Genomic DNA, 68,379 nt, shown 5'->3' with positions numbered 1-68,379 from the left:
TGGACTAGTTCGGAAACCCTGCCTTTCAGCTGCCCTCCCCCTAGCAGCTGCTCTCCCAGGCAAGGAAGGGAGGATGCATCCAGCCCTGGACCCCGGTCGGGGTGGGGGGAAGGGAAGGGAGAGGTGGAAACCAGCACTATGCTAGGAGAGGAGGCCAGCTTAGGGGCAGGAAGGGGTTGGGGGGCAAAGGGTGGTCTGAGAGACCTGATACCTGGGGATGGAGAAGGAAACGGGGGAACATAGAAAACGGGAACGGCGGGGCAAGGATCAAGAAAACGGGGTATTGGGTAACCGAACCAACCTCTTGCTGATTCCCCGGGCTTTCTGTCGCCCCATTTCCCAAAAATGCAGGGGGCAGAACAGGCAGCGGGTGGAGGGGAGAAGAGAGTTAGAGATGGGCAAAAGAGGGAGAGGAGGGGCTGGGGCAGACTAGGCTCTGGCGAGTTGGGGCAGGGGGCGGTGATGGGTAGAGGCAGTGGGCCCTGGAGGGCCTGGCTGGGGGCAGTGGCAAGGAGAGGGGCTCCCCTCATCCAGCCCTGGTTGGGGAAAGACCCGGGTTCTCATCTCTGCCCTCCGTGAGAATCTGCCCATACCCTACCTGCTTGAACTGTTCTTCGTATGTCCACTCGTGGGGTTGGAGGCCAGAAGACTGGGTTGGGGAGGACTGGGGGGGCCCTGGACTCAGCAGCTTTGGGCCTATCCCAGGCCCCTCTTCTTCCTGCTCCTCCTCCTCCTCTTCCAGCATCTCTTCTTCTTCTTCTTCCACCTCCTCTTCCTCCTCCTCATCTTCCTCCTCCTGGGGTTGCAGCGGGGAGACAGCTAGGGCCCTGCTGGGCAGGGGCAGCAGGAGGCCAGGAACGCTGCCCGTGGGTGGTTCCACAGGGCCCCCCAGCCCATGTGCCCGCCTGGCTGCCCGGTGGTTCTGCGGAGTGGCCAGGCCTGGGGAGGCTGGGTGGAGAGGGGGCCCCCCAGCCCTCTGAGCCAGGCGGGCTGCCTGCTGCCTCTGCAGTGTCTCCATCACAGCCTCCAGCCGCAACCCCCCGGGGGGAGGCCCGGGCAGCGGGGGGCGGGCCAGTGGGCCAGTTGGAGGAGAGAAGGCTGCCTGCTGGAAAGAGCAGACCTGGTCAGGGCTTTGCTCACACACACACACACACACACACACACACACACACACACACACACACACACACACACACTTCCAACCTTCACACATACACCCACATCCAACCTTCACACATGCCCATCCACACAGGAACAGACACACAAATCCTTCCACACTCACAGGGTACGCCCATCCACCAACACACCTACACATTCCCCCCAACACAGACAACACTATGCACATAGACACTTATTACTGGCCCCCCACCGTACAATACTACATACACATAGACAACACACCTCCATAGACGATAATACAGGTAGATACTTACACCCCTCCACAGAGAAGACTACACACACATAGACAACAAAACCCCCCACAGACCAATACACACACACACACACACACACACACACACACACACACACACGCACAACACCCTCTTCATACACACTTTCCCAATCAGCTCTCCAACTTCCATACTGTGGGATGCAGAGGTAAGAGGGCAATGGAGAACCAGAAGAGGAGAAAGGAGGGGGGAAGAGGCAGAGACAGAGAAGGCAGAGACGGACAGAAAAGAGAGAAACCCAGAAGGAGTTCCGCAGGACAGAGACGATGAGAAATAGAGAGACTGAGAGAGAGAAAGTGATGGTCTGAAAGGCACAGAACGGAAAGATAAAGAGATAGAGAAACAGAAAAAGAAACCCAGAAGAACAGAGACAAAGACACGGAGGGACGAGGAAAGAGAAAGCTCAAGACTGATGGAGGGAAAGGAGAAATGGTGCTGTGGTGGGGGGGGGGGGGGCAGGAGGCTGGAGGCTGGGGGTTGGAGGTTGGGGGTGGGGGCTGGAGGCTGGGGGTGAGGGCTGGGGCCAGGGGGTCAGGGACCGGCCAGAAAGAGTTCCAGAGCAGACATGGACGGATGCAGAGTTAGAGACGGACAGACACGGAGCGAGTGATGGGAGGGAGGAGGAGATGGGCAGGTGGAGGGACGGTCAGAGAAGAGAGGCTGGACAAGGTTGTGGGGGGAGAGGGTAGTGACCAGGAGGGTCAGTGGAGAAGGAGAGAGGGGAGCGGGGGAAAGGACCCTCCCTCCCTCCTCCGCCGGCCTCCCCCTAGGACCCACAGACTCACCGGTTCGCTGCGGGCGCCTGCCCCCGGGCTCTCCCCCATCCTCTGGACCTGTTCCCCTGGCCAGTCCTGTCCGGTCCTGTCCTTCCCGGCCCTGTCCTGTCCGGTCTTGCCCTGTCCCTCTGCCTCGCGGGGAATTCCCAGGGAGTGGGAGCGAGGGGCAGGAGGCTGCGCCGTCCGAGGAGCCCAGGCGTCCGGGGCCCGGGGGGACGGTCCTGCAGCGGCGGGGGGAGCAGGGCGACCTCGTTCCCTCCCCTCCTTCCCTTCCTCCCTTTCTCCCCTTCCTTCCTCCGCCCTCCTCAGCCCTCCTGTCCCTCTCGCCCTCCGCTCCCGCTTTTCCCTCCTTCTCGCTTCGCAACAAGTGTCCGCAGCCCCGGCCCGGCCCCTTCGCTGTCATTCGCCAAGCGGGGACGGGAGCCGGGTGTGTGTGTGTGCGTGTGTGTGTGTGTGTGTGTGTTTTGACACCACGGGTGACACTGTGCGTGACACTGCGCGTGCAACAGAGAGGCCCAGACGCCGAGGGAGCGCGACACCTTGTACGAGACTCTGGGTAGGCGACCATATAATGATAATAATAATAACGTTGGCATTTGTTAAGCCCTTACTATGTGCCAATCACTGTTCTAAGCGCTGGGGGAGATACAAGACCATCAGGTTGTCCCACGTGGGGCTCACAGTCTTCATCTCCATTTTACAGATGAGGGAACTGAGGCCTAGAGAATAAAAATTATTAATAATAAAGTTGGTATTTGTTAAGCGCTTACTATGTGCCAAACACTGTTCTAAGCGCTGGGGGAGACACAAGATCATCAGGTTGTCCCACGTGGGCTCACAGTCTTCAGCTCTATTTTACAGAGGAGGGAACTGAGGCACAGAGAAGTGAAGTGACTTGACCAAAGTCACCCAGTTGACAAGTGGTGGAGCCAGGATTAGAACCCACGACCTCTGACTCTTAAGCCCGGGATCTGTCCTCTAAGACACGTCACTTCTCTATGTGCGTGAGCGGTCGGCGGGTGACAGTCTGTGTGACACTGCGCTTGTAATTGACCGGAACTGACCGTCTGTACCGACAATGCTGGGAGATGTCGGGGAATGTGGCGAAGCTGCATGGGATACACTATGTGCCCCGCTACTGGTTTGGTTTGGTTTTGTGGTCTCTCTCCCCGCTTCTAGACTGTGAGCCCGTTGTTGGGCAGGGATTGCCTCTGTTGCCAAATTGTACTTTCCAAGCGCTTAGCACAGTGCTGTGTGCACAGTAAGCGCTCAATAAATGATTGAATGAATGATGTTATTAATGATATGTATATAGCTATGATTCTGTTTATTGATATTAATGCTATCGATACCTGTCTACTTGCTTTGTTGTCTGTCTCCCCCCTTCTAGACTAAGAGCCCGTTGTTGGGTAGGGATTGCCTCTGTTGCCCAGTTGTACTTTCTAAGCACTTAGTGCAGTGCTCTGCGCACAATAAGTGCTCAATAAATAACGCTGGAATGAATGAAGGAGCCGTGGGGGTGTGAGATTCGGTGGAGTGTGACAATATGAAAATGAGACACTGTGAGGGTGAAACTTTGCATGACCTGAAACTGTGTGTGTGCGTGCATGTGTGTGTGTGTGTGACTCTTTGTATGCTTGAGACCAAGTAAGACTCTACGAATGTGCGAAGCCCTATCAGTAGAGCTGTGTACACGCACGTGAATGAGCATGGGTATGTTCGACAAGAATGCCTCATGGCGGCCCCCTCCCCTGGGAGACAGGGGCCTGTAATCACTGCGGCTGCTGCAAAACAGAGAATCATTCCTCCTGACACCTCTGGGAGAGTCCAAGGCGCAAAGCCCCGGAGGACAAACAGACATGGACACAGGGACAATTTCAGGGACTGGAGGGAGGGAGGGAGAGAAAGAGACAGAGCCAGAGACAGATACACTTTACAATCCACCGAATCGACGGACTCAAAAAATGTTATGACAGAGGTGAAGAGAGCCTCGAGGGGGAATTCATCTCCCTGTGTATACATGTGTACATACACACACCCCCTCGACATATATACGGACGCACGAATGTGTCCATGTAAAACCACGTATACCCAGTACACTCTCTCTCTCTGGATAGTTGACTGTTGATCAGGAGAAAACCTTACCCAAGTTCCTCTCTTCCCGAATGCACATGATGGTGATGCTGATGATAATAATTTTTGAATTGCATTTGTTAAGGCTTTGTACCAAACTCCGTACTAAGCGCTGTGATAGAAACAAAATAATCAGGCCCCATCCTACATGGGGCTCACTGCTTAAAATAAGCAGAAGGGGTTTCATGGAGAAGGATGGCCAAGCCTTGCATTTCTTGGCCTCACGGGTAAACTGCACAGTGCTTTGCACATAGTAAGTGCTTAATAAATGACATCATTATCATTATTATTATTATTGGGCTTCCGGTTCCCTGCCCATGGAATTCCTTGCCCTTGGCCACCCCTTCTCTTCCTCGAACTTCTTCGCCCCACAGCACTTGCGCAGATATGGACATAGCTATAATTCTCTTTATTGATATCTATGCCTGTTAACTTGTTTTGAGGTCTGTCTTCCCCCTTCTAGACTGTAAGCCCAGTGTGGACAGGGATTGTCTCTCTTTATTGCTGAACTGTACTTTTCAAGTGCCCTGCACACAGTAAGGGCTCAATAAATACAACTGAATAAAATTAGTCTGCCCACCTCCTTGCCAGCACAGAGACCCCTTGCACTTGTCCCTCTCCCCACCCTTCTCCCAAGGCCTCTGGGTCACCAGCTGCGGAGGAAGCTGGGCTCTGCCTCTCACAGGGGGAGGGAGGAGGTTAGGGCTATATGCACTTAGCACAGTGTTCTGCACATTGTAAACCCTCAACCAAAACCATCGATGGCTTCCTGAGCTCCCGGGGATCCATCGGACCCTGGCCGAGCGGTGGGCTTCTCTCCCTAGGGACACCGGGCCTCCTTGCCTATCATTCCCTTTCCCCAATGAGCAGGGGCCAGTGCCAGGGCCCTGGTTGATGATGACCCCCCCTCCTTCAGCCCTCCTCCTCCACCACATCCCCCCTCCACCCACATCTGTCTATCAGCTATCGACCCATCGATCCCGTAGCCTGCCTCAGCTCTCCTTCTCTGTCTCTGCCTGAGCACACACTCTCCCCTACCTTAGCCCTCCATATCTTCCCCGCCCCCAGACCCAGCCCTGACATCCCTCACCCTTGCCCACCCCGAACCGCTGATGCCTTGGATGTTGACCCTTGCCCCCTCCCTCCCTCTCCCTCCTCCCCATTCATTCATTCATTTGTATTTATAATAATAATAATAATGATGGTATTTGTTAAGCGCTTCCTTTGTGACAAGCACCGTTCTGGGCGGGGGGCGGGGGGGGGTGTGATATAAGGCAATCAGGTTGTCCCACGCGGGGCTCAGTCAATTCCCACTTTACAGATGAGGTAACTGAGACAACAGAGAAGTGAAGTGACTTGCCCAAAGTCACACAGCTGACAAGCGGCTGGGTCAGGATTAGAACCCATGACCTCTGACTCCCAAGCCCGTGCTCTTTCCACTGAACCACGCTGCTTCTCTAAGCAGGGCTTACTGAGCCTTTATTGAGCACTCACTGTGCGCAGAGCACTGTACTGGGCGCTTTTGCCGCTTCTCTCCTGCTGGCCAGTGTCCCGCTCACTCCGGGGCTCCCAAAAGCCCGGGACCCAGTCCCGGGCCCCCACCAGCAGGAGGGACGTGCCAGCTTCTAAGCAGGGAGGGAGGGACCCAGGAGCTCCCGGCTCCTGTGCTCCGGTGTGGGGACGGGGGCTTGGTTGGAGACGCACAGAGGTGGTTTAGCTGCTTGGGCTTGAGGACAGAGAATAAAAATAATAATGATAATTGTGGTATTTGTTAAGCTTGGAACAGTGATTTGCACATAGTAAGGGCTTAATAAATGCTATTATTATTATTATTATTATTAAGCGCTTACTCCGTGCCAGGCACTGTACTAAGCGCTGGGGTGGCTACAGGCAAATCGGGTTGGACACACCGACACCTGGGGGTCGGACGTGGTTACTGCAGCCCCAGGCCTGCAGACCCACCCGGACCTACAATCCGATCGAGGCTATTTATTGAGCGCTTCTCTCTTACAGCACTGTACTAAACCCTTGGAAGAGGACAACACAACCAGCCAAGAGACCTGGTGGCCCCCACCGGGCCACACTCCCTCTCCTCTCTGCTAGCTCCCAATATATAATAATAATAATGATGGGATTTGTTAAATGCTTACTATGTGCCAGGGAGCGGGGAGAAATCCCAGCACCAGGAGAGACCCGAAGAAGTTGCGGGGCAGGGGCTTTTGGAGAGCTAACAGGTAGGGGTTCCTTCCCCTCCACCCCAGGATGCTCCATATCCCCACTCCATCCATTCCATCACCTTTTCCTTCCCCGACCAGGCACTCATGCATCTCCTGCCTCCCCCAGGCCACCAGCCCCTCAAGTGCAGGATTACGATCTTCCCCCTCTCTAGTGCCCAGTCCGGCCAATAGGAGTGTAAGCAGCACCCTCAGGGGCATTAGAGGACACGCCACCGTGGCCCCCTTTTCCCCCCCCACCCTGTGGTCCCACAGTCACACCACCATGAAGAGGTTGATTCCTCCTGCCTGTTGGCCACAACTGGATGGCTGCCTCCACTATGCCATGGCTGTTGGAGGCCGGTAGTTTGGACCGACTCTGGAGGGCAGGGGGCTTTGGTGACCCCTGACATGCAAGACGGGCATGGTCATGCTACTTTACTGCATGCCTACAGAGGCCAAGGTGCTTGGAGGCCAGGACCACCCAGCCCCATATAATCTTGCCCTGCCAAGGGAGGCCAGGATGCCCTTCTATTTACACACTTTATTCACCCGGCCCTCAGTCCCACCACGGCACGTAGGGTCATACCTATCATTTTTTAGTTTATGTTAATGTGTCTCCCCCTCTAGACCGCAAGCTCCAGGTGGGCAGGGAACATTCATCTACCAACTCCTGTTCTATGGTACTCTCCCAAGTGCTTAGTACACTGCCCTGCACACAGCAAGTGCTTAATAAATACAACTGATGGGTTGACTGTGAGCCCACTGTTGGGTAGGGACTGTCTCTATATGTTGCCAACTTGTACTTCCCAAGTGCTTAGCACAGTGCTCTGCACACAGTAAGCGCTCAATAAATACGATTGATTGATTGATTGATTGATTGACTGACCCAGAAGTGAAGAGGACCGTCCATAGGACTGAGGAATGGGATCCCAGGACTCTCCTTGGGCTGACAGATCTGTAAACCAGAGTTGTAAAGATGGGGATCCTGCGAGGGGAGAATGTGGAGGGGTTTGGATTTGCTTCCAGCCTTCTGCTTTGGTGCATGTTTTGACCACGGCTCCTTAGGCCACTGCCAGCCCCAGAGGACGATATTTCCCACAGAACTCTGATCTGTCCTTGCCAGGCAATGGGCATCGAAGATTTTTTCCTGCCATTGTGCTCACAGACCAGACTGACCCCTGGGCAGAGCAACTGGGCCATCTTGTTCCTCCACTGGTACTCAGACCAAAAGGGAACAAGAGTGCCGAGAGGGCAGTTGACCTTTGCCCCTGCCTTTGGAGCAGCCCCCTATTGACTGGGGAGAGGAGTGGAGGCCAAGAAGATACTGAAGAGGGGGTGAGCAGGGGCCTGGCCACATCAGGTTGGAGACGGACAGAGGAGGTTTTGTTGGGCTTGAGGGCAGGGGGAGAATAACAACTGGCATTTGTTAAGCGCTTACTGTGTGTCAGGCAACGTACTAGGCACTGGGTGGATACAAGCCAATCGGGTTAGACACTGTCCCACCTGGGGCTCACAGTCTCCATCCCCATTTTCCAGATGAGGTAACCGAGGCCCAGAGAAGTGAAGTGATCTGACCAAGGTCACCCAGAAGACAAGTGGCGGAGCCGGGTTTAGAACCCATGACCCTCTCTCAGGCCCGGGCTCTTAGCTGCTATGCCATGCTGTTTCCTCACCCGTGTCCCCCTTAGCGAAATGGCACTGCCCTACTGCCTCGGTTTCCCCTCCCCTACAGCCTCTGGGCCCTCCAGGGTCGGAGCCGGCACCCGCGCCACAGAGATGCTTACACGCCCTCCAGATACCACCTTCTTATTGATCAGCTGAGCAGGAGGGGCCCCAGCCCCCTCCGGCTCCCAGGACCAAGGTAGCGGGAGAAAGGGGAAAAAGGAGGAGGGGTCTGGGAAGCTGAGTAAAGGGGAGTAGGGGAGGACCATGATGACTCTGAAGGGGGAGGGGCACCGGGCCCCCTGTTGCATAGCCAGGGAGGGGCAATGGGGATAAGGCTCAGGAGTGAGGAGAGGGGGGTGGGGGATGACAGTACCGGCCAGGGGGTGGATCCCACCATCTCAGCTGGCAGCATTGGGCGTGTGGAGGCCTGGGATGCCCCCCTCCGCCAGGAAGCCCCCGGCCGGCTGCCCCCCACCGACCCCGGCCCCCGGGCCGCTCAGTGGCCCTGGCCGGAGAAATAGGCAGCGACTTCCAGGCGCAGGGCCCGGGCGTAGGCTCGCAGCGTGTAGAAGAGTGTCAGGAAGTCCTGAGTACTGAACAACGTGTCAGCCAGGGCGAAGGCCAGCGTCGAGGGGATGCAGCCTCGCCCGTATTCCACCATCCACGTGCCTGCACTCCACTGCACTGCTGCCGCCTCCCCCGGATGGTGCACGACGGTCTCGCCTGGGGGCAGAAGGCCCGGGTATGTGGGTGATCGGGGGGGGGGGGGGGGGGGGGTGTCTAGGCCCGAGCCAGCCCCTGGCCTCGCCCGGTCTCACCCGCCCTGCCCCACCCCTCTCACCAGGGTAGTAGATTTCACTCTTGGTCATTCCCTCCTTCCACTGGCGAAAGGTCCCGGAGATGATGGTGTCGGAGATCTCAGCCCAGTAACGGCCTGGAACAGAGCCCTGAGGGTCAGGGTCCCTCACCCCGTCCGGTTGGGACCAAAGTTCAGGGGCTGGGCGGGAGGATGGGGAATGGGAGGGGGCGGAGGGCCACTGGGTAAATACCAGCCTGCCTGGCCGGAGAACAAAGGGCACTTCTTCCCCACCCCGGCCCCCGCCCCACCTGCTTCTGGAGTACCAACCCTGCAATCGGCCCCCTCCCCGGGAAATGAACCTGACCCCTTCCCCCCACCATGCCCCACTCCGTGTTCCCACCTCCAGGCCTCAGAGCACTGCCCAGGCCTCGTTCAAGTCCTCAGCTGGGGCCGCCGAGAGTTCTCTCCCCCTCCCGCCTAGCCTCGCTTCCCTCGTCCTACAGGGCCCGCACACGCCATTTTATTAATTATGTGTAACTACCTATAATTCTGTTTATCTATTTCGATGCTAATGATGCCTGTCTGCTTGTTTTGTTGTCTGTCTCCCCCTTCTAGACTGCGAGCCCATTGTTGGGTAGGGACAGTCTCTCTCTGTTGCCGAATTGTACTTTCCAAGCGCTCTGCACACAGTAAACGCTCAATAAATACGACTGAATGAACGAATGAAATTCCTCTCACACCAACCTACTCGGTGTCCCTCACTTTCTCCTCTTGCTCATGTTCTCCCTCCTTCTTGGCACTGCCTTTCCACATCCCACGGACCACAACTCTCCTCCATCTTCGAAGCCCTCCTAAAATCGCCTCTCCTCCAGGAAGCCTGCCCAGACTAACTCTCATCTCCCCATCCTATTCTCCCTCTCTTCTCTGTCACCTCCGCCCTCGTTTCCATTCTAAGCACCCTCCACCCCCCACAACCTTTATGTACATCTCCTGACACTTGACACTTGGTTCCTTCCCCTACCTATAATTTATTTTAATGCCTCTCTCCCCCAGCTAGATGGTGTGCTCCTTGAAGGCAGGAATCATGTCTACTTCCTCTGTTGTGCTTAGTACAGCGTTCTGCGCCCTGCGTCAGCCGATCCCACTGCTGACTGAGTAATGGATGAGGGCCCAGCTGGGGCTGTGGGATGGGGGTCCGGGTCCGGGTCTGCCATTTCGGCTAGAAATCACAGCCAGGGTGGGGAAAGCACAGTGGATTTTGCAGCACACATCCTCAGAATCAGCTTCAAGACCCCCCAACTTACCTATCCGCTCTCTTCATCCATAACCCAGGGCACCTAAGAGAAGCATCTTAGCCTAGGGGAAAGAGCACTGGCCTGGGAGTCCAAAGGCCTGGATTCTAATCCTTGCTCCGCCAAGGGCCTGCTGGGCGACCATGGGCAAGTCACTTCTCTAGGCTTCCTCACCAGTAAAATGGGAATTAAATAGTGTTCTCTGTCCACCTTAGACTGTGGGACAGGGACTGCGTCTGATCTAATTGTATTGTATCTACCCTTGTACTTGGTACAGCGCTTTGCACATGGTAGGCACTTCACAAGGAACATGTCTACCAACTCTGTCATGCTGCACTCTCCCCATCGCTTAGTACAGTGCTCTGCACACAGTACATACTCAGTGAGTTCCACTGATTAACAAATACCATAATCAATATCTTCCAAACAGTTTTCCCTGATTAATTTCCCAGATCTCTGAGCCATATCATCCCTTCAGCCAATGCGAGCCTTTGTGACCTAAAGACCTCTCTGGCACTCGCATACATATGTCTGCTCAGTGTATTTATTTAAACCATTTTGGTAGATATTTTGATGGTTCTCTCTCCCATTAGAGTGAAAGCTCCCTGTGGGCAGGGAATGTGTCATTTTGTGGGGCAGGGAGTGTGTCTGATCTGATTATGTGATACTGACCCCAGTGCTTAGCACAGTGTGTGGCCCATAACCGGCACTTAATACCATAATTTAAAAATGCTTTAATGTCTGCTCCTAAGTGCTTAATCTAGGGTGCTCTGCACACAGGAGAGGCACAATAAATGTGCTGACGATATTACTATCTTGAGTTTGTATGACATTTTAATGATAACTGCGATACTTGTTAATTGCTTACTATATGCTAGCCACTATACTAAGTACCACAGTAGATATAAAATGAACAGGTCAGATGTAGGGCAGGCCACACAGGAGACTCAGTCTGAAGGAAGAACCGGTCATGGGTTCAAATCCCGGCTCTGCCAATTGTCAGCTGTGTGACTTTGGGCAAGTCACTTAACTTCTCTGTGCCTCAGTTACCTCATCTGGGAAATGGGGATGAAGACTGTGAGCCCCACGTGGGACAACCTGATCACCTTGTATCCTCCCCAGCGCTTACAGCAGTACTTTGCACATAGTAAGCGCTCAATAAATGCCATCATTATTATTATTTATTCTCCATTTTTCAGATGAGGAAACTGAGGCACAGAAAAGTGAAGTGACTTGCCCAAGGTCATACAGCAGACAAGTGGTAGAGTCGGGATCAGAACCCAGATCCTCTGACCGTCAGGCCCATGTTCTTTCCATTAGGCCACGCTGCTTCTCAAGGCCACGTGACTTTTCCAAAGTGCTTTCATCTCAGTTACCTCACTTATCTTCAAATCATCCTTGTGAGGAAGGAGAGGTCGGTATTATCCTCATTTTACAGATGAAGAAACATTTTTTAATGGTATTCCTTAAGTGCTAGGCACTGTTCTAAGCGCTGGGGTTGATACAAGGTAATCAGCTTGGGCACGGTCCCTGTCCCAAATGGGGCTCACAGTCCTAATCCCCACTTTGTGGATGAGGTCACTGAAGCACAGAGGAAGTGAAGTGACTTGCCCAGGGTCACCCAGCAGACAAGAGGCAGAGCCAGGATTAGAACCCAGGTCCTTCAGACTCCCAGGCCCAGGCTCTAGCCACTAGGCTACGCTGCTTCCCTGAGGTCCAGAGAGGTGAAGCGACTCTCTGAGGTCACCTGGAGAGGCCCGGGCCAGACCTAGGCTCATTCCAACAGGATGACAGCGAGATAAATCCCCAGCTGGTCAGCCCACCACCCCCGCCCATGGAGATGTGCTCGACTAAGCTTTAGGCCCAAGCTCCCTGATGCCCGGCTGGCCCCTGGGTACCCCGGGGTGGCGGAGCCATGACCCTACCCCTGCCCTGCCCCTGTCCCCGGCTCACCGGAGTGGCCACTGGAGTCCACCGCGGTGCCGAAGAGCAGCACGTACTCGGAGAGGGAGGCGTGTAGCAGGCACATGGACCCCATCCAACCGCCGGCGTTGACAAACACCCACTGCAACTCTTCATCCTCCAGGATGTGGCCCGGGTGCTGACGCCGCAGCTCCACGATGATCTTGGAGAAGGCCAACTCGTGGTCCAGCCCTGGGGAAGAGGAGACTCGGACACCTGACCTCTGACCTCCGACCCCAGCCGCCCGGCCCCCCAACACTGTCAATCCCGGTCACCTCACCCTCTGCCCGGCCCCACGTTTTCTTGTGCAGCGAGGGGCAGGGCTGGTACTGACCCGCGAGGGCGGCCTGGCCGGACCCTCCCTCTTCCTGGCTCCTTCGCTGCTCATTCCCAGCCCCGACTCCCTGAACGGGGTCCCTGCAACCCCTGGGAGGGGCTCAGTCCAGAGCTCAGCGTGGGGGCTGGGGGGAGGAGCAGACAGCCTTGGGTACCCTCACCCACACCCCGTGAAGCCCGAAAGCCTGCAGCAGGGAGTCCCTTCCCCACCTGGAAGTTCTGCCACCGGGCAGAGTCTGGCTGATAATAACGGTGGCATTTGTTAACCACTTCCTATGTTCCATGGCACTATACTAAGCACTGGGGTGGAGAGCATGGAAGCAGCCTGGCCTAGTGAATACAGCATAAGCCTGGGATTCAGAAGGTTCTTATCCCGGTTATGCAACTTGTCTGCTGTGTGACCTTGGGCGAGTCATTTAACTTCTCTGGGCCTCAGTTACCTCATCTGGAAAATGGGGATGAAAAATGTGAGAAGCCTGGGTGGGACATGGACTGTATCCACCACAGTACTCGGTACAGTGCCTGACACCTGGTAAGTGCTTAACCAATACACATTATTAATATTACTATTATTATTCTCTGTGCCTCAGATGCCTCATCTGTAAAATGGGGATTGAGACTGTGAGTCCTAAATGGGACGGGGACTGTGTCCAACCTAATTTGTTTGTATCCACCCCAGCTCTCAGTAGAGTACCCGGCACATAATAAGCGCTTAACAAATACCATAAAAATGATGATGGTGATGCTGATTACAGCAAATCGGGTTGGACACAGTTCCCGTCCCATGTGGGGCTCAGTCTCAATCCCTATTTTCCAGATGAGGGAACTGAGACCCAGATAAGTGACTCGGAGGCATTACCAGGTTCAGCCCCACTTTTTCTCATCTCCCGCTCCCTTCTGCATCACCCTGACTCCCTCCCTTTGCTCTTCCCCCCACGCCACGGCACTTATGTATCTATCTGTTATTTTATGTATTTATATTGATGTCTGTTTACTTTCATTTATGTCCGTCTCCCCTCCCCTAGATTGTGAGCCCATTGTGAGCTGGGATGGTCACTGTTTATGTTGTACTGCATTTTCCCAAGCGCTCAGTACAGTGCTCTGCACATGGTAATAATAATAATAATAATAATAATAATAATAATAATAATAATAATAATGGCATTTGTTATGCGCTTGCTATGTGACAAGCACTGTTCTAAGCTCTGGGGGAGATATAAGGTGATCAGGTTGTCCCAGGTGGGGCTCACAGTCGAAGCAGTGTGGCTTAGTGGAAAGAGCACGGGCTTGGGAGTCAGGGGTTGTGGCTTCTAATCCCGACTCTGCCACTTGTCTGCTGCGTGACCTTGGCCAAGTCACTTCACTTCTCTGTGCCTCAGTTCCCTCCTCTGTAAAATGGGGGTTGAGACTGTGAGCCCTAGATGGGATAGGGACTGTGTCCAATCTGATATGAGCCTAGGTCTTGCCCGGGCCTCTCCAGGCGATCTCAGAGAGTCGCTTCACCTCTCTGGACCTCAGGGAAGCAGCGTGGCCTAGTGGCTAGAGCCCGGGCCTGGGAGTCTGAAGGACCTGGGCTCTAATCCTGGCTCCTCCACTCGTCTGCTGGGTGACCCTGGGCAAGTCACTTCACTTCCCTGTGCCTCAGTGACCTCATCCACAAACTGGGGATTAAGACTGTGAGCCCCATGTGGGACAGGGACCGTTAAATCATTTGTAAAATGGGGGTGAAGGTTGTGAGCCCCACGAGGTTCAACCCGATTACCTTGTATCTACCCCAACACTTAGAACAGTGCTTGGCACGTAGTAAGCGCTTAGCAAATACCATCATTAGCATTATTATCATTCACCCCCATTTTACAGATGAGATCACTGAGGCCCAGAGAAGTGAAGTGACTAATCCAAAGTCCCACGGCTGCCAAGTGGCGGAGCCGGGTTTAGAGGGGCAGCTTCGCTTAGTGGTTAGATCACGGGCCTGGGAGTCAGAGGACGTGGGTTCTAATCCTGCCTTCGCCCCCTGTCTGCGAGGTGACCTTGGCCAAGCCACCTTCATTCATTCAATCGTATTTATTGAGCGATTACTGTGTGCGGAGCACTGTACTAAGCGCTTGGAAACCACAACTCGGCAACAGATAGAGACAATCCCTCCCCACCAACGGGCTGGGTCCCCTCATCTGGAAAATGAGGGTGAAGACCGTGAGCCCCACGCGGGGCAACCCGATCAGCTGGTATCTCCCCCAGCGCTTGGAAGAGTGCCTGGCACAGACTCGGCGCTCGGCAGATCCCCTCGCCACCATTCGAACCCACGACCTGGGCCTCCCAAGCCACAGTGGTTCGAGCCCAAACGAAGGGGGGGCGTCCCGCCAGCCCCAGTCGGGGGGGTTGTGCCACCCGGCTGACCTGCGTACTGGCGCGCCAGATGGGCGATCTCCTGGCGCTGGAATTCGAAGGTCCTGGTGCCCAGCCAGCTCCGGATGCCCTGCAGCAGCACGGCCAGGGCGGCCAGCAGCAGCGCCGCCCGCAGTGGCCGCCAGCCCCGTGCCCACTGCATCGTCTGTGGATGCCCCCAGCCCCGCGCAGGAGGCGGCGGAGGCCCCAGGACCGGCCGCCCCCCCCCGCCGCCTAGTGGTACGTCCCGCCCCAGCCAATCCAGAGCGGGCAGGCGGCCGTGGCCCCGCCCCCTAGGACGGGCCCATCCCCCGAGGAGGGGGGGGACGAGGCGGGCCGGGCGGGAAAGGGCTAGTCTGAGGATCCCGCGGAGAGGGCAGGGCCCCATCCATCCATTCATTCATTCATTCCAGCGTATTGATTGAGCGCTGACGGTGTGCAGAGCACTGTACTAAGCGCTTGCAAAGTCCAATTCGGCAACCGAGAGAGATCATCCCTAGCCCAGACTGAGCCCCCTTTTCCCTCTCTGCCCTTCCCCACCCCCCAGCCCTATCTCCTTCCCCTCCCCACAGCACCTGCATATATGTTGGTACGGATTTATTTCTCTATTTATTTTACTTGTACATATTTACCGTTCCAGTTATTTTGTTAATAATGTGCCTCGAGGAAGCAGCGGGGCTCGGTGGAAAGAGCCCGGGCTTTGGAGTCAGAGGTCATGGGTTCGACTACTTGTACATATCTATTCTATTTATTTTATTTTGTTAGTATGTTTGGTTTTGTTCTCTGTCTCCCCCTTTTAGACTGTGAGCCCACTGTTGGGTAGGGACTGTCTCTATATGTTGCCAACTTGTACTTCCCAAGCGCTTAGTACAGTGTTCTGCACACAGTAAGCGCTGAATAAATACGATTGATGATGATGATGATGAATCCCGGCTCCACCATGTCTGCTGTGTGACCTTGGGCAAGTCAATTAACTTCTCTGAGCCTCAGTTCCCTCATCTGTAAAATGGGGATGATGACTGTGAGCCCCACGCGGGACAACCTGATCACCTTGTATCCCCCCAGCGCTTAGAACAGTGCTTTGCACATAGTAAGAGCTTAATAAATACCATTATTATTATTATCTAGCTTTATTTTTATGTATGCTTCTGAACTGACACCTGTCCACATGTTTTGTTTTGTTGTCCGTCTCCCCCTTTCAGAGTGAGCCCGTTGTTGGGTAGGGACCGTCTCTATATGTTGCCAACTTGTACTTCCCAAGCGCTTAGTAGAGTGCTCTGCACACCGTAGGCGCTCAATAAGTAAGACTGAATGAATGAATGAATGAATAGCCGCATACTCCTGCGGAAGCGGCATTGACTGCATTTTCCCTAAAGGCTTGGCATAACCGACTCCATTGTACGCAGGGCTTAATGACAGGGTATGTGAGGAATAGGCACCTGTCTCGCGGAAGATCCTGTAATCGAGGAGGGCTGACACTGACCTAGGTGGCTACGCCCCGTCTGAGACGACCCCATCCTGTGTGTGCCACGTCTCATGATAACATCTCCTGACAAAAAGGTGCCAAAGTTTAGTGCGCAGCCGGGCGGGCTTGGGAATCCTTTGTGTAGCTCCGATGGAGAACCAAATTAAAGGGATGAAGAGGCTGGGATTGGGGCTGTTCCTCATTTGTACCTCTCGGGAGGTGAACGGGCGAACAGTCGGCTTTCGTACCTTGACTGCTCTACCTGAACTCATGTCTCCGAGTCATTTTTCCTATCTGCATCACCACCTTGCGTTCTCGAACCCTGCGGCCGATTTACACCGGTCAACTTATTTTTCCCCCTACTTGTCGATAACAGTCATCAAAACAAGTAGACAGGCATCGATAGCATCAGTATCAATAAACAATCATAGAGACGCAGCATTAATAAAATTAATAGAATAACAAATGCATACATATACACACAAGTGCTGTGTGGTGGGAAAGGGGGTAGAGCAGAGGGAGGGAGTAGGGGCGATGGGGAGGGGAGGAGGAGCGGAGAAAAAGGGGGGCTCAGTCTGGGAAGGGCTACTGGAGGAGGTGAGCTCTCAGTAGGGCTTTGAAGGGGGGAAGGGAGTTAGTTTGGCAGATGTGAGGAGGGAGGGCATTCCAGGCTGGAGGCAGGACATGGGCCAGGGGTCTATGGCTGGAAGGGCCTGTACCCAGGCCCCGGAGCTCTTGCTAATACGGGGTTCCGAGCAGGGGGAGGCAAATGGGGCGGCCACCACCCTTCCACATCTGGAAGAGACCCCTGGAAGGCATGTCTTCTGTGTGACCTTGGACAAGTCACTTCACTGGGCTTCAGTTACCTCACCTGTAAAATGGGGATTGAGACTGTGAGGGTCAGATGGGACAGGGACTGTGCCCAACTCAATTTGTTTGAACCACCCCAGCACTTAGTACAGCGCCTGGCACATAGTAAGTACTTAACAAATGTCCAACCTTGGCTTCACAGACTCCATCCTCTCCTGGTTCTTCTCTTATCTCTCCGGTTGTTCATTCTCAGTCTCTTTTGCAGGCTCCTCCTCCCACTCCCATCCTCTCACTGTGGGGGTTCCCCAAGGTTCAGTGCTTGGTCCCCTTCTGTTCTCGATCTACACTCACTCCCTTGGTGACCTCATTCGCTCCCACGGCTTCCACTATCATCTCTACGCTGATGACACCCAAATCTACATCTCTGCCCCTGCTCTCTCCCCCCTCCCTCCAGGCTCGCATCTCCTCCTGCCTTCAGGACATCTCCATCTGGATGTCTGCCCGCCACCTAAAACTCAACATGTTCAAAACTGAACTCCTTGTCTTCCCTCCCAAACCCTGCCCTCTCCCTGACTTTCCCATCACTGTTGACGGCACTACCATCCTTCCCGTCTCTCAAGCCCGCAAACTTGGTGTCATCCTCTACTCCGCTCTCTCCTTCACCCCTCACATCCAAGCCGTCACCAAAACCTGCCGGTCTTAGCTCCGCAACATCGCCAAGATCCGCCCTTTCCTCTCCATCCGAACCGCTACCCTGCTCGTTCAAGCTCTCATCCTATCCCGTCCGGACTGCTGCATCAGCCTTCTCTCTCATCTCCCATCCTCGTGTCTCTCCCCACTTCAATCCATACTTCATGCGGCTGCCCGGATTGTCTTTGTCCAGAAAGGCTCTGGGCATGTTACTCCCCTCCTCAAAAATCTCCAGTGGCTACCAATTAATCTGCGCATCAGGCAGAAACTCCTCACCCTTGGCTTCAAGGCTCTCCATCACCTCGCCGCCTCCTACCTCACCTCCCTTCTCTCCTTCTACAGCCCAGCCCGCACCCTCCGCTCCTCTGCCGCTAATCTCCTCACCGTGCCTCGTTCTCGCCTGTCCTGCCGTCGACCCCCGGCCCACGTCATCCCCCCTGGCCTGGAATGCCCTCCCTCTGCCCATCTGCCAAGCTAGCTCTTTTCCTCCCTTCAAGGCCCTACTGAGAGCTCATCTCCTCCAGGAGGCCTTCCCAGACTGAGCCCCCTCCTTCCTCTCCCCCTCGACCCGCTCTCCATCCCCCCCATCTTACCTCCTTCCCTTCCCCACAGCACCTGTATATATGTATATGTTTGTACATATTTATTACTCTATTTATTTATTTATTTATTTTACTTGTATATATCTATTCTATTTATTTTAGTTTGTTAATATGTTTGGTTTTGTTCTCTTTCTCCCCCTTCTAGACCGTGAGCCCACTGTTGGGTAGGGACTGTATATGTTGCCAACTTGTACTTCCCAAGCGCTTAGTACAGTGCTCTGCACACAGTAAGCACTCAATAAATACGATTGATTGATTGATTGATTGGAAAGAGCCCAGACTTAGGAGTCAGAGGTCATGGGTTCAAATCCCAGCTCAGCCACTTGTCAGCTGTGTGACTTTGGGCAAGTCACTTCACTTCTCTGGGCCTCAGTTACCTCATCTGTAAAATGGGGATGAACACTGTGAACCCCCTGTGGGACAACCTGATCACCTTGTAACCTCTCCAGCGCTTAGAACAGTGCTTTGCACATAGTAAGCGCTTAATAAATGCCATTATTATTATTATTGTTATTATTATTATTATTATTAAATGTCATCATCTGGGGTTCTCTGGATCATCATCAACAATATGGCCTAGTGGATAGAGCCCAGGCTGGGAGCCAGAAGGACCTGGGTTCTCATCCCACCTCTGCCACACATCTGCTCTGGGACATTGTGCAAGTCACTTCACTTCTCTGGGCCTCAGTTACCTCATCTGGAAAATGGGTAATAAGACTGTGAGCCCTATGTGGGACATGGACTGTGTCCAACCTCATTAGCTTGGGTCTACTCCAGCGCTTACAGCACTGGTAAGTGCTTAACAAATACCATTATTACTATTTATTGAGCACTATGTGTGGAGCACTGAACTAAGCACTTGGAAGAGTACAATATCTCCTCCCCTGTACTCTGTCCCTCCCTCCAGGCTCGCATCTCCTCTTGCCTTCAGGATATCTCTACTTGGATGTCCTCCCGCCACCTAAAACTCAACATGTCCAAGACTGAGCTCCTCATCTTCCCTCCCAAACCCTGTCCTCTCCCTGACTTTCCCGTCCCTGTGGACGGCACTACCATCCTTCCCGTCTCACAGGCCCGCAACCTTGGTTGTCATCCTTGACTGCGCTCTCTCATTCACCTCACATACCTGCCGGTCTGACCTTCACAACATCGCCAAGGTCCGCCCTTTCCTCTCCATCCAAACCGCTACCATGTAGGTATGATCTCTCATCCTATCCCGACTGGATTACTGAATGGGCCTCCTTTCTGTCCCTCCCAACCTCCTGTCTCTCCCAGCTCCAGTCTATACTTCATTCTGCTGCCCGGATTATCTTTCTACACAAACGTCCAGGACATGTTTCCACACTCCTCTAGAAACTCCAGCCCATCCACCTCAGCATCAAACAAAAACTCCTCACCATTGGTTTTAAAGCACTCAATCACCTTGCCCCCTCCTTCCTCAGCTCGCTACTCTCCTAATACAACTCAGCCCACCCACTTGGCTCCTCTGATGCCAACCTTCTCACTGTGCCTCGCTCTCACCTGCCTCATCACTGACCACGGACCCATGTCCTGCCTCTGGCCTGGAACACCCTCCCTCCTCAGATCTGACAGACAATTACTTTCCCTCCCTTTAAAGACCTATTCGAGGCACAACTCCTCTAAGAGGCCTTTCCAGACTAGGGCCCCCATCTTTTCTCTTCGCCCACTCCTTTCTGTGTTGCTCTGACTTGCTCCCTTTATTCTCCCCCCCACACCCCAGTCCCACAGTACTTATGTACAGATCTGTATTTTATTAATTTATATTGATGTCCGTCTCTCCCTCTATACTGTAAGCGCACTGTGGGCAGGGAATGTGTCTGTTTATTGTTATAAGGTGCTCTCCCAAGCGCTTAGTACAGTGCTCTGCATGCAGTAAGCTCTCAATAGATACAATTGAATGAGTGAAGTATGGACTAAAGTGGGGAGAGACAAGAGGCAGCAAGGTCAACAGGGAGACTGAGGCAGTAGTCACGGTAAGTGCTTGGATTAGCTCTACTGTGTCACCTATGCAACTGAGTCCCTACCCCCTAAGCATTTGGATACTCAGTACCCCACACTCGGCACTTTTATATGTATCCTTACACTCAGGTTTTACCCTGACTTTTAATTTATTTTCCTGTCTGTCCTCCCAGCTAGATTGTTATCTCCTTGAGTTTAGATATCTACTTTTTCCACAACATTGTTCTGAACTAATCTCGAAAACCTCCAGTTACAAAACGTTTTCTTTTTTAATGCTATTGTTAAGTGCTCATGATGTGTCAAACATTGTTCTAAGCGTTGGGGCAGATGCGGGTCAATTAGGTCAGACGCAGTCCCTCTCCCGCATGGGGCTCACAGCCTAAGTAGAAGGGAGAACAGATATTGATTCCCTATTTTTACAGGTGAGGAAACTGAGGCACAGAGAAGTCAAGTGATTTGCCCAGGGTCATAGAGCAAGCAATTGACAGAGCTGGGATTAGAATGCAGGTCCTCTGACTCCAAGGCCCATGCATGCTCTTTCCACAAGTCTACACTGCTTCCCTTTTGTTTAAATAAAAGCTCCTGATCATTGGCTTCAAAACTCTCAACCACGTATTTTTTTTATCTTTCTTCTCCCTTCACCTGCTACACCCCAGATTACAATATTTGCTCCTCCCAAACTTTCTCAATATATTTATATATAGCTGTATTAAAAGAAGACACCACTGATGGTGAAATTGGCATTTGTGTGTGTGTCTGAAGAAGCCACTGTGGGACCCATAGTCTCGGACATATTGTGCACACAAAATGGCTGTCCCAGGCTGTGTAGTCATGCAGAGATGTTTGTAGCCCTAGTACTGGTTTGTCTTTTACCTGCTTGCCCCTAGTTCTCTACTGCTCCTTGCACTCAACTCTTCTCGATCCACTGACCCTACCTCTCCTCCACCTTGAACTCTTGTCTTCTTTCAAATCCTCCAAACCATTGCTCTTCTCATCTTTAAAGTCCTCCTGACTTCCTTGTGTCCTCCCAACAGCCTCCCTTAGTATTATGTACGGACAGACCACATAGCAATCAATCAACAGTATTTACTGAGCGCTTACTGAAGAGCCCTATACTAAGTGCTTGGGAGAACACAATGCTACTCTGCCTCAGTTCCCTCATCTGTAAAATGGGGATTAAGACTGCGAACCCCATTTGGGACAAGGACTGGGCCCAACCCGATTATCTTGATCCTACTCACTTTTCTGAGAAGCGGCGTGGCTTAGTGGCAAGAGTCCAGGCTGGGAGTCAGAGGTCGTGGGTTCTAATCCCGGCTCTGCCACTTGTCTGCCATGTGACTTTGGGCAAGTCGCTTCACTTCTCTGGGCCTCAGTTACCTCATCTGTAAAATGGGGATGAAGACTGAGCCCCTCGTGGGCCCTGAATATCTTGTATCTACCCCAGCGCTTAGAACAGTGGTTGGCACATAGTAAGCACTTTACCAATATTATTACTATTTTCTGGACCTCAGTTACCTCATCTGTAAAATGAGGATTGACCCCATGAATCTGACGTGAGACAGGGACTGTGTCCAACCTGATTTGCTTGTTCCATCTCAACGCTTAGTCCAGTGCCTGCCATGCAGTGTTTAACAAATACCATGATTATTAATATTACCCCAGCGCTTAGAACAGTGCCTGGCACATAATAATAATAGTATTTGTTAAAGTGCCAGGCATTACATAGTAATATGTCACGATGAGATCACAATACTATCACAATAATTATTGTTATTATTATTCTTATTAGTTGGCAGAAAGGTTCCCTGCCCTTCATTATCATCAATCGTATTTATTGAGCACTTACTGTGTGCAGAGCACTGTACTAAGCGCTTAAGGACCTTAAGGACCTTAGAGTCTAGGGGGTTGCCATTGATCAATTTATTAAGGAACTTAAGGACCTTAGAGTCTAGGGGGGTGCCATTGGTCAATTTATTTCAGTTTTCTGTCCACTTGTTCCTATTGATTGTACCTACTCCACTGCACGTGTCCACTTGGTTATAGATTGTAAAGTTGCTTTGAGCAGGGCCTTTTACCTGCACAGTACATTTATCTGCAAAGCGCTCCGTCTCCCCCTTCTAATACTAATGATGGCATTTATTAAGCGCTTACTATGTGCAAAGCACTGTTCTAAGCGCTGGGGAGGTTACAAGGTGATCAGGTTGTCCCACGGGAGGCTCACAGTCTTATTCCCCATTTTACAGATGAGGGAACTGAGGCCCAGAGAAGTTATGTGACTTTCCCAAAGTCACACAGCTGACAATTGGTGGAGCCGGGGTTTGAACACGTGCCCTCTGACTCCAAAGCCCGGGCTATTTCCACTGAGCCACGCTGCTTCTCTAGACTGTGAGCCCACTGTTGCGTAGGGACTGTCCCTGTATGTTGCCAACTTGTACTTCCCAAGCGCTTACTACAGTGCTCTGCACACAGTAAGCGCTCAATAAATACGATTGATTGATTGAGGCCTGAGGCTGCGCTGCTTAGCAGGCCTTCCGGCCCAGATCCCGGGGCTCTGAGCCTGCGGAGCAGCTGGCCCCACCCACCGGGGGGTCACATGATCTCGGACGACCAATAGGAGCAGGGCAGTGATAGGGCATCGCAAGTGGGCAGTTGGCCCCGCCCACCGGGGGGGTCACATGAGCGAGGGTGACCAATAGGAGCAGGGCGAGATAGCGGGTCGCAAGCGAGCGCCGAAGAGCAGCCGGCTCCGTCCACCTGGAGGTCACGTGATCTCGAAAGGCCAATAGGAGCTGGGCGAGCAGTATACCTCTCCCACCAGTGGATCACATGATCGCGGGTGACCAATAGGGGCGGGGCAGAGGATCGGAGCTGTAGCGATGGCCGGAGCTGGGTCGGAGCCGTTCCAGGCCAGCGGTACCGGAACACCTCCACTCATTCACTCGTATTTATTGAGCGCTTACTGTGGGCTGAGCACTGGGCTAATCGCTGGAATAATCAGAATAATAACGATGATGGCATTTGTTACGCGCTTACTGTGTGCCAAGCACTGTGCTGAGCGCTGGGGGAGATACAGGGTCATCAGGTTGTCCCACGTGGGGCTCACAGTCTTCACCCCCGCCTGAGTAATCATAATGATGGTATTTGTTAAGCGCCTGCTATGTGCCAAGCACTGTTCTGAGCGCTGGGGTGGATACCGGGTAATCAGGTGGTCTCACGTTGGGCTCACATTTTTTAATCTCCATTTTACAAATGAGGGAACTGAGGCCCAGAGGAGTTAAGTGGCTTGCCGAAGGTCACACAGCTGACAAGTGGTGGAGTCGGGATTAGAATCCAGGACCTTCTGACTCCCAGCCCGGGCTCTTTCCACTAAGTTGCTTCTCAACTTTATAGCCCAAGGAACCCCTCCCCTCTGGGCTTCCCCAGCCCCCTTTTCATTCATTCATTCAGTGGTATTTATTGAGCGATTACTGTGTACAGAGCACTGTATTAAGCGCTTGGAAAGTACAATTCGGCAACATATAGGGACAGTCCGTACGCAACAACGGGAGCACAGCCTAGAAGGGGGAGACAGCCCCTCTTCCTACCGGTCCCCCGTCTTCCCCACCCAGAGATTCCAACTCTGCCACTTGTCCTCTGTGTGACTTTGGGCAAGTCACTTCACTTCTCTGTGCCTTAGTGACCTCATCTGTAAAATGGGGATGAAGACCGTGATCCCCTTGTGGGACAACCTGATGACCTTGTATCTACACCAGTGCTTTGAACAGTGCTTGGCACATAGTAAGTGCTTAACAAATACCATCATTACTGTTATTATTATTATATCCCAAGGAATGGAGACCGCCTCCCCCAACTCCCCCCACTCAGATCTTATATCCCAAGGAACAAGAGACCCCCTCCCCTCTGGCCTCTACCCTGCCTGAACCCACCAGCCCTCCTGCACCCCCCTCCCCCAGGTCTGCTATCCCCAGGAACAGAGTCCCTACCCCCATGGCTTTCTCCAGCCCCTCTCCCCATTTCCCTGGCTTGCCCTGCCCCTCTCCCCCCCACTTAGAGATCTTCTATTTCCAGGAATGGAGACCCTGCCCCCCTTGCCTTCCCCCACCCAGAGATCTTCTATCCCTAGAAACAGAGATCCTGCTCTCTGGCCTCCCCCATCTCCTCTCCCCTGTCCAGAGATCCACTGTCTCCAGAAATGGAAACCCCCTTCTTCTCCCCCATGCCCCCCCAAGTCATTTCCCCACCCAGGCACCCTGTTTTCCCTTCCATCCCGATTCTGGGTCAGTTGGACTCTGGTTGTGGACCCCTGGAGCCTGGGAAAGGTGGTCACTTCCTCGTGTAATGAACCTGCCGGAATTCAGACTCCTCCCACTCAGTCTTTCCTGCAGAGAAGCAGCGTGACATGGTGGATAGAGCACTGGACTGAGAGTCAGCAGGTCATGGGTTCAAATCTTGGCTCCGCCACATGTCTGCTGTGTGACCTTGAGCAAGTAATGTCACTTCTTTGTGCCTCTGTTACCTCATCTGTAAAGTGGGGATTGAGACTGCGAGCCTCACGTGGGACAGGGACTGTGTCCTGCCCGATTTGCTTGTATCCACCCCAGTGCGTATTATAGTGCTTGGCACAGAGTAAGTGCTTAACAATGCCACAATTATTAACAAATGCCACAATTATTTGCTCTCTAGGCTGTATGACGGTGGTCACTTTGTCCATGTAGTGAGTCTGCAGGAACTGTCATTCTGGTTCCTCCCACTCAGCCTTCCCTCTCTAGGCCACGTGCTCCTGGCGCCTCCTCTTCTCTTACACAACCCCATTTTCCCATTCTGTATCGGGCCAGCCCTCCCTGTCCCCCAAATCCCTCCCATTTCCCCAGGCCCGGGAACCCTGAGGGTTGATGGGAGAGGGCGGGAGGGGCTGAGGTGGTCCGCTCACCTGCCTTCTTTGCCCCCAGAGCACCAGCACATCCGTTACAACCCGCTGCAGGATGAGTGGGTGCTCGTGTCTGCGCACCGCATGAGGCGGCCCTGGCAGGGGCAGCTGGAGCCCCCAGTCCCTGAGAACATCCCTCGCCATGATCCCAGTAACCCCCTCTGCCCTGGGGCCACGCGGGCCAATGGGGAGGTGATTGCGCTGGGAATCAGGGAAGGGAACGGAATCAGGGAAGGGAACCTGGGAAGATCCACACCCAGACGTGGGCCCACGGAGGGGGGCTTGGGCACCCAGGTCCCTTGAGGTTGGAGAGGGTCTCTTGGCAGCCAGACTCCAAATGGGGACCAGAGGTGGGTTTTGTTTTTTTCTCTGATTCATGGTATTTGTTAAGCACTTACAATATCCCAGGCACTGTACTAATCTGTGGGGTGCATTCAAGATAATTAGGTTGGACACAGTCCCCGTCCCTCATGGGGCTCACAGTTTTAATCCCTATTTTACAGATGAGGTAACTGAGGCACAGAGAAGAAGCAGTGAGGCCTAGTGGACAGAGCACGGGTCTGGGAGTTAGAAGGACCTGGGTTTTAATCCCGGCTCCGCCACTTGCCTGCCGTGTGACCTCGGGTGACTTTCTTCACTTCTCTGTGCCGCAGTCCCCTAATTTGTAAAATGGGGATAAAGACTGTGGGATGGGGACTGCGTCCAACCTGATTAGCTTGTGTTTTTTCTATTGCTTAGTACAGTGCCTGGGACACAGTAAGCACTTGATGAATACCATTAAGAAACGTTACAGCAGACGAGTGCAGATGGTGGACCCGGGATTAGAACCCTGGTCTTTCTGACTCCCAGGCCTGTGCTCTTTCCACTAGGCCAGGTATTCCATATCCTTTCCGCCCTCCCCATGGGTCTGGATGGGACTCCTGGAGCTTTCTGCCTACCCTCTCGGCTGACCTGCCCTCTCCCACCCATAGGTCAACCCTCTCTACGAGAGCACCTTCCTCTTTGACAATGACTTCCCTGCCCTGCAACCTGATGCCCCCAGCCCTGGTAAACTCTGTGGGAAAGGGGCGGGGAAAGGCTCTGGGGGAACTGTTTGGTGGAGGGTGGGCTGCAGGGGCAGTGCTTGGGGGACGTCTGGTCCTCTGCCCCTTCTCCCCCCACCCCCCCGGTCACCTCACTCCTCCTCTGCCTTCAGGACCCAGTGACCACCCCCTCTTCCGGGCAGAACCAGCTCGTGGAGTTTGGTAACATCCCAGGGCGGTGACCCTGCCACTGTCCCCCATCCATGTCATTCCGGGGTAGTCTTGGGCCCTGCTCATCCCCACCCTTGCCCCATCCCTGCCCCTGCAAGCCAGCCCTCCACGTTCATTCAGTTCATTCGATCGTATTTATTCAGTGCTTACTGTGTGCAGAGCACTGTAGTAAGCGCTCGGGAGAGTATAATACAACAATAAACGGACACATTCCTTGCCCACAACAAGCTTACAGTCTAGACGCCCTGTCCCGTTCTCCCCAGTAAGGTCCTGTGTTTCCACCCGTGGTCAGACATCACTCTGCCCCTCATGTCCGTCCCCGAGATCCGGACTGTCATCGACACGTGGGCCAAGGTGGCGGGGGACCTGGGCGCTGAGTATCCCTGGGTTCAGGTCAGTGGGGCAGGGCTTCTGGGGCTTGGGGGGGACTGACGCCTGGGCTGCCATTGCCCGGTTTGTTCTTGGAGGTGATGATTTTGTCATGCATGGGCGTTGGGAGGTGGGTAAGCGCCCCAGAAGGGAACACCTCCAAGCCCCGTCTGGTCCTCACGCCTGCTGCTGATCACGTAAAGCTCACCTCCTCCAGGAGGCCTTTCCAGACTGAACCCCCCTTTTCCTCTGCTCCTCCTTCCCTCCCCATCTCCCCTACTCCCTCCCTCTGCTCTACCCCCGTCCCCGCCCCACAGCACTTGGGTATATCTATACGTATTTATTATTCTATTTTATTCATGATGTGTATATTTCTATAATTCCATTCATCTATTTTAATGCTATTGAATGCCTGTCTACTTGTCTGTCTCCCCCTTTCTAGACTGTGAGCCCGTTGTTGGGTAGGCATTGTCTCTGTCTGTTGCCAAACTGTACTTTCAAAGCACTTAGTACAGTGCTCTGCACACAGCGGTCAATAAATACGATGAATGAATGAACTTAAACCTCCTTTCACCCCCTCCCACTAGATCTTTGAGAACAAAGGGGCCATGATGGGCTGTTCGAACCCCCATCCTCACTGCCAGGTAAACCACCTCCCCTCCCCCTTCCCCCTACAGTGCCCATCCTGGCATTTACAACGTGTCCGTCCTACCCTTCCCCACCCAATGGCCTCCTCGCTGTTCCGGACATCTGGGAGTCCAAGGGTCCAGTTTGGGGGACCAGGAGAAAGTAGGGGGAAGACCCCCAGTCCCGTGGTTTCCCGAAGCTTGAGGGTCAAGGGGCAGGGGGACAAGACAGGGATGGAATCCCCCTGCTTCCCCCCCACCCGCCTCCAATCCCTCCAACTCCAGGTGTGGGCCAGTAGCTTCCTGCCGGATGTGCCCCGGCGGGAGGACAGGAACCAGCGGGAATACCTGAGTCGTCACGGAGAGCCGCTGCTGCTGGCATACGGGCGCCAGGAGGCCCAGAGGAAGGTGCGGGGGGACGGGGGTCCGGGACACAGAATCGGAGCCTGGGAGGGAGGGGCCACAGGTACCACTCCCCCATCCCACCCCCAGGAGCGGCTGGTGCTAGCCAATGAGGACTGGCTCGTGTTGGTGCCCTACTGGGCCGTGTGGCCCTTCCAGACCCTGCTGCTGCCCCGGCGCCATGTACTGAGACTACAGGATCTGCAGCCAGGGGAACGCGACAGTGAGACCCTTCCCCCGCCCTCAACCCAGGCCCTGCACGCTTCTTCTTTGACTTTCCCAGGCCCCGATACTGGCGTTTTTCCCACTTCTGCCAGGACAGAACTCCAGGCTGGGGGATGGTAGGGCTCTGGGCTGGGGGAGGAGCAGAGTTCTGGATCCGGGGGGTCCGTGCTGGGGTGGTGGGCTTTCCTAGGAAGAAGGGTCTCCGTCGCAGGTGAGGAGAGGGTGGGCCCTCAGAGGCTGGGGCTGTTCTCTCCAGGCCTGGCCGCTATCATGAAGCAGCTCTTGACCAAGTATGACAACTTGTTTGAGACTTCGTTTCCGTATTCGATGGGCTGGCACGGTAAGGCGCCCCATGCGTTGAGTGCGTTTGGAGTCTGGAGCACTGTAATAATAATGATGGTATTTGTTAAGCGCTTACTGTGTGACGAGCACTGTTCTAAGCAGTGGGGTAGATACAAGCTAATCAGGTTGTTCCACATGGGGTTCACAGTCTACGCATCAGGCAGAAACTCCTCACCCTTGGCTTCTAGACTGTCCATCACCTCGCCTCCTCCTACCTCACCTCCCTTCTCTCCTTCTACAGCCCAGCCCGCACCCTCCGCTCCTCTGCCGCTAATCTCCTCACCGTGCCTCATTCTCGCCTGTCCCGCTGTTGACCCCAGCCCACGTCCTCCCCCTGGCCTGGAATGACCTCCCTCCGCACATCCGCCAAGCTAGCTCTTTTCCTCCCTTCAAAGCCCTACTGAGAGCTCACTTCCTCCAGGAGGCCTTCCCAGACTGAGCCCCCTCCTTCCTCTTCCCCTCCTCCCCCTCCCCATCGCCTTACCTCCTTCCCCTCCCCACAGCACACGTATATATGTTTGTACGTATTTATTACTCCATTTATTTATTTTATTTGTATATATTTATTCTATTTATTTTATTTTGTTAATATGTTTTGTTTTGTTCTCTGTCTCCCCCTTCTAGACTGTGAGCCCACTGTTGAGTAGGGACCATCTCTATATGTTGCCAACTTGTACTTCCCAAGCGCTTAGTACAGTGCTCTGCACACAGTAAGCGCTCAATAAATATGATTGAATGAATGAATGAATCCCCATTTTACAGACGAGGTAACCGAAGCACAGAGAAGTTAAGTGACTTGCCCAAGGTCACCCAGCAGACAGGTGGCAGAGTCGGGATTAGAATCCACGTCCTCTGACTCCCAAGCCCAGGCTCTTTCCACTGAACCATCCTGCTTCCCTGTAGCTTCTTCCCTTCTCTGTATTGAGTCCTTACAAGGCAATTAATGGTATTTTTTGAGCATTTCCTATGTACTAAGCAGTGGAGTAAGCCCTTTGGAGAGTCCAATACAGTCGAGCAGGTAGAAAGATCCCTAATCTCAAGGATCTTACGATCTAGAGGGGAGACAGACATTAAAATAAATTACAGGTAGGGGAAATGATGGAGTATAAAGCGCTCAATAAATATGATTGAGGGACTGGGACATAATTGTGGTGGGGTTAGGGGTGGGCTGTATGGAGTACAGACCCAAGTTCGTAGGTGACACGGAAGGGAGGGAGAGTAGCGTGGGAGGTGAGGGGTTAGTCTACTCTCTCAGCCCCACAGCACTTAAGTACATAGTAATTTTATTTATTTGTATTGATGTCTTTCTCCCCTCCACCCCCCATCGAGACTGTATGCTCATTGTGGGCAGGGACTGTCCCTGCTTATTGTTGTATTATACTTTCCCAAGTGCTTAGTGTAGTGCTGTGCACACAGTAAGTGCTCAGTAAATACAATTGAATGAATGAATGAATGAGGAGGTGGGATTTTAGTAGGGCCCACAAGGACTTCCTAGTCAGAAATGGGAAGGGCAAAAGCAATTTAGCACCCAAGACTCTGCCATTGACCGTTTCTTTTTGCAAAAAGAGCCTCATGGCCCTCCCTGTCCCAGGGTGGACTTCCAAGGCCCTGTGACCTTTGCTGAGGTCACCTGGACAACGGCCATTAGGAGTCAAAGTCTTCAAGAGGCAGCGGAGTCTCTGTTTCTGAGAGAACTCCATCCCCTAGGGCACCGGTGTCTCTTACAGACACCCAGGATGGGGCATGTTGAGTTAAAGAATATTAAGTTGTACCAGCCCGGCCTGAGTTGAAACTTGGGTGACGCGCCCAGGCCGGATGCCCAGTGAATTCCCACGTTTCTAGTTGTTCCCATGGGATGCTGGGACTTGTAGTTTCACAGTCCATTGAGCCTCCTAGCCACAGCACCTCCCTTCCTCCTCCTCGGATCTGGGTCGCCCAAAGAGGACAAAGGCAGAGGCTTGGGAGAGGTGGAATCTGCCAGGGTCCTTTGGTCCGTAGCTCTTGGGCACTTGGTCAATCAATTGTATTTATTGAGTGCTTACCGTGGTGCAGAGCACTTCACTAAGCATTTGGGAAAGTACAGCGTGACAGAATTGGTCGCCACTTTCCCTGCCCACAGAGAGCTGACTACAGGGTCAGCTGGCCAACTGCAGGGAGAGGGGTGCTCCACTGTCCAGCTGGTCGGTGGTGAGCCGGGTGAGGGCTGATGCAAGGTCTCCCTTCTGTGCCCCACAGGTGCCCCCACTGGATCTCTCGGGGAGGCCGAGGCCGGGCACTGGCAGCTCCATGCCCATTACTACCCGCCTCTCCTCCGCTCTGCCACCGTTCGCAAGTTCATGGTTGGCTACGAGATGTTGGCCCAGGCTCAGAGGGACCTGACCCCCGAGCAGGTGAGTCTGGAGGTTCCCAGGACCCAGGGGTTCCTGTCCCCCAGCCGCTGTTCAGCCCGGAGTGGAGGGGAGGGGGTTGGGGCTGAGCAAAGGCGGGGGATGAGGGCTAGAGACCGAGGCTGGGGCAGTGGATGAGGGACCCGTAACCCTTTCTCCCAGGCCGCCGAGCGCCTCAGACAGCTGCCGGAGGATCATTTCCGGCAGCGGCAGGAGAAGGCATGAGGGAGGCCGAAGCCGAGCACGAGGAGCAGTTGGCGCACTCAGGTGGCAGGATCCCGGCGGGGATGAGGAGACCTTGTAAAATAAACCCTGCGGGCTTGGCTGTAGCTGCTGTCTGTGGGGTGGGGGGCTTTGGGTTCCCCCCACCTCTGCTTGTTCCCCCACACACAAACACACCCTCGCCACAAAGATCCTCGCTTCCAGAGTGGGTTGGAGGCACGGGCGAAGACCAAGGCCTCCACTTCCCTGTCTGTCTGTGTCTCCCTCCCGACTCCTTCCCTTTCCACCTCCCCCAGGGCTCTTCATGGGGGTCAAGCTGTGGGTGACCAGAGCTGGGGCTGCCTGGATGGGGATAGCCCCCTGCTTCTTCCCCAGGCTTCCTCTCTCTCTCTCTCCACCTCCTGGTTCCCTGAGACCCACAAGCGTGGTTTGGTGGCAAGAGCCCGGACTTGGGAGTCAGAGGTCATGGGTTCTAATCCTGGCTCTGCCACCAATCAGCTGTGTGACTTGGGGCAAATCACTTCACTTCTCTTTGCCTCAGTTACCTCATCTGTAAAGTGAGGATTAAGACTGCGAGCCCCATGTGGGACTATCTGATACCTTGTATCCACCCCAGTTATTAGAACAGTGCTTGGCAAATAGTAAGCGCTTAACAAATACCATCATCTTCCCCTGGCTTTTGCCTATACCCCTTCCCTGGACCTGGTCCTCAGTCCTCTGCCTTTGCCCCTTTATTTGATTTGATTTGATTTTTGGTATTTAAGCGCTTACTATGTGTCAAGCGCTGTTCTAAACGCTGGGGCAGAGACAAGCTAATCAGGTTGGACACAGTCCCAGTCCCACGTAGGGCTCACTCTTTTAATTCCCATTTTAAAGATGAGGTCATTGAGGCCCATAGGAGCGAAGTGACTTGCCCAAGGTCACACAGCAGATGAGTGACAGAGTTGAGATTAGAACTGAGGTCCTTCTGACTCCTTGGCCCGGGCTCTAGCCACTAGACCACTCTGCTTCCTGGGTTTGGGTTTGGGACCCTCCCTATGGTGTACAGACCCCCACCCCAGCCCTGGCTGAGGAAATGGGCAGGACCAGATCAGAGTTAGGCTACCGTCCACACTCCTGAGCATCTTAGCATAGTGGATAGAGGATGGGCCCAGGGAGTCATAAACTGGTGGGTTCTAATCCCGGTTCCACCACTATTCTCCTGTGTGTGACCTTGGGCAAGTCACTTCACTTCTCTGTGCCTCAGTTCCCTCATCTGTGAAATGGGGATTGAGACTGTGAGCCCCACATGGGAGAGGGACCGTGTCCAACCAGAGTTCCTGGTATCCTCCCCAGTGTTTAGTACAGTGCCTGGCACATAGTAAGCGCTTAACAAGTACCATCATTATTATTATAGCCATGGGCTTTGACACTGCGGCCTGGGAAAGCCTCGGGTCTCCCCGGCTGGCCGCTTTGAGCATGGGACCGGAAGAGGGGAGGCCAGTGGCCGGGCGCCAGACCTCAGCGCCCTCGACCTTGTAATCAGCTGTGGCCTTGGCCCCGGCCCAGACTGGATGCTGAGACCGCAACACGCATGGCTGGGAGCAGTGGGGAGACACCCCGCTCCGACTCGTGGGTCCCAGCTGCTGCAAGACAAGGTCGGAGCCTGAGTTCCAGGACCGACCCTGAGGATGCAATTAGGGGGAGGCAGTTAGGAAGGGAGGAGGCAGCTCTGCTTTCCCTCTTGAGTCCCGGGCTCCCTACTCTGGGTGAGGTGTAGGCCTTTGTGGCCACCAAGGATCAGGAAGCCCAGGGCTGCTGTAGGGTCCTAGCCATTCCAGGGCCTCTGGTCCAAGAGACTTGGTCAGAACCCAAGCCGGAGTCTGAGGTGGGCGCTGGTGTCGGGTAATGCCCACCCATGCCACTGGGATGACCCTCTCTAAAGTCAACAGGGCCTGGAACATGTCCCTGGTCACCAGAGGCAGTTGAGTCTCGGGAAGAGACTGTAAGCCCCTTAACAGTAACAGTTTTGGTATTAAGCGCTTGCTATGTGCCAGGCACAGTCCTAAGCGCTAGGGTGGAGACAGGCAAATCAGCTTAGACGGAGTCCCTCTCCCACGTGGGGCTCATGGTCTAGATCCCCGTTTTACAGTTGAGGGAACTGAGGCACAGAAAAGTGAAGTGACTTGCCCAAGGTCACACAGCAGACAAGTGGCGGAGCTGCGACCAGCCCCTTGTGGGTAGGGATCATGTAGACAGCTCTATTGTATTATACTTTTCCAAGTGCTTAATGCAGTGCTCTACACACAGCAAGGGCTCAATACGTAACACTGGTGGATTGAGAAGGGGAGCTGGGAACCAGGATTCCAGGGTCCTGATCTTGGTCTTGCCCTGGGGGATAGGTTTTGCCCTCTGCCCCTCTGGTATCACTCACTCTTCTCTGCTTCTTTAATTCTGGCTGGCAGCCAGGGATGGAAGGCCTTGGCCTCATCCAGCTAAACAATCACATTGTGACTTCTGCCTTCCAAGATCTCTGGTCCTTGTCTCAAATTATCTGTCTGTCCCGGAGCATTCCCATGGACCTCAGTGCTGAAGAAGGAGCAGGGAGGGGGCTGTTGTATCCATTCATTTCCAACTGTTGAACCCAGGGTGAGCAGGGCTGGGAATCTGTCCATACAGCTGTGGAGAAACCCCGTATCTCCTACAAGGCTCAAGAGTTTCTGAGTGCAGCTGAGTGGGGCTGAAGAGCCTTCACATTAGGTAGGCAGGTGCACACGTTCCATATGAAGACATTGGAGAGTTTAAGCGGGTAGATGAGCCCAGTAAGTAGAAAAGTCCACCTAGATCTAAATCATGACCACAGTGAGCAAATGAATAGTAAATATGCACATGAGCACAGAGATAACTGATAGGGTGATAGTGTTGGGGAAAATGGCTTTGTTTCTTCCAGGGCTTTTTTTTTTATGGTGTTAAGCGCTTACTATGTGCCAGGCACTATACTAAATAGCATAGATATGAGCTAAGAAGTTTGGACGTAGTCCATGACCCCTCACGGGGCTCAAAATCCCCATTTTACAGGTAACAGACACAGAGAAGTGAAGCGACTTGCCCAAGGTCAAACAGACAAGTGGCAGAGCAGGATTAGAACCCAGATCCTTTGGACTCCCGGGCCTATGCTGTATCCACCAGGCCACACTGCTTCTCTGTCACAGAAGGCTGTTGGAGAGGCCCTCTTGGAGGGGGTGGCTTGGTGGATTTGAGAAGGAGGCAGTTCCTGGAAGAAACAGCCCTGAGCGGTGGGTCAGGAGGGAGACGTTGGAAGGCCTTGCCTGCCCTTTGTCCTCTTTTCTCCCTGTCAAAGCTCCCTCTTCACCCTAAACCCACAGGGAACAGTTGGGCCATATTTCTTTGACTGTTAACTGTATGTGGAAGACCTGAAACCTTGTGGAGTGGGGGAGAGAGAGGGGTGGACTTTTTTCCAAGGAGTCCATCCTCAATACCATTAATGAGGATACCATGAATGATAGTCTGGTAGGTATCCTGGCAGGGCGGCGGGTGCTTGTGAGTCAGAAGGTCATGGGTTCTAATTCCGACCTTGCCACTTGTCTGCTGTGTGAACTGGGGCAAGTCACTTCTCTGTGCCTCAGTTACCTCATGAAGAAAATGGGGATTGAGACTGAGTCCCATGTGGGACAGGGACTGCACCCAGCCTGATTTGCTTGTATCTACCCCAGCGGTTAGTACTGTGACTGGCACCTGATTAGCGCTTAACAGATATCGTAATTATTATTATCCAGCCAGACAGGCGGCAGGAGTCCTGAAGCTGAGTGAAGGGGGTCCCAGTGGCCCCCTCCCCTAGCCCTCGTTTCCAGTGCCCGAGCCTCCGGGGGACCAGTATCCATTCATTCATTCATTCAGTCAGTCGTATTTAGCGCTTACTGTGTGCAGAGCACTGTACCAAGTGCTTGGAAAGTACAATTCGGCAACAAATAGAGACAGTCCCTGCCCAACAACGGGCTCACAGTCTAGAAGGAGGGAGACAGGCATCGATAGCATCAATATCAATAAACAGAGGTATCTACACGTTATTAATTCAATCAATAAATAGGTACATAGATACCCAAGTGCTGTGGGGCGGGGAGGGGAGGGGGAGCAGAGGAAAAGGGGCTCGGTGTCCGGCTGGGCTGGGCGCCCCGGTTCCCTGGGTCCCCCCATCCCCTCCCCGCCTGAGGGGACCCCTGGGATGGCCCAGCACCGGGGGGAGAGGAGGTCGGGACCCAGGAGCCCTGCATCCCAGCCTTCGCTGTGGGCCCGGCGGCAGGGAATGTCCGGCGGCGGCGAGATTGGCAGCTGCCCCCTCCAATGGGGCGCCGAGCTGCCCCCCTCTCCCGCGGCCTGGGCCATCCCGCCCCCCGGGCCCGGGCCCAGGCCCAGCCAGCCGGGCCCACCGAGGGGGCCGGGGCCAGGGCCAGGAGGAGGAGGAGGAGGAAGGCCGGGGGGTGGCAGGACTGGCCCCCAAAGGTGAGGGGGCGAGGCCGGGATCCCTGCTGGCCGGGGGGGTTGGGGGCGGGGGGACGCCGGGGACCCATCCAGACGGCTGGGCTGGGGGACAGAGGAGGAGGGGCAGGGCATGGCCTGGTCTGCGAGGCTGGGGCCTGTAGAACGGAGAGGCCCCGTGCCACCGGCTGTCTAGATGCCATGGGTCGTGGGGAGGCTGGACAGGGTGTCCCGAAAGCCCCGCACCATGCAGACCCGCAGTGAGCACTCTCCTCTACGAGGTTAACCCAGACATCCTCTGCCTTCGGGCAGCCGGGCCACTACTAAGACTCTCAGTGAGTGTTCTTCGGAGGTTATGCCAGCCATCCCCTTGCCTTTAGGATGTCGAAGTTATGCCAGTCATCCCCCTGCCTTTGGGCAGTCGAGTTTATGCCAGCCATCCCCCTGCCTTTGGGCAGCCGAGGTTATGCCAGCCATCTGCCTGCCTTTGGGCAGCCAAGTTTATGCCAGCCATCCTCCTTCCTTTGGGCAGCCCGGCCACTACTAGGAGTCTCAGTGAGGGTTCTCCAGAGGTTATCCCAGCCATCCTCCTGCTTTTGGGCAGTTGCGGTTATGCCAGCCACCCCCCTGCCTTCGGGCAGTCGAGGTTATAAGAAATAAATAATGATGGCATTTGTTAAGCGCTTACTATGTGAAAACCACTGTTCTACGCGCTGGGGAGGATACAAGGTGATCAGATTGTCCCACGTGGGGCTCACAGTCTTCCCCCATTTTACAGATGAGGTAATTGAGGCACAGAGAAGTTAAATGACTTGCCCAAAGTCATACAGCTGACAATTGGTGGAGAGGGATTTGAACCCATGACCTCTGACTCCTAAGCCCGGGCTCTTTCCATTGAGCCACGCTGCTTCTCTAATGGTATTTATTGAGCGCTGACTCTGCCGAGCACTGTTCCAAACACTGGGGAAGATACAAGGTTGTCCCACGTGGGGCTCACAGTCTGAATCCCCATTTTACAGATGAGGTAACTGAGGCACAGAGAAGTTAAGTGACTTGCTCATAATTACACAGCTGACATGGTGGAGGCGGCATTAGAACCCACGACCTCTATCTCCCAACTCCGTGCTCTTGCCACTAGGCCATGCTGCTTCTTTCTGCCAGCCATCCCCCTGCCTTTGCGCAGCCGAGGTTATGCCAGCCATCCCCCTGCCTTTGGGCAGTCGAGGTTATGCCACCCATCCCCCTGCCTTTGGGCAGTCGAGGTTACGCCAGCCATCCCCCTGCCTTCGGGCAGACACACTACTACTTGGATTCTCAGGGAGGGTTCTCTAGAGGCTATCCCAGCCACCCCCTTGCCTTTGGGTAGCTGAGCCACTCCACAGAATCTCAATGAGGGTTCTCCAGAGGTCATCCCAGCCACCCCCCCCCCTGCCTTTGGGCAGTCGAGGTTATCCCAACCATCCCCCTTCCTTTGGGCAGTAGAGCCACTACTTGGAATCTTGGTGACTTTTCTCCAGAGGGTATTCCAGCCATTCCCCCAAGCGCTTAGTACACTGCTCTGCACACAGTAAGTGCTCAATAAATACGATTGATTGATTGATTGATTCCCCCCCGGCCATTAGCTAGCCTGAACCATTACTTGGGCTCACCGTGAACATTCTGCAGAGGTTATCTCAGCAATCCTCCTGCCTTTGGGCAGCTGAGCCACTATCTGGGCTCTTTCCTTGACTGAAAGATCCCGGGGATGTAGGTCCCTGGCCTTCTTTGGACCAGTATGCCTCCCCTTCCCTCCTGCCACAGAATCACCCTGCGTGGCTTAGTGGAAAGAGCACGGGCTTGTGAGTAAGAGGTTGTGGGTTCTACTTCTGGCTCCTCCATTTATCAGCTATGTGACTTTGGGCAAGTCACTTAATTTCTCTGAGCCTCAGGTACCTCATCTGTAAAATGGGGATTAAGACTGTGAGCCCCACGTGGGACAAGATGATTACCTTGTATCTACCCCAGTGCTTAGAACAGTGCTTGGCACATAAAAATAATAATAATAATAATGGCATTTGTTAAGCGCTTACTGTGTGCTGAACACTGTTCTAAACACTGGGTTAGATACAAGGTAATCAGGTTGTCCCACATGGGGCTCACAGTCTTAATCCCCATTCTACAGATGAGGTAACTGAGACAAAAAGAAGTCAAGTGACTTGCCCAAAGTCACACAGCCGGTCAGGGGTGGAGCCTGGATTAGAACCCATGACCTCTGAGTCCCAAGCCCGTGATCTTTCCACTATGCCCTACTGCTTCTCTATAATAAGCGCTTAACAAATACTATCATTATTATTATTATCCCAGCCCTCTCTTCGGAGGGGACGGAGAACAGTGACAACCCCCCTTCCCTGTCTCCCTGAAACATCCTTTCAGGTTCTGTGAGACCAAACTCTGCTCTCCCAGCTTTCTTCAGGCTGCATATCCTCCACTTCACCCTGACCCATCACAGGCCTGCTTCCCCTGGAGCTGGAAGCCCAAACCTAGCCCCCTGACCTAGCTGAAAACAAGAGTGGGAAGTGTAGGTGATGTTGGAAGGATAGAGATGGGGCCGAGGGAGGAGTAGATGGACAGAAGCAGGAAAAGAAGGGTCTGACAGCCAAGGTTCCCAGTCCAGGATCAGATTGTCTTGCCCTTAGCCTACCCATTCCCTGTCTTGGGAAAGAACATGGGTTTGGGAGTCAGAAGTCATGGGTTCCAATCCCGGCTCCACCACTTATCAGCTGTGTGACTTTAGGCGAGTCACTTCACTTCTCTGTGCCTCAGTTACCTCATCTGGAAAATGGGAATGAAGACTGAGCCCCTCGTGGGACAACCTGATTACCTTGTATCTACCCCAGTGCTTAGAACAGGGCTTGGCATGTAGTAAGCACTTAACAAATACCATCATTATTCTTATTCTCATTCTTGCTTCTTCCTGAGTACCCTTTCTCTGCCCCCAGGAGTTTGAGGTGCGAACAGCCCCACTCCTTGCCTTGTCCTCTCCACCCCCCAGGTCCTCCGGACACTGAAGGGTATTGACCTCATACGCCCATCAGCCCTTGTGAAGGAAGGAGCCATGGGAGTCTGTGTGTATGAGAGAGGGAGCTTGAGGGTGAGTGATGGTGTGTATGTTGGAGGAAGCTACAGCTGGAGCCAGGGGGGCAGAAACAGAAAGAGAAGCGTCTGCTCAGATTTAGGCCCTTCCCTCTGCCCGCCCAGCTCTGGCTGGCCCAGAGGCTGAAAGAGTCCCCGGGGTGGGTGGGTGGGGAGCTGTGGTCCAGCCAGGCCGGGCAGGCGGGCAGGCAGCCAGGCGGACATGGTGTGGGCAGATAGCCCAGCCCACCCGAGGGGGGGAGAGGGGATCCCAGCGTGGCTCCGCTGTGACTGCTGCTCCATCCAAGCCCCAGGCCATGGCCTCCTGCTTCCTGTTACCGCACCTCCCGGGCCTGTCCCTGCCACCCATCTTGCTCCGGGCCCTGGACCTCAGGCTTTAGAAGGCAGGTTATGTCCCCTTCTCCCTGTCATGGCTTCAGGGGCAAGGATGGGGTTGGGCCGGGTCTAAGCCTGAGAAATGGGAAGGAGCTGTGCCTGCTGGGGGGGCAGGGGCAAGGATTGGGGCAGTGGGAAGGCAGTCAGGGGCTGGGCAGAGGAAGAATTGGGGTGGCGGGAAAGCAGGAGCTGAGGAAGGAAAAGGACAGGGCCAAGAGCATTGGAGGGAGCAGAGGATGGGCAGCCAGGGAACCAGGGGGCTCTCTCCGCTACCCCATCCAGGGCCCCTCTCCCTCTAGCAACCAGATGTGAGGAAATAGCTGCAAGGGAAAAGGGCAGGAGAAGCCGGGAGAGGAGAAGGGGGTGAGGGCAGGATGCAGGAGATGGGGGACGTGTGGGAGGTGGGAGGCAGGGTACCTGAAATCTCTTTGCGTGTGTCTGTATCCTTTGAGCGCTTGTGGGTATGGATTCTCTCTGGCCTCCGGGGGACCACCTAATTCACACAGACAGCCTTGTGTGTAAAACACATTGTTGGAAACCTGGCTACACAGACAGTTTTGAAATCAATCAGTCAATCGATGGTATTTACCGAGTGCTCATTGTGTGCAGAACCCTGAACTAAGCATTTGGGAAAGTACATGGTCCCTGTCCTTAAACGACTTACAGTCTAGTGGGGGAGACAGACACGAAAATAAATGACAATGTATAATAATGCCATACATGACAGAGAACCCAGAGGACCTGGGTTCTAATCTCAGCTCTGCCACCAACCTGCTTTGTGACTTTGAGCAAGACACTTACCTTCTTTGTGTCTCAGTTTCCTCATCTACGAAACAGGGAATCAATAGTTGTCCTCCCTCCTGCGTAGCCTGTGAGCCCCATGCGGGAACTGGTTATCTCGGATCCACCCCAGTGCTTAGTACAGTGTTCAACATGTAGGAAGCGCTTAAATGCTATTACTGTGTCAGATAAGGAAAGCAACTGAAGATTAGGCTAGGTTCATAACTGTTGCGGAGCTGAGGCTGAGTATCAGATAGGGAGTGGGACTTAAGTACATGGGAGATGTAGCATGGAAGGAAAACAGAGTTGGGGGAAAGAGCGCTTAGTCAGGGAAGGCTTCCTGGGGAAGATACGATTTTAGTAGGGATCAAACATAACACAGCAATGCTGGTACGGGCTGCTAAAACACAACAAACCCATTGACCGACGGGCAAAATCTAAGTGGGCACAGCATTGCACACACAACATTTCTACGCAAACCAGCTAAGCGTATGCCATCTCTCTTATACTCAGCACTCTCCTAGGTTGTGCACACTGACCATAGCATGCATTTGCACCTTCACACAGCCACACACACACGTTATTACACATGGTGAAGTGCTCTTACAGCCAAGTAGTGCACACGCACACACAACCATGCACACCTAATGACATAACAGCAGCCATGAGTATTCGCGCACCTAGACCTACACGTACAGCTGTGAATTCCCTCTTGCTACCGATCCCTATTCCTTCCTAGTCCTCCCTCTGCTCTCCCCTCCCCCCTTCCTGATTTTCCTCCCTCTTTCCCCCTATTCTCCCTCCTCTGGGCTGGCAGCCCCTCTCCCTGCCTTTCAGCCGGGAAAGAAGAGGAGCGACAAAAAGGAGCCCTGACTAGGGCTGGCAGGGGGCCCAGACCTGGAAATCCAGCCGGCCTGTCCCTGAAATGGGAAATTGGGGAGAAATTGGCCCTTGGCGGAGCAGAGACAGAAGCACCTATTCCCCAAATGGTGCCTGGGAGAGCCAAGGAGGGAGGAGGTGGGGTGTCCTGAGGCTGGAGAGTGGGGAAGGGTCCAGGCGGGATGGGGGAAGGCAGAGAGGCAGGGAGATTCCCAAGGCAGGACCCAGAAGCCCCAGCCCCAGCCTCACTCTGCCCCCTACCCTCAGGCCTGGCTGGTGACCGAAGATATAGAGCCCAGAAGGACTGGCCCCGGGGCCCGAGGTGACGGTGCCAAGCATTCTCTGTGGCCACAGTAGGTGGCCAAAACTGGTGACCAGGTGGTCCCTGGGCTGGGGGGAATCTGAGGCCCAGAATCAGGCAGGGGATAATGGCAGTCTGGCCTTGGTCTCATCCTGCCACCCCAGTTTCTAGATTGTGAGCTTGTTGTGTGCGGGGACTGTGTCTACCAACTCTGTTGTATTGTACTCTACCAAGTGCTTAGTACAGTGCTCTGTACATAGTGAGCGCTCAATAAATATTGATTGATTGGTTGCCTTGAGCCCAGCTCCTTCTGTCCAGTTGTCCTGGGCCAGGGAAGCCTGGGCCGATGCAGACCTGGGAGGGGGGAGAGGGCTCTTTTTTTGGGTCTGGACTTTGAACTGCCCAGGCCAGGCCAAGCTGGGTTGGGGAGGGTTTGGGGAGGGGGGGATTTGAGCAGCCTTCACTGCCAAGGCCTGGGAGCCAGCTGTGGCAGGAAGAGAAGGAAGGGGCGGGGTGGGGGGAGTGTGGGGAAAGGGGAGGGGGAGCCCGGGAGGGGGCCGTCTGCTTCGAGCTCCCAGCACCGGAGCAGAGAGTGCGCAGGAGAGCAGGCAGCCGAGGAGCCGTGGGAGGCCGAAGCTAGGCCATGGGCTGCAGTGGCTCCAGGCGCTAAGGTAGGAGAGGCCCAGGAGGTGGGCCAGGGTGGCATCAGACCTGAGCTGGCATGGAGGGATAGGGCCGGGGTCGATGCGGGTGCCCAGACAGGTGGGAGGGGAGTGGGGAAGTGAGTGCCTGACTTCTGGGGCTAGAGGTTGTGTGTAGGTGGGGGCGAGTGTGCTACGCAGCGGGGAAGCGTGGTGAGTGTGTGTCTGTGTGACTCGGTGAGGTCCTGTTGGAAAAACTAGGTGCTGAGGGGTGGGGGGTACATCCCAGGCAGTAAGCGTTTTGTTGTCTGTCTCCCCCTTCTAGACTGTGAGCCCATTGTTGGGTAGGGACTGTCTCTATTTGTTGCCAACCTGTACTTCCCAAGCGCTTAGTACAGTGCTCTGCACACAGTAAGCGCTCAATAAATATGATTGAATGAAAGTGAGCCTGTGTGACACAGGAGCAATGAGCGTGGAAGGCTAATGGGTCTGTGGTGTCCTGTGGTTGTCCTGAATGAACAATACCTTTGTACATACTCACGAGTGCATGCACACACACACACACACACACGCACACACGCACGCACGCACGCACACACACACACACTTTGGGTGGAAGGGTCCCTGGGCCACCTTGGCTTAGGCCTGGATCAATTCCAGTCTGGCTACCAGCCCCCTCTTGCCCTGTCCAAGTCCCTGGTCCTAAGGTCCCCCTGCATGCCTCCCTCCTCTCCCTTCGCCTCCTCTTTTTGGCGCCGGCAGCAGCAGCAGCATCTGGACCTGGTTAATACAGCACTCCCCCTCACCCCTACTGGCTGCCTCCCTGCCTGCCTGGCTCTCAGCCTGTGTTGGGGGGATGGGGGTGAGGGGTGCCGTTTAGGCTGTTCTGAGCGTGGCTCCCAGTTCCCGTGCCCCTGCCAGCCCTGTACCAGTCTCCTGGGCAGTGCGGGCCCTGACCCCGCAGCCTCCTGTAGGCCCCGCAGCCTCTTGCCATCTCTGAAGTCTCCTTAGTTCGAGCAGGCCGGGGCTAGGATGACAGCCATGGGGGTGGTCTGAGCCCGGAGCAGAACCTCCTTCCTACCCCTCTCCTGGCCTGGGAGGGAACCAACCCAGAAGATGACCTTGTGCCCATGGCCCCATCCCTTTTGACCCTCTTCCTTTCCCCCTCCCAACTATCCTCCTCCTCCTGGTCTCTTCCCCTCCCCTCCTCTACCCTGCTAGAGCAGCAGGATGGAGACCCAGGAGTCCATGGCTGCCAGGGCTTCTAGGGTGGATGTGGAGGTGGGCAGGGCAAGGCGAGGGAGTGGAGGCCCTGGTGGTGCCCCTGATACCTCAGAATCTTATTTACACCCCAAGGCCCAGGAGTGAATTTCTGGGTTTGGAGTTTGGAGATGGGGTTGAGGAGGCTGGTGGGGGATGAGTGACAGAGAAAGAGAGAGTGAGAGAGAGAGAGCGAGAGAGAGCGAGCGAGAGAGAGAGAGAGAGAGAGAGAGAGAGAGAGAGAGAGAAAGAGAGAAAGAAAGAGAAAGGAAGTGTGCATACACGCTTATTGGCGTAAGACCACATGTAAGACTGGGTGGACTGTGTGACTGCAATCTGGGAGTCTTTTACAAGTCAGTGAGTGTGTGTCCATGCCTAGATATTTGTAGGTTTATGTGTGCCTATATTTAAGTGTGAGTGTATGTGTCTCGGCATGCGTGCTTAGGTGTGAGTGTTTGTGTGTGAACCTTGGGGTGAATCTGTCTATATAATAATAATAATAATGGCATTTGTTAAGTGCTTACTATGTGCAAAGCACTGTCCTAAGTGCTGGAGACACTACAAAGTGATCAGGTTGTCCCATGGGAGGCTCACAGTCAATCCCTATTTTACAGATGAGGTAACTGAGGCCCAGAGAAGTGAAGTGACTTGCCCAATCACACAGCTGACAAGTGGCGGAGCTGGGACTTGAACCCATGACCTCTGACTCCCAAGCCCGGGCTCTTTCCACTGAGCCATGCTATATGAGAAAGTATGTGATTCTGTGCTAGAGTGAGTCTACATGTTGGAGAGGTGTATGTGAATGTAAGTTACAGAGTGTGTGTGCGCGCGCGCGCGCCTCAGTCTTCATGTATGTAGGTCGTGTGTGTGTGTATATGTGGGCGAGTGAATCTGTAGGCCTGGGTGTGAGAGTGTGTGTTCTTCAGCAGAGGGTTTCCCCCTTTCTGAACCTCCTGTCCTATCCTGGCTGGGCCGGGGCTCATAGTTGGGATTCAGATTTCCTGTCCAAAGGATTCTGGCTCTGCCAGATGCCAAGAAGTGCTGAAGAAGTCCGGGGGGTGTGGGATGGGGGGTGGGAACTGGGCATGAGCCCCGCCGTAGGCCTGCCAGCTGAGGCCAGCATCCAGACTGAGCAGCCTGGGCTGAGCCGCAGGGAGGACTGGGCGGTGTGGGGTAGCAGGTCTGGCAGGAGACGACCCCTTGCTGCCCCTGTCCACCCCAAGGCTGGCATTGATCTTGCCTCTTCTCGCCTCCTACCCTTCCACCCAGATGAGCAGTCGCAGCCCGGGGCTGGGCAGAGCCATCATGATGTTGGCCGCAGCACTGGTCTCTGCCACCGCCTCGGACCCTGAGGACTGGGGCCCTGCAGGTGAGAGCTATCATTCAACACAGCCAGCTCCCAAACCCATTCCTGCCCCTGGACAGCCCCTCACCCCATTTCTTTCCCTGTGCCCGTCCCTGTCACCAGCTCCATTCCTGTCCCTGCCACTCTTGCCATCAGCTCCATCCAGGTCCCTGCCACTTCTGCCACTAGTACCACCCCTGTTCCTGCCTTCCCGCCACTGGCACCACCCCCATAATTCCTGCCACTGGGTCCATCTCGATCCCTGTCACTCTTGTCACTGACTCCATTCCTGTGCCTACCACCGGCTCCATCCTGGTCCCTGCCGCTCCTGCTACCGGTTCCATCCCTATCATTTTTGGTTCTAGCTCCTTGCCACTTCCTGTCATTCTTCACCAGCGCCATCCCTAGGCTTGCCACCCCTGTCCCCGGCTCCATCCCTGTTTCTTTCACTCTTGCCACTGGCTCTGTCGCCATCCCTGCCACTCCCATCACTGTCTCTGTTCTTCTCCGTGTCACTCCTGCCATTGTCTCCATCCTGGTCCCTGCCACTCCAGTTACCAGTTCCATCCCTGTCATTCCTGCCACTGGCTCTATCCTTGTTTCTGTCATTCCTATCACTGACTCCATCCCTATCCCTGTGATTCCTGCCACTGATTCCATCCAGAGAAGCAGCATGGCACAGTGGATAGAGCACTGGTCTGGGAGTCAGAATTAATTAATTAATTAATGATGGCATTTATTAAGTGCTTACTGTGTGCAAAGCACTGTTCTAAGCGCTGGGGAGGTTACAAGGTGATCAGGTTGTCCCACAGGGGGCTCACAGTCTTAATCCCCATTTTACATTTGGGTTTTAATCCTGGCTCCGCCACTTGTCTGCTGGGTGGCCTTGGGCAAGTTACTTCAGTGCTCTGCACACAGTGAGCACTCAATAAATACGATTGAATGAACTTCACTTCTCTGTGCCTCAGTTACCTCATCTCTAAAATGGGGATTGAGACTGTGAACCTCACATGGTACAAGGGACTGTGTCCACCTGATTTGCTTGTATCCACCCCAGCGCTTAGTACAGTGCCTGGCAGCTAGTAAGTACTTAACAAATACCATAATAATAATAAGTATTATTATTATTATCCCCATCCCAATCACTCCTCCAACTGGTTCCCTCCTTGTCTGTCACTCCTCCTATTGACTCAATACCTGTCCCTGTCACTCCATACATCCCTGTCCCTGTGACTCCTGCCACCAGCTCCATCCCTGTCCCTGTAATTCCAGTCATCAGCTCCATCCCCGTTCCTGTCTTACCTTTCACCTGCTCCATCCCTGCTCCTGTGATTCCTGCCATGGGCTCTGCCTCTGTCACTCCTATCACCTGTTCCATTCCTCTCCCTCTTACTCTTGTCATTGGCTCAATTTCCATCCATGTCAGTTCTGTCACTGGCTCCATCCTTATCACTGTCACTCTTCACTGGCTCTATTCCCACCCTTGCCAGTTCTTCCAACTTCATTCATTCATTCAGTCAGTCATATTTATTGAGCGCTTACTGTGTGCAAAACACTGTACTAAGTGCTTGGGAGAGTACAATATAATAATAAAAAGACACATTCCCTGCCCACAACAAAGGCTCCATCTCTGTCGCTGCCATTCCTGCCACCGGCTTCACCCCAATCTCTGTCACTCCTGCAATCGGCTCCGTGCTTATCCATGTCACTCTTGGCTCCCAGTCCACATTTGATCCTATCTCTCCCTCCTTCCTTACCTCACAGATTGCCTACTTCGACCCAGTCCACACACCAGGCTCCTCGCATGCCACCCTACTTACTTTGCTTCAATCTCATCCATCTCACCACTAAACCCTTGCTCGTGTCCTCTTTCTGACCTAGAATTCCCTCCCCCTTCATTGAACATGGGCTGAGGGTTAGGGGACCTGGGTTCTAATTCCAGTCCTACCGCTTGGTTCATTCATTCATTCATTCAATCGTATTTATTGAGCGCTTACTGTGTGCAGAGCACTGTACTAAGCACTTGGGAAGTGCAAGTTGGTACTGTCCCTACTGAGAGCTCACCTCCTCCAGGAGGCCTTCCCAGACTGAGCCCCCTCCTTCCTCTTCCCCTACTCCCCCTCCCCATCCCCCCTGCCTTACCTCCTTCCCCTCCCCACAGCACCTGTATATAGGTATATATGTTTGTACATATTTATTACTCTATTTATTTATTTATTTTACTTGTACATATTTATTCTATTTATTTTATTTGGTTTATATTCATTCATTCATTCAATCATATTTATTGAGCACTTACTGTGTGCAGAGCACTGTACTAAGCACTTGGGAGGTACAAGTTGGCAACATATAGAGATGGTCCCTACCCAACAGTGGGCTCACAGTCTAGAAGTGGGAGACAGAGAACAAAACAAAACATATTAACAAAATAAAATAAATAGAATAAATATGTACAAATAAAATAAATAAATAAGTAGAGTAATAAATACGTACAAACATATATACATATATACAGGTGCTGTGGGGAGGGGAAGGAGGTAAGGTGGGGGGGATGGGGAGGGGGAGGAGGAGGAGAGGAAGGAGGGGGCTCAGTCTGGGAATGTTTTGTTTTGTTGTCTGTCTCCCCCTTCGAGACTGTGAGCCTGCTGTTGGGTAGGGACCGTCTCTATATGTTCCAAACTTGTACTTCCCAAGTGCTTAGTACAGTACTCTGCACACAGTAAGTGCTCAGTAAATACGATTGAATGAATGAATGAATACTGTCCACATGTTTTGTTTTGTTGTCTGTCTCACCTGTCCACTTTTTGTTTTGTTGTCTGTCTCACCTGTCCACATGTTTTGTTTTGTTGTCTGTCTCCCCCTTCTACACTGTGAGCCCATCATTGGGTAGGGACCGTCTCTATATGTTGCCAACTTGGACTTCCCAAGCGCTTAGTACAGTGCTCTGCACACAGTAAGCGCTCAATAAATATGATTGAATGAATGAATGAATGCGAGACCTTAGGCAAGTTTTTTAAGATATTTGTTAAGGTCTGTCTATGTAACGAATGCTATTCTTTGCACTGGGGTACGTACAAGTTCATTAGCTCAGACACAGTCCCTGTCCTGTATGGCGCTCACAGTCTAAGTAGGAGGGAAAACAGGTATTTAATCTCTATTTTACAGTTGAGGAAACTGAGGCACAGGAAGGTAAAGTGTCTTGCCCAAGGTAAGCAATTGGCAGAGCAGTTGGCAGAGATGGGATGACAACCCAAGTCATTCATTCATTCATTCATTCAATCGTATTTATTGAGTGCTTACTGTGTGCAGAGCACTGTCCTAAGCGCTTGGGAAGTACAATTTGGCAACATATAGAGACGGTCCCTACCCAACAACGGGCTTACAGTCTAGAAGGGGGAGACAGACAACAAAACAAAACATGTGGATTGGTGTCAAAGTCGTCAGAATAAATAGAAATAAAGCTAAATGTACATCAACAAAATAAATAGAATAGTAAATATGTACAAGTAAAATAAATAGAGTAATAAATCTGTACAAATATATATACAAATGCAGTGGGGAGGGGAAGGAGGTAGGGTGGGGAGGATGGGGAGGAGGAGAGGAAAAAGGGGGCTCAGTCTGGAAAGGCCTCTTGGAGGAGGTGAGCTCTCAGTAGGGCTTTGAAGGGAGAAAGAGAGCTAGCTTGGCGGATGTGTGGAGGGAGGGCATTCCAGGCCAGGGGGAGGATGTGGGCCGGGGGTTGATGGCGGGACAGGCGAGAACGAGGTACAGTGAGGAGGTTAGCGGCAGAGGAATGGAGGGTGCGGGCTGGGCTGTAGAAGGAGAGAAGGGAGGTGAGGTAGGAGGGGGCCAGGTGATGGAGAGCCTTGAAGCCGAGAGTGAGGAGTGTTTGCTTGATGAGTAGGTTGACAGGCAGCCACTGGAGATTTTTGTGGAGGGGAGTAACATGCCCAGAGCGTTTCTGCACAAAGATTATGCAGGCAGCAGCATGAAGTATAGACTGAAGAGGGGAGAGATAGGAGGATGGAAGATCAGAGAGGAGGCTGATGTAGTAATCCAGTCGGGTTAGGATGAACTGAGGTCCTCGGACTCCCTAGCCCATGCTCTTTCCACTAGGCACACTGCTGCCTGTAGGCAGGGATCATGTCTACCAACTCTGTTCTGTTGCACTCTCCCAAGTGCTGAGTGCAGTGGGCTGCACACAAAAAGTGCTCAGTAAATACTCTTGATTGATTGATTGCCACTGGATCCATCTCCATCCCTGTCACTCCTGTCACTGGCTCCATTCCCATCTCTGCTCCTCCTGCCGCCATCCCTGTAACTCTTTTCACTGGCTCCATCCCCATCCCTATCATTCCTACCACCTGCAGCGTGGCTCAATGGAAAGAGCCCGGGCTTTGGAGACAGAGGTCATGGGTTCAAATCCCAGCTCCACCAATTGTCAGCTGTGTGACTTTGGGCAAGTCACTTAACTTCTCTGGGCCTCAGTTACCTCATCAGTAAAATGGGGATTACGACTGTCAGCCCCCCGTGGGACAACCTGATCACCTTGTAACCTCCCCAGTGCTTTGCACATAGTAAGTGCTTAATAAATGCCATAATTATTATTACTATTATTATTATTATTACTATTAGCTCTTTTCACTGGCTCCATCCCTGTCCCTGTCACTTCTTCCACTGACCCCCAGTCCTGTCCCTGCCATGGTTGCCACTGGCTCCACCCCTGTCCCTGTCCCTCTTTTCACTGACCCTATTCCCATTCCTGTTACTCTTTTCACCAGCTCTATCCTTTGTCCCTGTGTCTCTGGAGTAGTGGATGGAGCCAGGGCCTAGGAGTCAGAAGGTCATGGGTTCTAATCCCAGCTCTGCCACTTGTCTGCCACGTGACCTTGGACAAGTCACTTTGGGCATGGCACTTTGTGCCTCAGTTACCTCCTCTGTAAAATAATAATAATAATAATAATAATGGCATTTGTTAAGCACTTACTATGTACAAAGCACTGTTCTATGTGCTGGGGAGGATACAGTGGGATCAACTTGTCCCATGTGGGGCTCACAGTCTTAATCCCCATTTTACAGATGAGGTAACTGAGGCTTAGAGAAGTTAAGTGACTTACCCAAGTTCACACAGCAGGCATGTGGTGGAGCTAGGATTCGAACCCATGACCTCTGACTCCAAAGCCCGTGCTCTTTCCACTGAGCCACACTGGATCGAGACTGTGAGCCCCACCTGGGACAGGGACTGTGTCCGACCTGATTTACTTGTATCCACCCCCGTGCTTAGAACAGTGCCTGGCACATAGTAAATGCTTAACAGATATCACAATTATTGTTATTATTATTTATTCATTCATTCATTAGTATTTTTTGAGCACTTACCACAGGCAAAGTACTAGACTAAGTGCTCGGGAGAATACAAATCAACAACAGATAGACACATTCCCTGCCCACGGGCTCGGTCTAGCGGGGTGACAGACATTAGTATACATCAATAAATGAAGAAATACATCTCAGCTATATACCTGCGCCATATCTGTCGCCACGACTCCTGCCACCATCTTCATTCCCATGTCTGTAACTCCTACTATCCACTCCAACAATGTTCCTGCCACGAGCTCCATCTCTTTCCCTGTCACTCCCGCCGCCAGCTCCAATCCTGTCCCTGTCCCTCTGCCACCAGCTCCGTCCCTGTCCTTGTACCGTGCCCTCCCACCCTTTCCCATCCCTGCCCGTATTCCTCTGCCACGATGGGGCTGGGCTCTGGTAGTGGGGCCATCACTGAGGGGGTCGTCTGCCCCAGCAGCTCCCCACTCTCTCCCACTCCCCCTTCTTCCTCTTCCTCCCACTCCCCCTTCCTCCTCTTCCTCCTGCTGCCCTTCCTCCTCCTCCGATCCAGGGGTCCAGTATGGGCGACTTGGAGAGACTGTGATCTTGACCTGCCCAGGAGCTGCCAGTGGGTAAGTGTCAGTGTAGGAGGAAGCCGGGCCCGAGCGCTCCATGACAGTACCATGGAGAAGCAGCATGGCTCAATGGAAAGGGCATGGGCTTTGGAGTCAGAGGTCATGCATTCAAATCCTGGCCCTGCCAATTGTCAGTTGTGTGACTTTGGGCAAGTCACTTAACTTCTCTGTGCCTCAGTTACCTCATCTGTAAAATGGGGATGAAGACTGTGAGCTCCTCATGGGACAACCTGATCACCTTGTAACCTCCCCAGCGCTTAGAACAGTGCTTTGCACATAGTAAGCGCTTAATAAATGCCATCATCATTATTATTATTACTAGAGCCTAAGGGGGATGGGGGGTGGGAGGGGCCCGAAATCATGAAGGGAAGCATCTCTCACTGCCACGGCCCCACCCCAACCCTCTCCAGGGAGAATGGGTGTTGGCTCCTGCTCTGGCCTCTTCCTCCTCCTCAGGCTCCTGGCCTCTTTGTTCCCCCAGAGCTCACCCAGCTTTGTGCCCCCAGCCCCTGTGCCCGCCATCCCCTGGCTGCCCTGCACTCTCACCAGCCTCCGTCCTGGTATCCTTGGGCTGGGCTGCCACCCTATCCCTTGATCCATGACCTCCCGCACCCCCATGGCCTGACCTGAGCCCCTGCCGGCCTGCAGGATGGCCGTGTCCTGGCACAGGCCCGGGGCCCGGGCGCTGCCGCCGGGTTCCGTGACTGGCCAGCGGGAGCTCCTCCTGCCCCAGGCTGACCCCTCCGCTGAGGGGGACTACAGCTGTCGGGACAGGCACCTGGACGGACGGCCCCTGGGCTCCGTGACCCTGCGGCTTGGCCGTGAGTGACCCCTCCCCGTCCCCCTCTTCCACCCCACCCTCTCTCCCCTGACATGCCCTTGGCTACCTCCTCCACTGCCCCCCGGCCCTCGGCTTCCCCAGCCCTGCCCACCTCCAGAGCCAAGATCCCCCCTTCCACCTGCTGTGCGACCTGCATGGGCGTCCCATCCCCCCCACCCCAGACCCACCCATACGTCCCACCGTGACCTGCCGTGCTGCCGACTATGAGAACTTCTCCTGCTCCTGGAGTCCCGGCAGGGCCAGCCACCTCCCAACCCGCTACCTAACCTCCTACAGGTGGGGCCCGGGGCAGGGCCTCAGGCCGGGAGGGCTGGCAGGGGGCAATGCATGGGGATGGGAAGGCAGAGGGCTATGGACACCACCAGCAAGGGACAAAGGGCTCGGGCTGGGGTCAGGGCCTGGGACCTGGGGTTGGGCCAGGGGCACCTGTGGCCTTCACCTGTTGCCCGCTTCTCTGCTTCCTGGGACTTCCTGCTGCCCAGGCCTCAGCCCGTGCTCACTCAGCCCCCTGTCCCCTCCCAGGAAGAAGACTTTGACTGGAGCCAATTCAGGGGGGAGGTAGGAACTGTGACACCCCTCCTTAGTCCCATCCCCTCCCTCCCAACCCACCTGGGTCCCCGCCAAATGGACTGGTGGGTTACTCCTGCCCCTCTCCCTCCTCCCTCCAGACTGGGCCCTAGCTGGCTCAGGACCTCCTGAAGGGACCAGACCTGGGACCTGGGAAGCAAGGGGCCAGGCAGGGTGGGAGCGGGTGGGGAGGGCTGGGCCCAGCCCTGACCCAGCATGGAGAGGGAGAGGGAGCTGGCAGGGACCTTGTTTGTGACATTCCTCTGTTCAGCCTGGGCCCCTGGCCAGCTTGGGAGGGCCGTCTGCCTGCCTCCCTGCTGGCTGGCCCGCCCCAGAGGCTAAGTAAGGTCAGATTGGGTCAGTCCTAGGAGAGGAGGTGACTACCTAGGGGACTACCTAACTCCAGGGAAGTTAGTGGCTGGGGAGCAGGGGGGCTGGGGTCTCCTCTCCACCCCAAGGCCACTGGGAGGGGCGGGTGTCATGGTCCCCTGTCTCACGGAGGGGCCTGTGCTGTGGGCTGCCCCGCAGGCTGCTGTGGTCCGGGGAGGTGGGCGTCTGTGAGCAGGAGCATCCTGAGGTCCGGCGCTGTGTGGTCTGCGGCTCAGAGTTCTGGAGCGAGTACCGTGTCAACGTGACTGAGCTCAACCCCCTGGGGGCCAGCGCCCGCCTGCTGGATGTCAGCATGCAGACCATCTGTGAGTGACCTCTTCTGGCTCCCTTCCAGCCTGGGCCCTGCCCCCCGGTCAATATGCAGACCATCTGTGAGTGACCTCAACCTGGGCCCGCCCCTGGCTGAATCCCTAACTTCTCCTATCCCCTCCACCTGCACGGGTTGGTACACAGACCCACTGCTAGCTGAAGCCCCCCTGAAGGACCCCCACCCAGCCCTGAGCTCCGAGTGAGCTTGTCGGGGGCAGGAGATGCCCTAACCATATCCCTCTGCAGTACGACCGGACCCCCCCGAGGCACTGAGGGTGGAGTCAGTGCCTGGAGCCCCTCACCGCCTGCGGGTCAGCTGGGCATACCCGGCCTCTTGGCCCCGACAACCCCACTTCCTGCTACGCTTCCGCCTCCAGTATCGGCCTCTGCTGCACCGCTCCTGGTCCATGGTACTTCAGGGCAGGGAAGAGCCCGCGGCCTCAGGGAGGACACGGTGGCGGGGTTGGGAGGGCTTCCTCCAGGCCCTTGAACTCCCCAGACACCCCTGCCCACGTCCCCATCTCTCTCGGGGCCTCTTCCCTGGTGTCCCAGGGAGGGGTGAGGGAGGGCTGCCCAGTGTCCTGAGCTTTCCGTCATGCCCCTAGGTGGAGCCCGCTGGGCTGGAGGAGCTGATCACGGACGCAGTAGCTGGGCTGCCCCACGCTGTGCGGGTCAGTGCTCGGGACTTCCTGGATGCTGGAAACTGGAGTGACTGGAGCCCTGAGGCCTGGGGGACGCCAAGCCCCAGTGAGGGGGAAGGCAAAAGAGGAGAGGGTGGGGCAAGGGGAAAATGCTGGGGAGGGTTCTTCCCCTAAAAGCCCGTAGACCCCAGAGTGCTCGGCCACCAGAACAAGTCCTTCCCCTCATGTCCAGGCCCACCCCAGTGCTCAGGACTTGCTCCAATGCCCAGACCTTCCCCAGTGCCCAGATTCACCCCAATGCTCAGTGCCAGTCCAATGCCCAGGCCCACGGGTGCTTGGCACATAGTAAGTGCTTAACAAATACCATTAATATTATTATTATTATTAGTCTCTGATTATGCCCCAAATCACCAGCCACAACTCCCTGCTTTAGCCCACTCTTGCTTCTCTGACCATGCCTCCCACCTTCCAGACCAGGCCTCCCTGCCTCAGAATAATAATAATAACAGCGATCTCTGTGAAGTGCTTTCTATGTGTCAAGCACTGTACTCAGCGCTTGGGACAGGTACAAGATAATAAAGTCTCACATGAGGCTCACAGTCTAAGTAGGAGGGAGAACAGGTATTGAATCCCCATTTTGCAGATGAGGGAACTGAGGCACAGAGAAGTGAAGTGACTTGCCCAAGGTCACTCAGCAGACAAATGCCAGAACCAGGATTAGAACCCAGGTCCTGTGCCTCCCAGGCCAGTGCTCTTTCCGCTAGAAGCAGCGTGGCCTAGTAGAGAAGTGGCATGACCTAGTGGCAAGAGCAGGGGCTTGGGAGTCAGAAGACCTGGGTTCTAATCGCAGTTCCACCACTTGTCTGCTGTGTGATCGTGGACAAGTCACTTAACTTCTCTGGGCCTCAGTCACCTCATCTGTAAAATGAGGATTAAGACTGTGAGCCCCACGTGGGACAATCTGATTACCCTGTATCTCCCTCAGCGCTTAGAATGGTGCTTGGCACATAGTAAGCGCTTAACAAATACCATCATTATTATTATTACTAGGCCATACTGCCCATTCCTGATTCCCTGATCACGCCCCCTCCTCCCAGTCCTCCGCGACCCCTCCCCCAACCCATCACGGACTTGGCTTTCCAGCCAAATGCCTTCCCCTCTCCCCTAGGCCCATCCAGCCAGAGCCCCCAGCCCCGACAAGGGACCACAGAGAGCAGCTCCCCTGAACTCTTAGGTGAGCAGGGAGAGGGAACATCTGTCCCGCTCCGTCTTCCTCCATGCCCACAAGTCCCCCTCCCTTCCCGCTCTGCCTCCCATGTCCTCCCTGAGAGCCTCTTCCCACTCTGCTGCCAGTGTCCTCTGCCCACACCATCCCCACTGCTCTATGTCTCCTACCCACTTCCTTCCAACTGCCCAGTTCCCAATGTCTCCCGCCTCTTACTAAGGCCCTGCTCCCAGCTTTCCCTATCCCTTCCTCCAGCTCTGCTTGTGCTTGCACACACTCTCTGTCTGTCTCTTTCTTTCTCTCTGTCTCTCTCTGCCACCAGGTCCCGATCTTCCCCAGCCGCATGCCGAAGTCTTCCCACACGACTGTCTCTCACCCCCGTTTCCCCTTCACCCAGAACGCCGGGCCCCCCTGGAGCAGGCGGCTGTTGTGGTCTCCGTGGGCGTCTTCGCCTTCGTGGTCCTGGCCGCTGTGGGCCTCGTTCTCTTGCTGCTGTGGTGAGCCCAGCCCCATCCCTCTCTGGGTCCTGGGGGTGGGGCTGGAGGTCCCGGGAGAGTTCGGGGCGGGCAGGGGTGAAGGCCCACTCTGTTCTCCCAAGGCTGCGGCTGCGGTGCTCCGGGAAAGGCGAGGCCCAGAAGCCGGGGCTCCTAGTGCCCGTTCTGTGGGTGAAGGTGCCTTCCAGTGAGTATCCCGATGTGGTGAGGAGTGCGGGGGACAACAGCGGGGAGCTTCAGGGGGCAGGGGATGACCCTGCCACCCCTCTCAGGGCGGGGAGGAGCCCTAAGATGGGGCATTTGAGTGACTCTTCTCTCCTCCCGTGCCTCACCCTGGTTACCCTCCTCACACCCGGACTCCAGGGTCCCAGATTCTCTAGCAGACCTTGGATGACCTCTCTCCCAGTGAAAGTGCCACAGCCCTGGGGCCAGCCGGACAGATTGCAGCCCCTCAGGGGTGAACACACAGACATGGACAGGCAGCTCTGTTGGAGGCAATGGCCTGGACAGAGCCTCTGCTTGGCCCAAGGGTCTGGCAGCCGAATTCCCCCTGCTTCCCCCATCACTCCCATGGCCTAGGGAGGCTTGGGCAGGGGGCCTTAGGTGGGAGACCCACCCTGCCCCTCCCCCTAACACTGGCTATCCTAGCCAGGGACGATCGCACTTGGGGGTCCCTTCCCCATCACATCTATGTTTCTGAGGCTCCGATTGAGAGGGCACATGCTACCCTCATGTGGGAAAGTGGGGAGGTGATGTGTAAGAGTGAGAGAGCTTGTGGGTGCAAGTCCTATGTGTGCAGGAGGGCCACACGATACATGTGAGTGAGAGACTAGGTGGGGCACATGTGCATAAGCATGTGTGTGTGTGCATGTGCGTGTTTGTGTGTAAGTAGAGGTCACGTGAGGGAATGAGCTCCACATGGCCTCTTACTCTGGTCTGCGTCACCAGGGCAGGGGAGGGGGTGGTGTCTGGGGTGTGAATAAAGGAAAGGAAGCGTGCCTCTGCATCCGTCCATCCCCCAGAGCCGCGGCTCTGCCTCTCCCTCCTCTGGGCCGGGGCAGGCCATGCTCGGCACTCTCCCCTCGGCCTCCCCGCCCCGACCGGTACCCCGTAAGCAGACGTGCAGGCCGCCGGAGAGCTCGACTTTACTGAGGGACCGGGCCTCAGCCTCACGCGCCTTGGGGAATCAGATGATCCCGGCCCAGCTTCCGCAGCTGCTTAAACCAGTGGGTCAGGGAGCGGTTCTTGGGGTGGACGCAGAGGGAGCGGCGTTTCAAGTGCAGCCTGTGGAGAGGAGCGAGGGGAGGGGTTGGTGGGGGGAAGACCCTGGGGCGGGGCCGGAGGGTGTGGGAGCAGGAGGGCGGCAGTCTGGGTCCCACGGGGCATGCTGGGGGCCCTAAGGACAGGATCGAGGAATCGCACCCACACCCGGCACCTGGACAGGGAGGATGCTGGTCCGGGCCAAGCCTGGCTCCGTGGGGAGGGTGGGAAAGGTGACTCCTCGGGGTCAGAGGTCAGGAGGACTCACACAAAGGCCTGGAGATGACAGTCCCCACCGGCTTCCTGCAAGTTCACCCCGATCACCTTGTTCAGGAGCTGTGGTTTCAGCAGGTGACGGCTCAGCTCTGTGCAGCAGGATGCCATGGGGACCGGGAACAATGCTATCCAGGGATACATGCAGAGACCGGAGAGGCTCACGTCACTCATAGTAATAATAATAATCATTCATTCATTCAATCGTACTTATTGAGCACCTACAGTGAGCACTGTACTAAGCGCTTGGGTGAGTACACTACAAAAATAAACAAACACATTTTCTGCCCACAGCAAGCTTACAGTCTAGAGGGGGAGACAGACATTAATAGAAATAAATAAATTACAGCTATGTTCGTAAGCGCTGTGGGGCTGGGAGTGGGGATGAATAAAAGGAGCAATAATTATCATGGTATTTGTTAAGTGCTTTATTCTGTGTCAAGCACTGTATTAAGCGCTGGAGTAGTGGGGTAGTCAGCCAGTCAGCCAGTTAATTGCATTTATTGAGCGCTTACTGGGTGCAGAGCGCTGTACTAAGCACTTGGGAAAGTACAAAAAAACCCCCAAAATAACATATTCCCTGCCCACCACGAGCTTACAGTCTAGGGAGATAGAAAACAAGGTAAGTCGAATACAATCCTTGTCCCACATGGGGCTCACAGTCTTAAGTGAGAGGGAGAAATTCCTCATTTTACAAATGATGAAACTGAGGCACCGGGAGGTAAGTGACTTGCTCAAGGGCACCCGGCCAGTAAGTGGTGGAGCTGGGAAGAGAACCTGGGTCTTCTGACTCCTGGGCTCCCCTTCTTCTGGGTCCTTCGACTCCAAGGTTCCTCTTCTCCTGGGTCCTCTGATTCCTGGGTCTGACTCGCAGGTCCCTCTTCTCCCAGTTTCTCTGACTCCCAGGTCCTCCTCCTGGGTCCTTCTTCTCCTAGTTCCTCTGACTTCTGGATCCTCTGATGCCTGGGTCCTCTGGTGCCCAGGTCCCCCTTTTCCCAGATCCTCCCAGTCCTGGGTTCCCCCTCTCCCAGGTCTTCTGACTCCCTGGTCCTCCTTCTCCTGCGTTCTCTGACTCTGGAGTCTCTCTTCTCCTGGGTCTTCTGACTCCCAGATCCCTCTTCTCCCATGTCTTCCATCTCCTGGGTCCTCTAACTCCCAGGTCCCTCTTCTTCCAAGTCCCCTGACACTCAGATCCTCCGACTACTGGGTCCTTTGACTCTCAGGTCCCCCTTCTCCCGATTACCCCTTCTCCCAGGACCTCTGACACCTGGGTCCCCCTTCTGGGTTCTCTGACTCCCAGGTCCCTCTTCTTCTGGGTCTTCTGATTCCCGGATCTTCTGATTCCTGGGTCTCCCTTCTCTCGTGTCCCCTAACTCCCAGATCCTCTAACTTCTGGGTCTCCCTTCTCCCAGGTCATTTGACTCCCAGGTCCCCTGACTCCTGGCTTCCACTTCTCCTGGGCCCTCTGACTTCCAGGCCTCCCTTTTCCCTCCCCTAACTCCCAGGTCCTCTGACTCCAGGGTCCCCTGAATCTCATGCCTCATTGCTCACTTCCACCCACCCAGGTCCCACTTCGGCCTCAGGCTCTGTCACCACGGGCCCAGCCTAACCTTATAATAATAATAATAAGTATGGTATTTGTTAAGCGCTATGTGCCAAGCACTGCTCTAAGCACTGGGGTAGATACAGGGTAATCAGTTGTCCCATGTGGGACTTACGGTCTTAATCCTCATTTTACAGATGAGGTAACTGAGGCACAGAGAAGTCAAGTGACTTGCCCAAGGTCACACAGCACACAAGTGGCAGAGCTGGGACTGGAACCCACTTCCTCTGACTTCCAAGCCCATACTCTTTCCACTGAGCCACACTGCTTCTCTTACTGGCAGGACCCTGGTGGGGCAGGTCCCTGGGGAAGCACAGACACGATTACCAAATCAAATGCCAATCAAATACCACTGACATTGATATTGGATCACCCTCCTTCATCTCTCATCCTGGCATCAGCGTCGAGCACATGTGTGCAAATACACACACACCTCTAGACCGTGAGCCTGTTGTGGGCATAGAATGTGTCTGTTGTTGTATTGTCCCAAGCGCTTAGTACAGTGCTTTGCACACAGTGAGCACTCAATAAATACGATTGAATGAATGAACATACGCACACTCTCTCTCTCTGGTCACACACTGACACTCACTCTAATTTCTTCTCCCAAGTCCATAGCACAACCTCCCTTTCCCTTCTCACACACACAGAGACACACCCAATCCCCCACAAGACTAACCACCCCCAGACTCCCAGCTCCCTCCCTCCCTGCCTGGGCTTTGGAGATTTGAGGGTAGGGAGGAGGAGGAGGGGTGGGAAGCAAAGGAAAGTCCCCTAGTTATTCTTGTACCTTTGGACCCCAAACCCCCACCCTCAACCCCTCCCCAGTCCTTTTCAACGCAACTGTCCCCATACCTCCTCTCCCCAACGCCTATCAGATCCCCAACCCTTTTTACCTTCCCCCTGGTGGAAACTGATCAAGAAGTGGGCTAGAGCCAAGGCCAGGGTCAGTGCTAGCCCGGGTCCCCTCATGCTGCAGGGGTATTGGCTGCTCTGTCCCCCACCTGGCCTTTTATCTGGGGTTGGGGGTGGGTGGGGCCTGATTGGGGGTGGAGCAAGGGTCCCCTCCCTCCCTCCCTCCCTTTCTAACTTATCCAGCATATATGTAGATGTGTCTGTGTGTACTTCAGAGGTGGGGTGGAGGGGTGCCGGGGTGGGGGGGGAAGGGTGGAGACCACAAGGAGTGGGAGATGGTAGGGTAGGGAGGGGCAGGTGACTTTATCAGCCCCAAAGAGAAACTTAGGGTTCTGATAAGTCAGAGCCAGGTGTCAGAGCAAAGATCCAGGTGTCAGGCCTCCCTGTGGCACTGACTTTTAGGCTGGACAAGTGATCAGCTGGGGCTATCCTGTCTCATAGCCCACCTGCCCACCCCATGGCTACCAACTTTCCTTCCCCCATCTTTCCAGACCCCCCAGCCCTCCCTGTCCCCTCCGCTCCTTGGCTTGGACAAGGAAAGGACTGATAATAATAATAATAATTGTGGTATTTGTTAAATATGGTTTGTGCCAGGCACTGTACTAAGCACTGGGGTAGATACAAGGTAATTGGGTAGGACATTGTCTCTGCCTCACAAAGAGCTCACAGTCTTAATCCCCACTTTACAGATGAGGCACAGAGAAGTAAAGTGACTTGCCCAAGGTCACATGGCAGACACGTAACGGAACTAGGATTAGAATATTTCTACCCTTATGGCAAAATTTCATTCAGTGCCTTGGTTTTCATGTATTATTCCTTCTTTCTTGTGGGAAGACTAAAATTCATTTGCCAAAGTATGTCACTTGCTCTTTGACCAATTGTTGTATCATAGTCTCCCAAGCGCTTAGTACAGTGCTCTGCACACGGTAAGCGCTCAATAAATACTATTGAATGAATGAATGAACACAGGTCCTGCTGACTCCCAGGCCCATGCTGTATCCACTAGGCCATGCTGTTCTACTGGAGAGAGGAGGACCCAACCTGAGCTCTCAGAGTTAGGGGTGCTCAATGAACTCCAGGGGCACATGGAGGCCCTGGAGTGGAAGTGAGGCTGGCGTGAGCTGGAACTGGCCTGGGGGGAACAGAACCTGGGGGTGGGTCAACCCTAGCTCCCAACAACAGTATTTTTGAGGTTGCAGTGGAGGGGACATGCCGTACATGTGTATTGTGGTATGGAAAAAAGCTGGGGACATGATGTGTGTGTGTGTGTGTGTGTGTGTGTGTGTGTGTGAGAGAGAGAGAGAGAGAGAGAGAGCTGGGGCCAGGGCTGCGGCCATTTCAAGGTAGGTGGGCTTAGCCTGCAAGGATGGGAAACACATTGGAAAAGCAGTGTGGCTGGGGAAGTAGCGTGGCTCAGCGGAAAGAGGACGGGCTTTGGAATCAGAGGTCAGAGGTTCAAATCCCGGCTCCGCCAATTGTCAGCTGTGTGACTTTGGGCAAGGCACTTAACTTCTCTGTGCCTCAGTTACCTCATCTGTAAAATGGGGATTAAGACTGTGAGCCCCCCGTGGGACAACCTGATCACCTTGTAACCTGAACAGTGCTTTGCACATAGTAAACACTTAATAAATGCCATCATTATTATTATTATTAAATCGAGGGAGGGGCTGGTGGGAGGAGAGGCCGTGAAGGTCATTTTGCGGGGTCTGACCCAGATCCATTTGGTTGCATGGAGGCAAGCACACACCACTATCCAGTGCAAAGCTGTAGAGAATGCCTGATTACAGAGGTGCCCCTCCTGTCCACCACCCTGCCCCGGAATGGGGTTGGGTCACCAGTGACCCTGGGAGCCCAGAAGCTGAGATTCCAGTTTCTGCGCTTCTACTGCCAGATGAGGCTGCAGATAGAGGTGTCAGCAGAACCCGCCCTCCCCTGCACCCCCAGCTGCTGGGAGTGAGGAGAAGCCTTCCAGACCCTTGGGAAAAGCCCTCTCCCTAGAACTCTCCTTCCACCCCATCCCCCGGCCCATCAGTCCAGCAGCCGGATTTATTGAGCCCCTACTGGGGACCAAACGCTGTGCCAAGCACTTGAGAGGGTTCAGTAGAATGAATAGACACAATCCCTACCCTCAAGGGGCATACAGCTGGGGAGTCTCCCCAGTCTGGGCGTATCGCACTCCACCCTGCCAGCCTGTTGGGGCAATGGATGACAGTGATAAAGACAGGGTTCCATCAGTTAGGGGAACTATTCCCTGCCCTGCCCTGGGGTGCTGGGCCTCCTGCCATCCTAGAGCCTCTTCCTCTCCTACCCCGCTTCCCCTCCTACCCTCCACTTCAGCCCGGCAGACGGGAGGGTCTTGCCTTGGGCGGCCACGGGGGGGAAGCTCTTTAGAAAAATGCCATCTCAGAAATGGGTACCCTGCCCCTAGGTTTCTCCTCTCCACTCTCAAACCTGACCTCAGCTTCAACGGGATTGCTCACTTGATTCAGAAGACATGAGGACAAGCAAATCCCCAGGCCTCTAGCCTGTGAGCTCATTGTGGGCAGAGAATGCCACTGTTTATGGTTTTGTTGTACTTTCCCAAGCGCTTAGTACAGTGCTCAGCACACAGTAAGCACTTAATAAATACGATTGAATGAATGAATGACTCCACTTTCATCCAGAGCTCCATGATACCAAGAAAGGGTCTCAGGTGGGAGATGGAGAGAAAAGCCACCGAGCGTGTGTGGAATGGAGGCAGAGACATCCAGGCTCCTCTGAGCACAGGGTGCAGAGCACACTAATAGGAGGCACTTGGGAATAGGTAATAGCAATAATAATGATGGTATTTGTTAAGTGCTTACTATGTGCCAAGCACTCTTCCAAGTACTGGGGTAGATACAAGGTAATCAGGTTGTCCCATGTGGGGCTAACAGTCTTAATCCCCATTTTACAGATGAGGTAACTGAGAAGTGAACTGATTTACCCAAAGTCACACAGCTGACAAGTGGCGGAAGCGGAATTAGAACCCATGACCTCTGACTCCCAAGCCCAGGCTCTTTCCACTAAACCATGCTGCTTCTCCAGAGGGTACTTGGAGGTAGTCCCACAAAATCTCAGATCCTCTCTCTTCCTTTTTTTAAGTGTATTTGTTAAGGCGCTTACCCTGTGCCAGGCACTGTACTAAGTGCTGGAGTAGGTATGAGCTAATCAGGTTGGACACAGTCCACATCCCACCTGGGGCTCACAGTCTTAATCCCCATTTTGCAGATGAGGAAACTGAGGCCCAGAGAAGTGAAGTGACTTGTCCAAGGTTACACAGCGGACGGCTGATGGAGCTGGAATTAGAACCCAGGTCCTTGTGACTCCCAGGCTTGTGCTCTATCCACTAGGCCATGCTGCTTCTCTTCCTCCTGAGGAAGGCCTCCAGTTCTCGCTTCCTGCTGTCTCCGCTCCATTCATTCCCACCAGACAGCTCCTGTTTCCAGTGAAGCCAAAGTCCGGAGTATTTTTGGAGGAGACGGGCTCTCAGTCGGGTGTGGGAAGGGGAGGGGAGGGGTTTGTCAGAGAAAAGTGTGGCGGGCTTAGCCAGTGAGGCTGGAGGAGAGAGCTGGGTGACAGATAGATGGGAGGCCAAGAGGTAAGGGGGCATTGTGGGGGAGATGTATGAATGCCACTGATTGATGGATTGAGATGGGGGACACGCTGGGGTCCCTCCGCTGAGGGCCCCTCTCCAGGGGCCAGTGTTGGCATGGACATGTCCTAGTCATCAGCTCTTATCTGGGAAAACAGTGGCAGGGGCGGGCAGGGAGGGGGGAGAAGGTGGGGCCAGATGGGGGGGAGGGGAGTGGGAAAAGGAGGGAAGGGGTCCCACACTCTGAGAGTCGCACCCTGCACCCTCCCACATGAAACCTGCCCCTCCCTTCCGATCTGGCTGCTAACCTGTCCCCAAAGCGTGCGCCCCACCTTCTCTCCACCTCACGAATCTCCCACACTTTCCATCCCCCTCTTCCTTCTGGCTCACCCCTCCTCTCTCTCCAAGCCACCCCACTTCTCCTGCACCCCCAGATCCTCTTCCAAGTCCTTCCCCCCAAACACGGCCCCCTCCCCTTCAATCTCCATGCCCCGATTCTTTGCCCCCTCTTCCCTGCGTTGACGCCAGAACAGTGGAGACAGACAGGGACAAATGACAAGAGCCAGATCCGGATCCATCTTTACTCCTCGGGGTTGTGGGGGGGCTATAGGTTGCTTGAGGGGCTATAGGCTGTGGGGTCCCCAGGCAGGGCTATAGTTCGAGGGGGTCCCTGGCCAGCTGCGGGTGGTGGCCTCCGGGCAGGATGGAGGGGTGAGCCGGGCCGAGGGGGCTGCTCCGGGTGGAGGCCAGAAGGGGGACCGTGTTGTCGAGGTTTCTGGACAGGCAGCTGAAAAGCCGCGACACAGGGTCCGGCTTCTGCCTGCCAGTGGGGGTTGCCCTGGGAGGGGGCCGAGAGAGATGGGTTTGAGAGAGTGGCCTCCTCCCCCACAGCCTGCCCCCAGCCCAGTCCACCCCCACCCCATTGCTCAGCTTCCAACTTTAGTTCAGGCTTGAGTCTCGGCCCAACAGAATGGAGGGCTAGCCGTGGGTTCTGTCTTCCCTCTGGCCAGCAACCTGCAGCAAGCTCCGTGCCCCCACTTCCCTGGCTCCCCACTGAAAACTACCCTCCCCCAGGATTTATCCGCCCTCTCCCAGGGTGGGCTCCTGTTCAGCTCCACCTTTACCTCTTCTCCCTCTTCCACATCCGCAGCCAGGGGAAGAAGTAGAAACAGCCCCAGTAGATCCTGGGACGGGAGGGAGGTTGGGGGGAAGATGCATCAGGGGAGGGGAGGGCCAGGTGGGGAAGGATCATGATGCAGTGGACTTGTGGGGAGGTCATTAGGGTCAGCGACAGAGTGGGTTGAAGGGTAGACCGACCCCCCTTCCCTTGAGACCCCCCTCCTACTCTCAGCCCTTCTCCCCCAGCCCTAAGCCCCACAACTGCCACCCTGTATGCCCTGCCCACCATCCCCCACCCTCTGCCAGGCCTCTCTGGCCCCTGGACTGTACTGGACTCACTCCTCCTCAGTCTCCTGGGCCACTTCGTACTTCCTCAGCACAGACATCTCCACTCTGGGGCCACAACTGACTCCTGGGGGGGCACAGCGGGGCTCCCGAGGCTGACCTCCTCCCCCTGGCAAGGCTCTGCAGGCCCTGGGCCACCTCCGATGGCCCTCTCCAGGCTTCCGCCTCCTCGGGATCCTAGGGGCGAGGGAGGAACTGAGGTAACATAGTGGGGGGGACCCCGGCGGACGGGACAGGAACCCCCACCTTCCTTCCCCCGCTTTGTGACATTAGGAACCTAGGCCAGAGGGAGGCAGCAGAAAGGAGCATGGGGGAGCGTGGGCAGGCCCCAGTGCTAGCTTTAGAGAAGCAGCGTTGCTTAGTGTAAAGAGCTGGGGCTGGGAGTCAGAAAGTTCTGGGTTCTAATCCTGGCTCCGCCATTTGTCCCCTGTGTGACTATGGGCAAGTCACTTCCCTTCTCTGGGCCTCAGCTCCCCCATCTGTAAAATGGGGATGAAGACTGTGAGCCCCACGTGGGACACCTTGATTACCTTGTATCTACCCCAATGCTTAGAACAGTGCTTGGCACGTAGTAAGCGCTTCACGAATACCATCATTATTATTATTAATCATAATAACCCTATAATAATAACCCAATGAGGCCTCTTCTGCACCTAGGCGGCTGCTCTCCCTCCCGCCCTCGAGCAGGAGGCTGTTTCCAAGGCAACAGCGGGAGGGTGACGTCACAGCACGGGGATGCCTAGGGGTCGGAGGTCGAGGGTCTCCCGACACCACAAAGCCTCGAACGCAAGGTCCGGCCGGGGTCGAGGCCGATGCTGCCCAGCAGGGGGCGTCAACGTCTGACGGGGAGAAGGGGAGGAGAGGAGGAGCGAGGCTGGCCACGCCCACCGCCACGCCCAATGGGAGAAGAGGAGGAGCGGGGCGGGCGTAGGCCACGCCCCTCCCCCGGAGAGGCCACGCCCACCTCCTCGCCTACCATAAGCGGATTGGTGGAAACCAGGAGGGGGCGGGCTTAGGCCACCCCCCTTCCCAGCAGAAGCCACGCCCACTACCCCCCATGCCCGCCTCCCCGCTCCCTCATCCCGCCCCAGGATGAAAAGGGTTTCGTCCCCCGCGCAGCCCGGATCCTTCATTCACTGTCAATCGTATTTATTGAGCGCTTACTGAATGCAGATCACTGGACTAAGCGCTTGGAAAGTACAAATCGGCAGCAGATAGAGACAATCCCTACCCAACAACGGGCTCACAGTCTAGAAGTGGGGGAGACAGACATCAACAACAGCAATAATAATAATAATACTGGTATTTATTAAGCGCTTACGATGTGCCAGACACTGTACTAAGCGCTGGGGAGGGTACAAGTAAATCTGGTTGGACACAGTCCCTGTCCCTTGTGGGGCTCACTGTCTCAATCCCTGTTTTACAGATGAGGAAACTGAGGTCCAGAGAAGTGAAGTGACTTGCCCAAGGTCACCCAGCAGACAAATGGTGGAGCCGGGATTAGAACTCATGACCTTCTGACTCCCAGGACCGTGCTCTACCCACTACGCCATGCAAAACAGAATTATAGATCAATCAATCAATCAAACAATCAGTCAATCAATTGTATTTATTGAGCACTTACTGTGTGCAGAGCACTGTACTAAGCGCTTGGGAAATACAAGTTGGCAACATATAGAGACAGTCCCTACGCAACAGTGGGCTCACAGTCTAAAAGGGGGAGACAGAGAACAAAACCAAATATACTAACAAAATAAAATAAATAGAATATATATGTACAGGTAAAATAAATAAATAAATAGAGTAATAAATATGTACAAACATATAGACATATATACAGGTGCTGTGGGGAAGGGAAGGAGGTAAGATGGGGGGATGGAGAGGGGGACGAGGGGGAGAGGAAGGAAGGGACTCAGTCTGGGAAGGCCTCCTGGAGGAGGTGAGCTCTCACTAGGAAGAGAGTTAGCTTGGCGGATGGGCAGAGGGAGGGCATTCCAGGCCCGGGGGATGATGTGGGCCGGGGGTCGATGGCGGGACAGGCGAGAACGAGGTACGGTGAGGAGATTAGCGGCAGAGGAGCGGAGGGTGCGGGGTGGGCTGTAGAAGGAGAGAAGGGAGGTTAGGCAGGAGGGGGCGAGGTGATGGACAGCCTTGAAGCCGAGGGTGAGGAGTTTCTGCCTGATGCGCAGATTGATTGGTAGCCACTGGAGATATTTGAGGAGGGGAGTAACATGCCCAGAGCGTTTCTGGACAAAGACAATCCGGGCAGCAGCATGAAGTATGTATTGAAGTGGGGAGAGATACGAGGATGGGAGATCAGAGAGAAGGCTGATGCAGTAGTCCAGACGGGATAGGATGAGAGCTTGAACGAGCAGGGTAGCAGTTTGGATGGAGAGGAAAGGGCGGATCTTGGCAATGTAGCGGAGCTGAGACCAGCAGGTTTTGGTGACAGCTTGGATGTGAGGAGTGAGTGAGAGAGCAGAGTCAAGGATGACACCAAGGTTGCGGGCTTGTGAAACAGGAAGGATGGTAGTGCCGTCAACAGAGATGGGAAAATTCAGGGAGAGGCAGGGTTTGGGAGGGAAGGCAATGTAAGATCTTTACACATCATTAATAAAATGCTACTGAAAGCCCACCTCCTCCAGGAGGCCTTCCCAGACTGCGCACCCCTTTTCCTCTGCTCTTCTTCCCCTCCTCATCTCCCTGCCTCCCTCCCTCTGCTCTACTCCCTTCCCCGACCCACAGCACTTGTGTATCTACGCCCCTATTTATTGTTCTATTTATTTTATTAATGATGTGTGTATATCTATAATTCTATTTATTGATATTGATGCTATTGATGCCCGTTTACTTCTTTTGATGTCTGTCTCCCCCGTTCTAGACTGTGAGCCCGTTGTTGGGTAGGGATTGTCTCTATTTGTTAACAAATTGTACTTCCCAAGCACTTAGTACAGTGCTCTGCACACAGTAAGCGCTCAATAAATACGATTGATGATGATGATGATGCTCTGCACACAGTAAGCACTCAATAAATACGATTGAATGAATGAATGAAAATTAATAGAATTAGAAATATGTGCATATATACACACAAGGGGGGTAGAGGGGGGTAGAGCAGAGGGAGAGGGAGCAGAGGAAAAGGCGAGCTCAACCTGGGAAGGCCTCCTGGAGGAGGTGAGCTTTCAGTAGGGCTTTGTTGGGGGAAAGAAAGCTAGTTTGGCGGATGTGAGGAGGGAGGGCATTCCAGGCCAGAGGTAGGACGTGGGCCAGGGGTCAATGGCGGGACAGGCAAGAAGGAGGCACAGTGAGGAGGTTAGCAGTAGAGGATCCACAGCCCCGGACACCACCCCTCAACTCTGGCTGTCTGTAACCTGGGGTCGGAGGGGCAACCCCAGACAGAGCGTGGACACAGGGGAGGAGCTGGAACTAGATTATTAATAATAAGAATAGAAATGATTGAATCACTGCATGACAAGTCCTGCCTCTGGCCTAGATCGCCCCTTTCTCCTCGTTTCTGACAGACAATGACTCTCCCCACCTTCAAAGCTTTATTGAAGGCACATCTCCTCCATGAGGCCTTCCCTGACTAAGCCCCCCTTTCCTCTTCTACCACTCCCTTCTGCATTGCCCTGACTTGCTCCATTTATTCATCCCCCTCCTAGCCCCAATGATATAATGATATTAGTGCTATAATATAGCACTTATGCATATAACTGAAATTTATTTATTTATATTGATGTCTGTCTCCCCCTTTAAACGTAAGCTTGTTGTGCACAGGGAATGTGTCTGTTATATTGTAGTCTCCCAAGTGCTTAGGGCAGCACACCATGAGTGCTCAATAAATGTGACTGACAAGTAATGTGGTAAACTCTGGTGTAGATACAAAGTAACCACATTGTGAGTTATTCATTCAATCATATTTATTGAGTGCTTAGATGATTTGGTAGATACCAAGTAGCCAAATCATGAGTTATTCATTCATTCATTCAATCATATTTATTGAGTGCCTACTCTGTGCAGAGAACTGTACTAAGTGCTTGGAAAGTACAATACAGCAACATGTACAGACAATCCCTACCCAACAACGGGCTCATATTTGGGAGAGGGAATGGTGTCTAGGTCCAAGAGGGAGGAAAAACAGTTACCCACCCCATTTTTATGGATGAGGAGACTAAGACAAGAAGGTTAAGTAACTTGCCCAAGGTCGCAGAACATGCAAGTGACAGAACTTGGATTGGAACCCAGAGCTCCTGACTCCCAGTATGGTGCTCTGTCTGTTGGGCCTCACTGCCTCATGGATTGATTGCTTGTCTGGGTCTG

General features: G+C 54.3%; 5 protein-coding genes across 17 annotated transcripts in view; 2 read left to right on the top strand and 3 right to left on the bottom strand.

The window, feature by feature from the left end:
• The window catches only part of ARID3C (AT-rich interaction domain 3C), a 14,915-nt gene extending 13,796 nt beyond the window's left edge, over positions 1-1,119 (bottom strand). Inside the window, exon 1 of the mRNA XM_038742784.1 lies at positions 599-1,119. Coding sequence (XP_038598712.1) covers positions 599-1,018 — 420 coding nt within the window. The 5' untranslated portion in view covers positions 1,019-1,119. The remainder of the gene's footprint in view (positions 1-598) is intronic.
• Positions 1,120-8,366: 7,247 nt separating this feature from the next.
• On the bottom strand, positions 8,367-15,198 carry SIGMAR1 (sigma non-opioid intracellular receptor 1). Its single transcript, XM_038742781.1, has 4 exons — positions 15,028-15,198; positions 12,286-12,486; positions 9,083-9,175; positions 8,367-8,964 (listed from the first exon to the last, which is right to left on the bottom strand). The coding sequence occupies exons 1-4, from the start codon at positions 15,176-15,178 to the stop codon at positions 8,738-8,740; spliced, it is 672 nt and encodes a 223-aa protein (XP_038598709.1). The 5' UTR covers positions 15,179-15,198; the 3' UTR covers positions 8,367-8,737.
• An 8,218-nt stretch (positions 15,199-23,416) lies between these two features.
• Positions 23,417-31,422, top strand: GALT (galactose-1-phosphate uridylyltransferase). Its single transcript, XM_038742778.1, has 11 exons — positions 23,417-23,475; positions 25,512-25,681; positions 26,461-26,536; positions 26,685-26,733; positions 27,006-27,135; positions 27,699-27,755; positions 28,023-28,145; positions 28,230-28,362; positions 28,621-28,704; positions 30,942-31,096; positions 31,256-31,422. Exons 1-11 carry the CDS (start codon positions 23,439-23,441, stop codon positions 31,316-31,318), a joined length of 1,077 nt encoding a protein of 358 aa, XP_038598706.1. The 5' UTR covers positions 23,417-23,438; the 3' UTR covers positions 31,319-31,422.
• A 4,305-nt stretch (positions 31,423-35,727) lies between these two features.
• Positions 35,728-55,929, top strand: IL11RA (interleukin 11 receptor subunit alpha). 9 transcript variants are annotated; one of them, XM_038742770.1, is made up of 13 exons: positions 35,728-35,815; positions 44,429-44,528; positions 50,401-50,461; positions 51,113-51,285; positions 51,467-51,581; positions 51,828-51,863; positions 52,401-52,567; positions 52,818-52,981; positions 53,177-53,318; positions 54,381-54,446; positions 54,835-54,934; positions 55,036-55,118; positions 55,295-55,929. In XM_038742770.1, exons 2-13 carry the CDS (start codon positions 44,429-44,431, stop codon positions 55,309-55,311), a joined length of 1,224 nt encoding a protein of 407 aa, XP_038598698.1. In that variant the 5' UTR covers positions 35,728-35,815; the 3' UTR covers positions 55,312-55,929. The 9 variants fall into 9 exon arrangements, with proteins under 9 accessions (XP_038598698.1, XP_038598694.1, XP_038598696.1 ...); XM_038742766.1 differs by having other exon boundaries at positions 54,760-54,934; XM_038742768.1 differs by having other exon boundaries at positions 53,177-53,345.
• Positions 55,930-56,066: 137 nt separating this feature from the next.
• Positions 56,067-64,956, bottom strand: LOC119923351 (C-C motif chemokine 27-like). 5 transcript variants are annotated; one of them, XM_038742777.1, is made up of 4 exons: positions 64,692-64,956; positions 64,054-64,236; positions 56,460-56,592; positions 56,067-56,215 (listed from the first exon to the last, which is right to left on the bottom strand). In XM_038742777.1, exons 3-4 carry the CDS (start codon positions 56,573-56,575, stop codon positions 56,101-56,103), a joined length of 231 nt encoding a protein of 76 aa, XP_038598705.1. In that variant the 5' UTR covers positions 56,576-56,592; positions 64,054-64,236; positions 64,692-64,956; the 3' UTR covers positions 56,067-56,100. The 5 variants fall into 5 exon arrangements, with proteins under 5 accessions (XP_038598705.1, XP_038598701.1, XP_038598703.1 ...); XM_038742775.1 differs by lacking the exons at positions 56,067-56,215; positions 56,460-56,592 and adding exons at positions 63,169-63,433; positions 63,720-63,779 and having other exon boundaries at positions 64,678-64,899; XM_038742774.1 differs by lacking the exons at positions 56,067-56,215; positions 56,460-56,592 and adding exons at positions 63,169-63,433; positions 63,720-63,779 and having other exon boundaries at positions 64,692-64,899.
• Between the last annotated feature and the right edge of the window lie 3,423 nt (positions 64,957-68,379).

Source organism: Tachyglossus aculeatus, unplaced genomic scaffold (genome assembly GCF_015852505.1).
Source record: "Tachyglossus aculeatus isolate mTacAcu1 unplaced genomic scaffold, mTacAcu1.pri scaffold_177_arrow_ctg1, whole genome shotgun sequence".
Classification (NCBI taxonomy): Eukaryota; Metazoa; Chordata; class Mammalia; order Monotremata; family Tachyglossidae; genus Tachyglossus; species Tachyglossus aculeatus.
Note: the sequence above shows the minus strand (reverse complement) of the source record. Positions and strands in the feature narration are given on the sequence as shown.

Coding starts and splice junctions, on each gene's coding strand:
- LOC119923351 (XM_038742773.1), bottom strand. CDS start 56,656: ATGATTATTATTATTACTATGAGTGACGTGAGCCTCTCCGGTCTCTGC. Junction 56,216..56,459: donor TGTCATCTCCAGGCCTTTGT/GTGAGTCCTCCT, acceptor TCCTCTCCACAG/GCTGCACTTGAAACGCCGCT.
- SIGMAR1 (XM_038742781.1), bottom strand. CDS start 15,178: ATGCAGTGGGCACGGGGCTGGCGGCCACTGCGGGCGGCGCTGCTGCTG. Junction 9,176..12,285: donor GGACTCCAGTGGCCACTCCG/GTGAGCCGGGGA, acceptor GCTCTGTTCCAG/GCCGTTACTGGGCTGAGATC. Junction 8,965..9,082: donor GAGTGAAATCTACTACCCTG/GTGAGAGGGGTG, acceptor TTCTGCCCCCAG/GCGAGACCGTCGTGCACCAT.
- GALT (XM_038742778.1), top strand. CDS start 23,439: ATGGCCGGAGCTGGGTCGGAGCCGTTCCAGGCCAGCG. Junction 25,682..26,460: donor CCACGCGGGCCAATGGGGAG/GTGATTGCGCTG, acceptor TCCCACCCATAG/GTCAACCCTCTCTACGAGAG. Junction 31,097..31,255: donor GGGACCTGACCCCCGAGCAG/GTGAGTCTGGAG, acceptor CCTTTCTCCCAG/GCCGCCGAGCGCCTCAGACA.
- IL11RA (XM_038742764.1), top strand. CDS start 44,429: ATGAGCAGTCGCAGCCCGGGGCTGGGCAGAGCCATCATGATGTTGGCC. Junction 52,568..52,817: donor TGTCAGCATGCAGACCATCT/GTGAGTGACCTC, acceptor ATCCCTCTGCAG/TACGACCGGACCCCCCCGAG. Junction 53,346..54,380: donor GGAAGGCAAAAGAGGAGAGG/GTGGGGCAAGGG, acceptor CCTCTCCCCTAG/GCCCATCCAGCCAGAGCCCC.